Source organism: Oncorhynchus mykiss, chromosome 15 (genome assembly GCF_013265735.2).
Source record: "Oncorhynchus mykiss isolate Arlee chromosome 15, USDA_OmykA_1.1, whole genome shotgun sequence".
Lineage (NCBI taxonomy): Eukaryota > Metazoa > Chordata > Actinopteri > Salmoniformes > Salmonidae > Oncorhynchus > Oncorhynchus mykiss.
The window spans coordinates 20,664,185-20,728,797 of record NC_048579.1 but is presented as its reverse complement, the minus strand read 5'-3'; the positions used below and the strand labels follow the sequence as shown (position 1 = coordinate 20,728,797).

Sequence of the window (64,613 nt, the reverse complement as noted above, 5' to 3'; positions counted from 1 at the left end):
GTATGGACCATGCTTTGTGCACAGGGGGATTGTCATGCTGAAACAGGAAAGGGCTTATACCAAACTGTTGCCACAAAGTTAGAAGCAGAATCGTCTAGAATGTCATTGTATGCTGTCGCGTTAAGATTTCCCTTCAGTGGAACTAAGGGGTCTAGCCCTAACCATGAAAAACAGCCCCAGACCATTATTCCTCCTCCACCAAACTTTACAGTTGGCACTATGCATTGGGGCAGGTAGCATTCTCCTGGTATCTGCCAAACCCAGATTCGGCCATCGGACTGCCAAAAGGTGAAGCGTTCATTCATTGCATTGCGCATGGTGATCTTAGGCTTGTGTGCGGCTGCTTGGCCATGGAAACCCGTTTCATTAAGCTCCCGACGAACAGTTATTGTGCTGACGTTGCTTCCAGAGGCAGTTTGGAACTCGGTAGTGAGTGTTGCAACCGAAGACAGACGATTTTTACACACTTCAGCACTCGGCAGTCCCGTTCTGTGAGCTTGTGTGGCCTACCACTTCGCGCCTGAGCCATTGTTGCTCCTAGATGTTTCCACCTCACAATAACAGCACTGTCTTTCGGATGGGACGTTATGGTGTCCTGACTCTCTGTGGTCACTAAAGATCCCATGGCACTTATCGTAAGAGCAGGGGTGTTAACCCTGGTGTCCTGGCTAAATTCCCAATCTGGCCTTCATACCATCATGGCCACCTGATCACCCGAGTTTACAATTGGCTCATTCATCCCCCCTCCTCTCCCCTGTAACTATTCCCCAGGTCGTTGCTGTAAATGAGAATGTGTTCTCAGTCAACTTACCTGGTAAAATAAGGGTTCAATAAAAATGAATTTAAAAAAACTTACAGTTGACCAAGGCAGCTCTAGCAGGGCAAAAATTTGACGAACTGACCTGTTGGAAAGGTGGCACCTTAGTTAAATAAAGGTAACATTTAAAAAATATATATATAATAATGACTGTGCCACGTTGAAAGTCACTGAGCTCTTCAGTAAGGCCATTCTACTGCCAATGTTTGTTTATGGAGATTGCATGGCTGTGTGCTTGATTTTATACACCTGTCAGCAACGGGTGTGGCTATAATAGCCGAATCCACTACTTTTGTATATATAATGTATATGTACGTAGTTTTTTCTTCATGATTTATAAATGATACCAGGTCCACTAAATGGTTTATAGATGGTAAACAGGTATACATGGTTTACTAATGGTTAGAAAAAACTAATTCATAATGGATTATTAGCCGACTGTCCACCTTTTTCCCACCATTTTGCATCACACGGTGTCATACTGGTGTGTCAGATACAACCTCCGTGGGGCAAATGACAAAGTCATACAAACAATGACAGAACCTCACCAGCTGCTTATCTGTACAGTCTATTTCATAATGATCCCCCACATACCAAAGGTTCTTTAAAGTTAAATCACTACGCTCGACAATTGTGGTTGGTATACCACCCTCATATCTAGAGGAATTAGAGGGAGGGCTAGTAGGGGTATGGAGGCTGATTGAAAGAAGCAAAACCTTTGAAAGACAAAGACTGGAAAGCAGCAATAGCATCAAAAGCACCAGCACTATACTGGCATTGTTTCTGGTTGGAGTTGTACAATGGTTGTGTGATGTGTGGGGTCTTGGGTCTACCATCAGACTATACTGTAGTAAGATGGTGGTGTGGATATTTTTGTGTGGAAATGCCATGTTTAGAGGAATAATTACTGTGCGAAGAATGACTGTGAGTGTGTTTATGCCTGTGTGTATGTGTGTGTTCCCACATGTTTATGTCTGTATAATTAGTGTGGAATATTTAGCAGTCCAAGTGAACTTGGTGTTATGAGTGAACATTCCTCTGGTGGACAGCTCCCCCTCAATTATCTGTGTGTGTGTGTGTGGGTGTTTGTGCGCACATGCATATGTGTGAGAGATGATTTAGCTTGGAAGCAGAGAAAGTAGTACCCTAAGGCAGGTGTGTGTGTGTGTGTGTGTGTATGTGTGTGTGTGTGTGTGTGTGTGTGTGTGTGTGTGTGTGTGTGTGTGTGTGTGTTTGTGTGTATACTGTATGATATATATATATATATATATATATATATATATATATATATATATATATATATATATATATACTGTATATCCACAGGTTGCAATGAGACCAGCCTGTGTATGAGGGACTCCAATCTCTCTCCTCAGGTTGTGAGTGTGACCCATCGTGTGTGTGTTAATTAGGGTGAGGAGAGGCTCTGTCTAGACTCCATGATGACAGGACAAACACCCCCTGTTTAGCCTGTGTGCCCTCCCTCTGCTTCCTCCTGCCTCCTCACCCACGGCCAATACACCCAGCTATCACCTGCTCCCAACACACACAGACACACAAACACACACATTGTTATTTCCTATTCAATTTTTGTACCGCTCGAAGTGGACGTTTGAGGTTGAATATTTGTCAATAGCCAGACACTAATCGTGGCATGTCTTTACAATTATGTATTTTACTTGCTAATACAGTAAGAGTAGCATGCCTAAATTAGATGTGATGATGTGTAAATAAAGCTAACATTAAGACAGTCAACTGTTGGTCCAATATAGTATATTTTTTGTGTCATCCTCCATTTTACTGAATTACTAGCAAAGAATGCATTATTGACAAATGGTTCTTGGTAGAAGGGTTCTGTATTGAATTTTATACATTATTTTTCATTATTACTTTTCTAAAAGTTCATTCTACAAGGCTGCAAACAGACGAGTTCAATCTCTACGACCAAAAACAGTGAGCAGGTAGCCTTTTATATAACAGCCAGACTTCTTTTACTTTTCCCCACTGTGCTGTCTGTCTGTCTGTCTCATCTCTTCCCCCCCAGTCCTGTAGGCAGTTGTTGGGAGTCTCCTTCCTCTCTTTCGCCTGGACCTCAGCCAGTGGAGGAGGAGGGGAAGGAGGAAGGGGGAGGGGATGTGGCTTTGATGCTGCTATGCTCTTCAAGCTCCCAACAGATAAGATAGGCTGCAGAGAGATAAGGACACCCTGCCTTCCTATCAGAGGGATCTGGGCCCACAGACAGACACAACATGGAGGGGGGCGGTGGTGGTGTGGGGGCACTCTCTTCTGTTCCCTCTCCACCCCCCCCCCCCCCCTCACCCTAAATAAGTAGTACTTTATTATTATTTTATTTTGCCTTTATTTAACTAGGCTCATGACTCAGTGACATAATGTTGCTCAGTTATATAGTGCATATGAATAATGGAGTTAGCTTTTTTGTTGTTGTTTTTTTACATTTGTCTGGTGCATTACACATTTATTGGAATATAATAGTGTTATTTTGAGCACCATGTGTGGTATTGAACCCTGTCTCTTGAAGCAAGTGTGTAACGGAGTCATTAAGCAAACGTGGATCACAATTTGATACAATTTGCATAAAGGCATAAATGTAAAAATAATGATTATTTATAGTAATATTGTAACGTGTCTGAGATGTTGCTGTTTTTCATTTCATCGTCAGGGGTCGTGCATAACCAATATAATATTGTTTCCAAACGGACTATAGTAGTTTTCCCTAAAGAAAGACCTTGAGGACCTTTAAGAAACAAGTGTCTCAAACCTTTTAACTACTTAAAAATAAGACCGTTATGACCTGTCCAGGTTATTCGAATAGTATATATCACTATTTTTCGGGCAAAGAAAGTTTTACATTTGGTGCGAAGGTTATTGCTGACAAGTGGTCATAAATATGAATTCAAATATTTTTAATTTCTCATGCGTATGAAAAGATGTACAGGTTTTGATGGGCACTTTCTACATGTAAATCAAATGTCGTCAGCCCCACCTATCCTCTGCGCGCACTAACTGGGCGGGTACAGTGGCTAAACGCGCTTTACTACCTGCTAATGCCCGTTACTCAGAACTCAGACTCATACACTGCAGATACACATTCAACCGGTGGAATTGAGGAAACTTCAAGTTAAGGGGTTATTTCTTCTACGCAACATTGGGAAATATTGTATTTAAGAATTAAATACATACAGTAGAGTACAATGGTTTCTTTCAGAGTTATATTTTTACCAGAAAACATGTCGTGTAACTTTTAATTTTGACTGGGTCTGACTTGGACTTACCGAAGCGTTCATAAGTTGTTTTACATGCTGCCTTTGACGCAGAAAGCCGAGCTGTGGTCTTGGAGACTTTTCAGAAATTATGAAGACCAATTTTACGAACATTTTTTGTTGGATGATATTGCATAATGCGTGAATGATTCTCGATTTATTTCAAATGAGCTACTTTAGCTTTCAGTGAGAACAAGGAGCTAATTTGAAGAAAAACAATTGAAACTTATTGAAACCGTACGTCAGAGATACACTGACTAGAAAGTGGACATACAATGACAAGCTGTTGGTTTGCCTTTGTGGGTTTGTGGTGGAGCGCTTATTGCATGTTCCTTATTGCAGGTAGCAATTATTTATTCGATGGGAACAACGAGGTACACCCAAGTTTCATTCACCGGCGGTTGCGGACTCACGAAAAGAGAGAGATGCAGAAGGAGATCCTCTCCATCCTTGGACTTCCACACAGACCAAGACCGCATCTGTCACATGGAAAGTACAACTCCGCTCCGCTCTTCATGCTGGATCTTTACAATACGATATCCAGCGAGGAGAAAAACGAAGTGGAGGGCATGTTGGAACAGTACCAGTCCATGTACACCACCCAAGGTCCCCCTTTGGCAACATATCAGGAGAATGCCTTCCTAAATGACGCCGACATGGTGATGAGCTTTGTCAATTTGGGTAAGTTATTAATTATTCTATCATTACAAATGTAATGTATTCAACTATAGTCATTTAACTAATTTGGAGTTATAAAATAGTCAAATAAAGTAATGGTTTATACGTCCTTAATATCAATCGCAATCCAAATGCAAATTGGAGACGTATACTACACTCGTGCGTAAAAAGCAGTATCGTGAAGTTAATTCTACAGAGGCTGAAAAAAATAGAGACCAGAAGGGTTCCTTTGCAGCCTACTTGTGAATTGTTGTTCACAAGGTGTTCGATCCATTGGCAACAATATTCCAATGAGCCTGTATTGGGCCGTGGTTGCCTGCAACATTGCGCGTGCTCCCACCAACCACAGGGACAGATCTACTCTAAACTCTTCTCAGTCCTCATCAGTGGTAAAAACGACAGCGCGATAAAAAATAACATGTTATATTTACTGTGTTGAAATATCAGAAGTTCTCTTAATTGTAACATTTACATTTGAGTTATTTAGCAGACGCTCTTATCCAGAGCGACCTGCAGGAGTAATTAGGGTTAAGTGCCTTACTCAATCAAGGGCACGCCGACAGATGCTTCATCTCGGGGGATTCGAACCAGCGACCTTTCGGTTACTGGCCCAACGCTTTTAATCTCTAGGCTTCCTAACTTTGTTTGTCTTTGGACTTGTCTATATGGAGGATCATTTACGCACAGAGATACATTGGTTAATTTAGTCCAAATGCTGATTCCTCAATGTTGTGCAATCGGTTCAATGATTTAAATCTGATGGAGGAAAATTAAAAACTTATCCACACCAAACTAAATACAAAAAACAACAACCAGCACGCTTGTATTTATGTAAACCTATTCCTGGCATTGACCATATAAATTGCGGTTTAATATGTGAACTGTGTTGCATTGTTTGTGTTGCTTCGTTGGATTTCTTTAATTAGACCCTGGACGATAAAGAGATACTTTCATCATAAACAATTCAACATAAAAGCCCACGGTCTCTCCTTCCATTAGCCGCGCGAGTGTTTACAGTGCTCGTCTAAACAGACTGCGTGAAGATAAACAGAGGCGCTGCCAGACTACGGTCAACGCTGCTAAGCTTGATGGATGCCATTCTTTGCATATTGTCATTATTGAGTCTGAGAATACTACGGAAGTGTCCGAACCAAGAGGGATTTTTTTTTAAAGTCTGTTAAAAAAAAACTAAAACCTAACCACACAATTCCACAAGTGATTATCATGAGATGCAATTCAAAGTAGAGCGTGTAACAAACTAAGCAGCGAAAGCTTCCTTTTTTAATCGTCCTCTGGAGTGTTCAATGGTGAAGTTGCATCATGTAGTGATGAAAAACAGATATTGCAGGGTGTTTTTTCTCTCTCAAGTAACTCGGTGACTCTATTGACCGCTGTTGGAGTGTGGTGAGTGGTTTCGAGTCCCTGTTAGTTTGGGTTTTTGCTGCTGTTGCACATCTGGGTATGCACTTAAATTAATAATCTCCCATACATCAGTTCACAATTCCCTCAAATTCATTGTACCCAGGGATTAAGTTGCCATCCCAATAGAACAAGAGTACTGCTACTTAGTTACTGCCTTGGAGAAGATGGCTTCCTCTTCCAATGTGATTCTAATTAATGCTAGACAGGCCAAGGTGCTCCATCTGCTTTGCGAATAAAGCATTGCATGACTACTGTGTGTCATCGGATTAGTTTTTAATGCGCTTTCCTCTATATTTTATGGTTTCCTGACGGATGGCCGAGAAACAGACCACTGGATGCTGCTTATTGTCTGGGTGGTCTCGTTTCTTTCAAGTCTGCCTTCAGTCTGTGTATCGTATAGGGACAACCGTCGGATCTGATCGGTGTTGGAGAATATGGTGATTGACCTTTTACGTTTGCATATTAGGTCTCAATTGATCCACTGCACACCCAGCTCCACTAATAGAGACCTCATTTTGGGCATTCCCATGGGGGATCATGGATTTAGGAGTCCCTTAACACTACGGTGCTACAGCATCTGTCTGATGTGTGGCCAGTGTGAAGCAGACGTTCTGTTCCTCGTCAGTGACTCATGTTTAGGTCTTGTTTAGTCATCCGCTCGTTGAGAATACCGCTCATGCCAACGACCCATATTGACTCATCACAAGTAAGAGGAAAGAACTTAAATTAGTTTAACAGAAACATCCCTTCCTTTCCGTCCCACTCATTCCCTAAAATAGTGTGTTGATCATCGTCATCACTCTGTTTGCCTGGTGGGTACCCTACCCTGGTGCTGGCATGGTGCAGTTACACAGTGTTACACTATGTACAGTATGAGTCATAGTCTATCGTGTTGTACCACAAGTCCAGACTTGTCTTAATGCACCGCTGTGTGGTAGCCACAGTCAGCCGGTCAGTGGCAGCTCTAGTCAGCCTGAAGATGATAGCTTTAGTCCTGTGAGAAAGGACTTTCCCTTGGAGTGAGCTGTCATTCTGTCTTCTAGGAAAGTGACTGAGTCGCATGTTCTGTGAAACACTGTTTTCTAAACCAGGCCCAAACTCGGTCCTGGGGCACTCCCTGGGTGCACGTTTTGGTTTTTGCCCTGGCACTACACAGCTGATTCATATAACCAACTTATCACCAAGCTTTGGTGATTTTCTGACCAGAAGAAGAGAAAACATGAAGAGAAGAAGAGAGAACATGGTCTAAAAACAGTCAATTCGCTTTTTCATGTAGGATATGGCCGCTGTGTCAAAATAGTCTTCAGCCAATGTACACAAATGTCCAATAAGAGTTGGTTTAGTTTGTGTGCTGCTTGAACAGGAACTTCAAATGTTGTTCTCATGTCAATTCCACTTATTTCTGATGGATTCACTTTGCCTCACAGACAGGTGAAGGTCTTCCCGAGCGTTGCTTGGCATGAGATAACTACCAAAACTCCCATCTCCTGTTTCTCCTCATAACTCTCTATATTTGTCTATGAGTTCCTCTAAAGGGGGACTTCCAGTAAGTAAGAGCAAAATCCAGGAAAATCCATCCCTGTTGGTAGGAGTTGTCTTGTTTGGAACTTAATTTTCCACCTGCCGGGACCAGGCAGCTGTTGGTTTTTTTAGCCGCCCTCCTTCCGTGGTTTTCATGATTCACGGATGAGCCGGTCCTCACCCTCCCTAACCCGACCTACGTTCATCCCCCTCTCCACACCCCATTGCACTGCAATGAAGGATCTGTCAGTGCCCCTCTTAGCTAAGTCAATAGCCACCCGCGTCGGGTGTTAACACACCAGCAGCCTCCCACACTTGAAAGGTGACCTGGGAGACAGAGGGTTTTCTTGGGGGGGTTTCAGGAGATTACCCGGGTCTAGACAATACCAGGCTTACTCTCGCAATCCCAGCCTTTTAAAATGTGTGTTTCCTGTCTTACGATGCCTGGGTGCATTTCTGAGCAGCTCAATCTCAGGTAAACTGTGTTCTTTTTGCACCAGAACGTGTCCCAAAGCTCCGGCATGATGAAATAATTCATTGGGAATGATCAAGGAGTTAATTGTTTGATACGAGGGCGGCTTTGGCCAATACCCGTGAAAGCCTCTAAACAACTTCCTGTAGACCCCTTAAACAAAATCAACCGTGTCATTCCTGCTTTGTGTTCAGTGTTTTAGGAGTAAATGAAGTGACGCATTGGAGATATGCTGTCGTGGAATAAAATACTAAGTATCTAGGCCATGAAGTTGAAGGAAAATAAGAGATACAAATAAATAAACGTCAAAAAGGATGGAGTTATGATTTAACACCTAGCTCTGTAATACAATTCCATACTGTCTAGAAAAGCTACAACAACCAGACTCTGGAGATGTTTCCTCTATCAAACTGTTTGTTTCTATGAAGCGGCTGTATGTTTTGCCAAAGAGCCTCATGTCCAATACAGTCCAAACAGCGGAAAAGGAAGCTCTTTAAATGCGGTAACTCAATATGCGGAATCGTTTGTGTATCTTGGGCACTTCATTGGAACTTTATTGGTCCCATGTTAAGAGTGGAAGCATCATATGTTTGATACGTAAAACCTATGAAAGCCAAAATAAAACTTATGAAAGCCAAAATAATGTTTATGGTTTGTTTATGGTTACATTTATCCCCTCGTTTTAAAACTTTAAGTTCAGCCCCTTAAAAGTCTACTTTCTGTCCTGCAGTAGGCCTATGTGCAGGAAATGCCTTAGAGAACACTTTGAATCTTATACATACATACATACATACATACATACATACATACATACATACATACATACATACATACATACATACATACATACATACATACAGTGGGGCAAAAAAGTATTGATCCGTGTAAAGGAAAGAATGGGGCCATGTATCGTGAGATTTTGAGTGAAAACCTCCTTCCATCAGCAAGGGCATTGAAGACGAAACGTGGCTGGGTCTTTAAGCATGACAATGATCCCAAACACACCGCCCGGGCAACGAAGGAGTGGCTTCGTAAGAAGCATTTCAAGGTCCTGGAGTGGCCTAGCCAGTCTCCAGATCTCAACCCCATAGAAAATCTTTGGAGGGAGCTGAAAGTCCGTGTTGCCTAGCAACAGCCCCAAAACATCACTGCTCTAGAGGAGATCTGCATGGAGGAATGGGAAAAAATACCAGCAACAGTGTGTGAAAACTTTGTGAAGACTTACAGAAAACGTTTGACCTCTGTTATTGCCAACAAAGGGTATATAACAAAGTATTGAGATAAACTTTTGTTATTGACCAAATACTTATTTTCCACCATAATTTGCAAATGAATTCATAAAAAATCCTACAATGTGATTTTCTGGAATTTTTTTCTCATTTTGTCTGTCATAGTTGAAGTGTACCTATGATGACAATTACAGGCCTCTCTCATCTTTTTAAGTGGGAGAACATGCACAAGATAACACTTTTTAAGAAGGCATTCCATTTACACTCGAATAAGTTTCTGTCACACCCTATTCTTAAAAAACCTGATGGTATCGCTCCCTCTCACGCCATCACTCTCTAACTTGACAAGATCGCTGCCACGATTGGACTTTATACGTGTTAAAAATGCCATGTTCCATACTTTCTTTTTTCAAAGTCCCGCTCTGAAACTTCTACAGACATTCCTATTCCCGGTGGGACAGTGTGGGATGGGAGCGGAAGGAGATAAGAGCGTGATACACGGCACACTCCGGCAGTTAACCATCTGTCAAGGAGCGCAGATGACTGCAACGGAACATCTGATTACGGGCCGCTCTTCTCCTATTTATCACGTCGTGTGCTGGCATGCAGGAATGTTTGCTCTGCTATATCTCGAGGACAGACCCAAATCTCCCTTACGGCTCATTCTTGCAACTGTTGCAGTGGTGTCAGAAGCCAAGTAGAGAGTGGAGTACAGTCGGCCTGCTTCTGCTATGACCTCTGACCTTCTGACTCCCTGCTGGTTCTTTTAGAGAGGGCTTTAGTGAGGAGATAATTAACCGTGTGTGTGTGTGTGTGTGTGTGTGTGTGTGTGTGTGTGTGTGTGAGAGAGACCAGAGGATTCCCTAGGCCAGAAATAAAGATAGGAGTACTACAGTCTACCCTGGTGATAGAAACGTTGCTTCCAGTTTGCTGAATGAACTATTTTCTAGATTAATTATCCAATATGATACACGTTTGTTGTAACAAGTGATACATTCCCTTTTCACCTGCTCTCTAAGCGGGGGGGGGGGGGGGGGGGGGCAAAGGCCATTGATGGGAGGGTGAAAACAGCATCGCCCCTCTTTCTGAACACCCCCTCTCCTGCTCCTTAGGCCTTTACTACCTCCCCTGCTGAGGAGTTATTGATGCCTGGGTGGCGTTAGCGCTTCCTGAATCAACACAGCACTGATATCAACACAGCGTAGCAACTGTGAAATATATACACACACATGAATGCCCTCCCGCTATCCTGGCCAGTAGCGTCCAGATACGTACAAACACATCCGTAGACACAGGTACGTATGCCTACACACAGACATAGACACACACACACACGCCCGAGGTATATTCTCATCAATCTCCTTTGTTGCTTGCTTTTCAAGCTTGACATGCTGCAGACAGCAGAAGAGATGCAACTGATATCATTGATATCAAATTGATTCAGGGAGGTATCGAAATTGCATTTGTGTTATTCTGTAAATCAAACACACAGACGTTAGGATGATAGGTTATGGTGGATATTGGTTACTCTGTGAGATGTAATTCCAGGCAGCTATCTGAATGATCAGGACTTCATAAAATGTGCTTAACAATAAACACGGTCAACAGAGACGGCCACTAAAGAAGAGATGTACGTGTGTAAACGTCATGTCTAACTCATGACAGGCTGCCTGTCACATTCCAACATGGAGCTTTGTTCTGTCCAATACAGAAAAGAGCATGATTTATCTCCAGCCAACAAAAGGTAAAGGAGGGCATACCCAGATGTGGCACAAAGACAGAGACATGGATACAAAGAGCTGAGAGGGACAGGCCACTGGGGCCATGGGTGATTTAAGTGTTTCTGTGGCCTGGAAGGGTCAAGAGGAAGGAGAGGGGTCAGGACACTCAATGGAAGACGTCTGCGGGTGGAGATAGGACAGGGTTGACCATTGCTACCCATCCGTGTTCAGTGTTCCCGGTCCGAGCTCTAAAGAGGACGTGCCTGAAACAACAACACAGGGAGAATCAGGGCCTCCGCGTGCTCCGAACACTCCAACCGCTCCAACCTCCACAAGCAGCCCCTCTATTTCAAACGTGCCGCCGCTGACAAATTTATGAGGGCCAGACGAGCCGAGGGGCTGTCTTTCCAAACATGATACAGGCACGAAAACAAAGCGAGATGGGAGCTCCCTGAGCTGAGGGGAGGGATGGAGATCATAGCCACACTCCCACTGGCACATTCCACTAGTCAGGTCACTGTCTAGGCAGCTTTCAGACTGTTTACCTGCCCTCGGACCCAAAACACCCTGTATTGTTCAATGTTCACACTCCTGTCCTGTAGCCTGGGGAGGTATGTATCCTAAATCCTGGCTGCTAATGAATAGAATAGAAAATGTGTGAGCTGAGTTTCTCAGCGGGGCTCGCCTGCTGTCCCGTCTCTGTCTGACTTGTCATGTCTGGAGGGTTGGAACTTGGAACTTTTGATTTATGGGAGCACTTAAGTGTTTTTGGGGGGACCCTCCATTTTGGAGTGCGTTTTTAAATTATATGGCCAGTATTAAAGCAGGGTAAGGAATTCCCCCCGTTGGTTGGTCTCCATGGTTATGTCTGTGTCATGTTTCGCTCTGTCGATTAGTAGAGAGGGAGTGTTGATCCTTTTTCATGGCCACAGCACCTTCATTTGGTATTACATGGCTGGTGAATTACTTGAGAACCCCAAAGAATATTTTCTTGTAATGTTGACTACCATGCTGACATTTTTACTGACAGACCTGTGCAGGTACTTATCGTAGTACTTATCCTAGATTCTGTTCAGGCCTTTAGTACGATCTCCGGCCCTGACCACGTCGCTGTGTTTAATTTGTGTATCTTACATTAAAAAAACAAACACTGGGGAACAATGGAGCTGCTCTGATTTATCAGCGGATCATGTGCTCTTGTTTTGAGCCACTGTATGGCATTGTGGTCTACTCAGAGTTTCCAATGGGAATAGCATTGAGCCTCAACCCTCATACCAGTCAGGGAGAGAGGGAAAGGAGGTGTAGACTAGAGAGAGAGGGAGGGGAATAGAGAGAGAGATACCCTGGCCTTCTAACTTGCGACTGTGGAATGCAAGCCACCAATATTTTGACTTCTCCTTTGGAAACAGCTGCGTTTCCTTTTTCAAAGATATTTTTTCCTTATTTATCGGATCCCTCAGGAGAAATCCATCTCGTCCGTCTGACACAAGCTTCCTCCTCTAAATCGGAGTGCAGAGGCCCGCCGAGCGCTCAGACACACACCTGCTACAGCAGACACCAGATCACTATAGCAGGTCTCCCCACCCGGTCCCGCTGCCCCCTCACACACACACAGATGTGTGCGCATACACATACAGTACACACGCATGCATGTATGTGCATACACACGCATGTGTGCAGACGTATACGCGCACACACACTCCCTAGGGACCAGCTCTCAAATGGCATTCCACAAAGCCTGAAAGGCCAATAAAAAAGAAACCTTGACAATAATAATCACAGACTTGGCAGAGTATGAAAAAAGAACAGTCATGAAAATTACAAGTGTACATATTTGGGGGAGAAGTACATAAAAAAACAACGGAGTACATCTCTGTTTATATTTAGTTTGTACTAATGGAAGCCAAACTGAGAAGTAGCAAGGGAGCCATTTTTTATAGAGGGTCAGTAGTTTGGCCCATAGGAAAGAAGTAGCCTTCTTCGTCAGTAGCCTATAAATTTCAGAGGAAATTGACCGAAACATCAAGGACAGAGGAATCTGACATTAGTGGAAGAAATGAGATCAGAGGCTTTTTTAAAGATCTCCAAATCGGATGGCCATTGATTCTCCGATTAAGTTGGACATTGATGGTATCCTTTTAGCTGACGATTATTATGAGTCTCAAATGTATTTGGTGTAGCTTCAGAAAGCAGATATGCATTGGGCTAAGTGAAAGGCAGTTTGGGACACCCCTCTGGCCCACACAGATGGTTTGTCCCTGTATCCTATGGCTACCAAGGGACAGTGAACTGTAAGGACAGGATAAGAGCCATGTAAACACTTATATGTGTATACTATGCATGTCTGTAATATGTATTGCAATATGTTGGATAATAGTGATGCTGACCTCAGTATTGTCGCTCTCGCATTTGTGTAGAACCACCAGCCAAGAACCTTATATCGCTCTTACTTTGTTTACCAATGTTTGCTTGGGTTTATTTTCTTGTTTGTGTGTGATTGAAAGCATCCAGCGGTTTTTCCGGCCCCTGTCCTGGGATGTCAGGGAGGAGACACATGCAGGATGGCATGAGAAGATCCCGTTCTGTGAGACTGCCAATGCAGAGCAGTAGACTACACTGTAGTCTGTCCTAACACTGTTATATCAGCTATACCTTAGCTGTACTTTTGATGCTTTCGTTCATGTCTCTATAAGTCAAAAAGTGGAAAAGAATGTGAGTGTTTATTTTCCAGACCATTGCCACGATTTTTATGGAATTTCCTTCTCAATTATAAAAAAGATGTTACCCTATTTGTTGACAGGTCATTGGCTCACATTGGGTAGCGAATTAGAATGGCTGCTTTTACAAGGCATGTTGAAAAAAAATCACTGCTGACCATTAATGTCAATGAGCCTGCTCTGTGGACACCTGAGGCCTGTAGCGTACACACGAACACACACACACGAACACACACACACAGAATAATTTCCTCTCAGCAGTGTACAGTAGTTATGTCCTGAGAGCTGTGGAAGAAATGGGAATGAAATCTCCCAATGACACACAGGTATGAGGGGGATGACTGCTACCATTCAGCAGTCTGCTGATTGGGGCTCCTGATAGTCTCTTTTGGTTACATTCAAGGCCGTGGGCAGGCAGCACCCGGACATCTTTTAGCAGAGCCCCCGCAAAGCTGCAATTATCACAAATTACCCGTGCCTTCTGACTACCCCGGGACTTTAAAACCTGAGATGTGCGTCCAGATGTCATTTTTTTCTGGGCATTCGTGTGGAATGCAGCGCTGACGGACTTGCCGGTGGAAAAATAGGCCCGGACAGTAGACGTTAGACGCTGCTTGTCAGGGGTTTGGATCGCACTCAGTATTCCTTTTTAAAGGATTATGATTATAGTCAGAATAGGATTCTAATGGGGACTGATGTCCCAATGTAGAATTCCTTCCTGAGTGTTGTCATTACGTAACCTGGTGGGCTGATGGGCCAATAGCTGGCCAGTCTTGGCTTGAAGGCTCTTATTCTAGTGCAGATGGTGTAGGACGTTCTTTGCAAAGGATGGTCTCCTTGCCTCATATCCTCGCCATGGTGGAGTGGTCTGCCCATCCATGTTCACATTTGTGTACTCTGACATTGGGGCAGAGGTGTGTGGGGGCTGTGACTGTGTGCGTGTGTGTGTGTGTGCATATGTGTCTGTGCACACAGGTACGGCTCATTCGTAAACCCCCGATCCCGCCAGTGACCCATGCCTGGGCCGGTGTCTTCTGGCGGGCAGGCTTTGATGCAGGCTCCAGTCAGAGTAGAGGATCAGAGACGGGGACAATTGTTCAGGGACCCCCCCAAACCCCCACTCTCACCCCACACTTTGAACCCTATCTAGTTGCCTCCAAGCTGCCTTACAACAAACCCCATCAGGCCAGCAGGACGTGGAAACAAGCCCTGGAGGAAATGGAGCGTGGCGGCCCCTCGGGGAGCGCCACAGGCAGCTCCTTAGGCAGATGGATACAACCACCAACTCCAAACAGTATCCTGCTGAGAGGATACTGCGAAAAGTCTAAACTTTAATAGAAGAAAGGATGTTTTTCCAAGAGATTAGTTTTTGCATGGCTCCTAATACCAACAAATAGAGTTTGAAGTTGAATGGAAGCCCAGGAGCTTTTATGTTTAGACTAGAGCAGATCTTTTATTTTTTTTTTACTTTGAGAAATGTATTTTTCTTTGGCTTTGTTTTGTTATGTGCTGTGGTTCTAGAAGAATTGGGCCCACCATGTGAAGCCCAGAGAGTTTCCCAAGAAACAGGAGTCGAACAAACCTTTAATTATGAACACTGGAGCAATTAGTGAAAGCGGGAAGGCATTGGGATGTGTGAGAGCCCCCCCCCAGGAGCCATCAAATCGGAGATGGAGGCAAGGGAGGATATAATTACATAAACACGATATGAATTCTTCACATGCCTTGGGCTGCGCTTCCTTTTTATTGGTTTAATCATTGGAGGCGTCTTTAGAATATATTTTTTGCATCTGGTCTGTCTGAAAGGGTGCAAAGAAGTCCTATTTAATTGAAGGGCTTGTGCGATAAAAAAAAAAAAAATGTAATCTCGCTTTAGTTCACAGCTATGCAATGTGGGTATGGCAGCTCATTCCTGAATGAATGGCAAATTAGAGAGACTTAACGACAAAGTGGATTGTTGAGTAGATTTACAGTCTGAACTGTTGGCTGGATTCTAACCCAAGCTCTTGTTTTGGGTTGTGTAAAGTTCCAAGTTGTTTTCCATTGTGGCTAACAATAATGCATATTACATGCCTCAGGTCAAGTGTAGTTTATTCACAGTCGAAATGTGACAAACTATGTTCTCTGCACTCCATGTCATGGATTTGTAATCAACATTCTACTTCTACGAAAACATGAGATGTGGGCTATATAGTTTGCAGCTATAATTAGAAACAGGGTTTTAAAACAACATTATCCAAATGGATCCAAACCTCTTTATTCTCCATCAGAGTGGTGGTACTCAAAGAAAACCCCTCTCCCCTGCCGATTTGGGCAACCCTGACTGAACACTACTAAGATAGCTCTCCCCTTAACCCTCATGTTGTCAAACCGTTACTCAGCAGAAACTCGTTGGCTTTGACACTTGTTACATTTGCACACACTGTATATAGATTTTTCTTTTTTCTATTGTGTTATTGACTGTACTTTTGTTTATCCCATGTGTAACTCTGTGTTGTTTTTGTCGCACTGCTTTGCTTTATCTTGACCAGGTCGCAGTTGTAAATGAGAACTTGTTCTCAACTGGCCTTCCTGGTTATATAAATGTGAAATAAAAATATTATTAAAAATACACACAGACCTCCCCAAAGTTGCTTTGAGCTTTCAGAGACCTGTTATCTGGGTCACACAGGTGCTGTTCAGATTTGGTGTTAACCACCACGTTTTGCTACAGCGCCCCCGTGGTTTGGGAGGGGGTAGTGGAGGTGTGTAACTACTAGCTAGCCAGTGCCCTGAGGAGCAGTGCTGTGGGGGAGACAGCATTTGTTTTTCTTTGCGGTTGCGGGCGGTTGAGGGAAAGGACTGGATGCAGCCAGAGGGATTAAATGGAAGGCGACTGCCGGGCTCTCTCCAGGGGATTGGATGGAAAACATTTAGAGTGAGAGACGCCGTTGACCACTGACCACAGAGCCACCCGCCCACCTCTCCCTCAACGCCAGTCTGGTCTTCTTAACACTGCAGACACTCTCTCCTCTGTCCTCTCAGCTCCCTCCCTCTCTTTTTCTTATTTTCTGTGGTTCCTTAACCTTTACTTTTCCTGCATTCAAAAACAGACCTCAATTAATTTAAGTTAATCTTCCTGATTTTGGTTTCTTTTCTTAGTTTCCTTCTCTTTCCCTCCCTCCCTGCATGTCCCATTTAGTTTCCTCAGTCATTCCTCAGTCATTTCCTACTACTAGAGCGTCCATACTGTGTGGGGGCTAATGGCAATAGCACCAGGACACTGAAGCCACATGTTGCGCAGGTGGAAACAAGAGAACAGACAGCAATAATACCTTTCCGAGACCATCCTTCTTTTTCTCTGTCCCTTTCTGTGTGTGTCTCTCTCTCTCTCTCCTTCGGTCGTATCGCCCACCAGGTTTTAGTGAATCATCAGAGACATTCCATTCTCCCGTCTACAGCATACTTTCACAGGTCACCACTGTCTCTAGGGCTGCTCAGTGTACTTTCCCACTGTATGTGTGTGTGCGTGGTGGTGTGTGTTTGTATGTGGATACTAAAGACCTCAGGTGTCCAGTGCAGCAGGATCATTGACATTTATAGTCGCAATTTTTTAAATCAACGGTCCTTTGTAAATGCAGTCATTTGTGTGGGGGTTATGAGTGTGTGTGTGTCTGTGTTGGGGGGGGGGGGGGGTTATACACTCGCACTGGCTTTGTGACCACATTCTGTGGTTGTGCTACAGCATGTGACCACTGTTTCTGTGCTGGAGGTGTGCATCTGGTCAGTCCACCCTAACTCTCCCCTATTGACCCTACACATGTTACTGTATTTCACCTACTGTTAGCAAGACGTTGCTAATGTTCTCTTAATGCTACATCTTCTGGAATACTCTCAGGAGAAGCAACTCAACGTCCCCTTCATGCCTTCTCCCTCTAGAGCCCAGGTCAGTTTAAACAAGATGGAAGTGCTCAACGGACCATCAATTGCATTTCAAGCCTCCATCTTAAACCCATGGGTGCTACGTGAGATTTGGAATACCCTGGCCTCTCCCCTTGAAAGAACTGTCACTAGTGTAAACCTCAGGCTGACCTCTGAGCTGCAATTCTCACTACAACTTGTGTGTGTTTGTGTGCCTGCGTGCCCGGTAATGAACCATTCACTGTCAAGAGGCATCAGAGGCCACGTCAACATTCGGGCTGCTGATGTGAATAAGATCTTGTTGGTTTCCTGTGTGTGTAAAGGTGTCCGCATACTTCCCATCAAAGTCTACGCCCCTCCGTTGATGTTCTTTAAATAATTGTTTGTTGTCATTCAACTAGAGAGTAATTGTCTTTATACAACAGCCCAAAAAATGACTTGAGAAATGCTGCACCAAACAACTTATTAGTATTTAAAAATAAAATTAGGGGGGGGGGGGTGTAGATCAGCTTTAATATTGCAGATAGATTGTAGCTTCCATTCTTTATTTTCTACATACCCCAACTGGAGTAGTGGGGTTATTTTCCACCATAATTTGCAAATAAATTCATTAAAAATCATACTGTGATTTTCTGGATTTTTTTTTCTCATTTTGTCTGTCATAGTTGAAGTGTGCCTATGATGAAAATTACAGGCCTCTCCCATCTTTTTAAGTCGGAGAACTTGCACAATTGGTGGCTTGACTAAATACTTTTTTGCCCCACTGTATGTTATGTCAGAAAAGGCCGTTATAAATTCTTCTGTCCTGGTTAAAAACAAGTTGTCATCCAATAGGCTTTGATTCAATTACTCTGTAAGAGTAATATATATGCTAATTATGTGATGGTCCAACTGCATTCTGAGCCCTATCAAAACTTTTTAAACTTTTGGTACCAGAGAGAATGACATAAAAATGTAATCAAGACAACTAGCTTGATTAAGCCTCCATATATCCACTAGTTCCAATATATCCATGACATTTGTGATTTCCTTAACATCTTAGTTAGATGTAACCAAACATCTTAGTTAGACATAAAATTGCGCGTCTAAGACCTTCCTCAGCAAAAACGTCACAATTAATGACATATTTCTTGAGTTATCTTAGATTAATTCTGACTATTTTGAAGAAGTGGTTATGGCGTCTCAAGCTGAACAAACAGTACTATTGATGCTTTTTTCATGTTTTTCAAGCTACGTTCTTTTAAGGGTGTATGCGAGCACACTCCTTCTATTCGCATAGCTGAGTTCGGCTAGGCGCCAGTGGAAGGCTTAAGTGGGGTCCTGGCCTTGTGAGTCCTGGCTGGCTGCAGATGAGACCTGAGGTGAAGTGAGGTGCATCTTCCTCCACGTCCTCGCGCTCCCCCATCTTCCATGGTGTGTGTGTGTGAGTGAGAGTGCGCGCTAGTCTCTAAGGGGGTAAGCTCTGGTAAACCCCTAAAGCAGTGAGTATCTCTCTGTGTGTCTCCAGGGGGCAGCTCGTCATTGAGCTTTCCTGCTGTCTTACCAGGGGCGGACTGGCCAAGGTTAGTCAGTCAATTGAAGCCTCAGTAGTTGGATGGGAACAGGGGTCCCGCTTCATACTGTCCCTTATTCTCTGTGAGACCCTCCAAAGTGTCTCTCCTCCCTAATTGGGAACACATATGCCAAGATGTACTATGGGTACGGGGGTACCCTTGACCCCTGTTTGAAGAGGGGCGATGCGGGGGGGGGGGGACTCCCTATGTCTCTAGGAGAGAAGCTACTGTCCCACAAGAAAGTCTCTTCATGTAGCCTCCGTACTGAAGTACTGAACCTCCTTATAGTACCTCCCTTGGCCCTCCCCCTCTCTCCACATCCCTGCTCTACCATTTAATTTACTCCTCAGATTTGTTGGGGAGGGCTGGCGTGGCGGAAGTGTGGGCTCTGTGTCTGCACCTCACAAGGGAACGCCGCATGGAAATCCAATCAGAACGGGAGAGCGGGACAGGACACTCCATCCCGACTGGACTTGTACTTATGTGGCGGGAAACACACAGGCAGTGGAGCCAGTCCTGGGAACTACAGCGGTGATTGTGTGTATGATGTGTGTGTGAGACTGAGCATGGTTAGTGGCACGAATGCCATCAGTGTGCAGGGGAGCTCACTGTGGTTCTTGCTTCTCTCTCTCTCTCTCTCTCTGTGCTATTGAACTGTGGGGAAGTCCCCGAGCGAAATGGGAACCAATTCCCTGGGGAACGCATTATTATTGCAACGCATGTTGCAGTTGAAAGAGGGAAGCTCTGTTGGGAGGCAATAGTTGATTTTTGTCATTTGTAGCCTCTGAAGTGGTCATTAGAACACAGACTGAGTTTACAGCCCTGAAATCATGGGTTTTCACTTCAGACGATAACAGGGAATTTATTTTAGGAAGCTGTAAGCCACAGCCCTATTAGTCCATATGCATAAATCACATGTGATGCTTTGAAACCCTTTTATGGTGTACCTCAGTGCTGTGTCTGTGAATGAGATACTGTGTTGACCACTCAACTGCATAGGAATACATGGAACGCCTAAGTAACTAACCGCATTACAGTATAGCAGGCGGAAGTCCGTTTTTACTATTAAAAACATGTTTTACTATCCCTGTGTGGCCTCTTCATGTCAAGCCCTGTTTGTTATGCTAGCTGAGTTACATGTTAACATCCCACAGTCAGTAAATCCCCATAAAGTCAGGGGAATATTTTTAAAATCTAGAAAACTGTAACTGTATATAGTTGGTCAGCTTTTCCTGTCGGTACATCATTTTTTTGTATTTAGCCTCAATTATTTGGACAACTCAAAGTAAGATATGTTTACATACACAGACTTTGCAATATGAAACCCAATACTATGTGTCTATGTTAATGAAGACGGTTAAGATTAATTTGACATTGTATACTAGTGGGTGTGGAGGGATACGAGATGCATCAAAAGTCATCCTGCGTTCAGCTATCTCTCCTGTTCAGTTGAATCCCTAGGTTTGACTGTTGCATGTCTCAGCGAGGTCTAACCAATGATCTGATTTACAGTATGTGCGTGTGGCTCTAACCTGTGTCTCTGCCCTGTGTGTGTTTGATAGTGGAGGACGATAGAGAGCTGTCGCCACACAGACGGCACCACAAGGAGTTCAAGTTCAACCTGTCCCAGATCCCAGAGGGAGAGGCTGTCACCGCCTCCGAGTTCCGCCTCTACAAGGAGTGTGTGAGCCGGACCTTCCGCAATGAGACCCTCCTGCTCAATGTCTACCAAGTGGTACAGGAGCACCCCAACAGGTAACACAGCCACACCGATACCCCCTGCATTCACTCACAGTCCAGGCTTTAGAATATGTCAATCTGGTGAGAATATGATCATATATTCAATCCCTTTTCACAGTCAAATAGCTTGGTGCTTGCTAGTGTTATATGCATGGGTTTATATCAGGGTTATCTTGTTGTCAGTTGTACTGTTTGAAAGTGCTGCAGCGATGAGGTGTTATCCCATATATTTGAGGTATGTGTAAGGGCTGCTGAGTGAAAATCCTCCATAAAACACGGGCAGACCGCTATGGAATCCTCTCTCTAGTCCCCATCTGGTTGTGCTTCCAATTAGCTGTCTAACACTGGGATGACATGAACAATACAATACCAGACCCTAAGACTAAGTGAACACTGAGATATGATGTGAGACTATCCCATTCCCAACCTCCTGCTATGCCGTCCTCCTAGTCAGTCCTGAGCTTGTCCAGATGAGGGGGAAAGTATACTGTATGCAAAGGGAGGACTTAGCTACATGCACTTCTCCAGCCATTGATTACATGTTAGTGTAGCGTAGGCAGCATCCTCTCCCAGCCTGGGAATTGATAGGGTGTTGGTGAATTTAGTCCAGGCTCCTCTCTCTGTCGCTGTGGGAGACAGACTTCCAGCTCTGGTTTTCTGCCATGTATTTTTTGTAGAATGAGGCATGACCACAACGCCTTACCGAAATAGCCTGACTTTAGTAGAGTCCAAAAAAGAGTAGCAAGGCCAAACATTTACATTGTGGCTGCTGGGAGAGACGTCCCACGCAGAGACAACGGCCAATGAGATAGCTGGAGGCTATATACTTTTTTTAAACAGTGACCAATAGGAGACGATGTAAGATTATGCAGTTGTTCATTGAGGCACTTTTCAAAAGCCACAAAAAGTTGCATAATATGTCCCAAAATGCTTGTCCCATGGCTTTGTAAGATGGGGGTCTGTCCTCTGTTTTCCTCCTCATGTGTAGTGATGTAGTTGTATTATTACATTTGCCGTATACGTTTCTGGTCGTCTACAAGTCTACAAGTCCTCAATTCGATTACAGTTGTAAAGACAGTTGCTCTTTTTGCATTTTTGCTGGATTCTTCTTTTCCTCATAGCGTTTCCATGTCTATCATGAGGTACTTGTTTGCCACATTCCTTTATCTTTACAATAGACAGTTTGTGCTCTGCTGCCGACATTTTTATCAAAATGTTTTGATATTTCGGAGATTAAAGGGGCCAATATCTCCAATTACTGTATTATTGTAGGACAAGGTTTTACCTTGAAGCGAATTAAATAGTTTGGTTCGTGGGCTCCCCGAGAAACTCGATTTGTGCTTGCAAATTATAAATACTTGTGTGGCTTGCAGAACACATTTGCTGACAAACAGATTCATTTGCAAGTTGTTAAAGTCTTGGAAGTTATAATTGCTTTGATTATAGCTCCTAATCTTTAATAAGCAGATGGGGTAGTGAAAGCTTGCAAGTAGGGCTGAACAGAGGTGCAACTGCATATCATTGCCAAAATACATTCTCTGAAGTTTCATAAAAAGCCTCAAGATAAGCAAAAAATATAAATCCTTACGTAAGGATTCATTTGCAACAGTAATGTCTCTGGTAGTTGTTGTTAAAGTCATGCAGGCGGTCTACAAACTCTGGGGCTTTCCGCTCCTCCTCCCTTGTTCACAGTTAAAAAGGCTTCTGTTATGACACTCAGCAATAATGATAGGCTGTAGAATTATACTACAGTATTCACTTCATTGGGGTGGTTTGTTTGGCAGTACGCAAGGAATGCGAGGTCTTGCAGATAATGTGTTGATTGCAAAGAATGTGGCCTTAGTCAGTGCAAAAAAGGTCAGGTTAACATGCACTGGTATGTGTTTGTTTCCTTACTAAATAACATTACTACGTAGTTTCATATTCTCTCTCAACAACACCCAATATGTCAGTGCACATTTAGCACGGTGTTCTTGAGAACTGTGACGTAATTATTTTGTTTACAAGTCTTGTCACCAGTCTAAAGCTGAATGTATGTTAGAACAGTACAAGCCGTCTAAACAACAGGCCGATATGGTGCGTTTTTAACTGCATTCATTTGACAGGGCCAGTAAAGGAGATTTATTGGTACCAAAATACACAAAACGTTGACATATGACCTTATTATTCCAGTTCATTTAAGCAGTCAATAAGAAGCTTTACAATAGGGCTTTAGTGCCACGCCCCCTGCTGCTCCCAGATGGACCCCCTGCCAGTCCACAGGCTTTAAAATGGCTGCCTCGATCAGAATGAGTCAGCACTGACCCTCCGGACCCACGCTGTGCCAAACGTGTGAACTACCTGAGGGGGGCATTGGGAATGGCCTCATATGGAAGCCCTCAGAAACACTCTCATTAATGAGCAATAACGAGGGGCTGCCGATGCATGACTGCAGGGGCATTCCCGGAACACCTGGGAGTTTGTGGGGCTTTGATGTGTGGCCTGGGGAACGCCCGGCGGACCTGCGCTGTGTCTTTACAGTAATAGGGATGGGGACAGACCTCTTTTCTCTCCTTCTTCTTCTCTCTCTCTTTCATTGGGTTGTTGTTGTCTTTTGCACCTGAGACCTAGCTACAGTTATACAGTGGGGCAGGGGATGGTGGTGGGGGGATGTTACGAAGTAGAGGAATGTTATACAATGTAAAACAAAAATGTCCTATGTGGCTCAGTTGGTAGAACATGCACACAATACTGTAAGTCGCTTTGGTTAATATAATATTATATATTATTACAAAGTCAAGTCAAGTGTCCCATAGACTCTTGATGTGCAGAAGTTAATGTCAATCAGAAGCATGCCAAAAATGTATTTAACATATTTTATTTAACCAGGAAGGTCCATTGAGGTCAGAAGGCATCTTACTCATGTTTACAGTATAGGAATTAGCTATCCTAGTGTATAGTGCCAAAATCCCTGAATGGAAGCTGTACGAACACATGAAAGTCATACTGACATGATACAGTATCTGTTATGGTAGTGTACCAGTCTTTGATGTACATTTGTATACTTCTCTGAAGATGGGAAAGCTGCTAGCTGCCCCTCAGTCATGGCTCCTTGTTGTGAACCGTGTCCCCAGGGAAGCAGACCTGTTCCTGCTGGAGTCTCGCAGGCTGTGGGCGGCCGAGGAGGGCTGGCTGGAGTTTGACATCACGGCCACCAGTAACCTGTGGGTGATGAGTCCCCACAACAACATGGGCCTCCAGATCAGAGTGGAGACCAGCAGTGGTGAGCACAATGCTAAATTAGAAACATATGCTAACAGCTAGCATTGGAAACATGCTAACTAACTTTAGAATTTTCATCATGAAATGTAAAGAGTAGTGGGCAATAATAGTGTTTTTTTTTATGTGTCACAATGCTGAAATGAAAAGGTTGATATCTTTGCAAATCAAATACATTTATTTGACACAAAACATCCATCAAAGGAAAAATACAGACATTTGTCACAAATATATCAGTAGAGTGTATGATACTCTTCCAGGTAGAGTACGCTCAGTAAACTGTAGCCCATTCAGTATGTCCAAGTGATTGATGGCTGGCCTCTCTGGAAAACAGGGCGGAGCATTAGCTCCAAGGAGGCGGGACTAGTTGGGCGTGACGGAGCGCTGGAGAAGCAGCCCTTCATGGTGGCCTTCTTCAAAGTTAGCGAGGTGCACATCCGCACCGCCCGCTCCACCAACAAGAACCGCAACAAGAACCGCAACCGCCCCACACAGCCCCAGGAAGGAGGCTCCAGGGGCCCAAGCCCAGCAGGTGGGTCCATAGTTTGACTAACTCCCACTTAAACCCTCAAACGATTGTGCTGAGTACCGACACAACCTGTACTGTGCTGGCTTGGATTTATTTTTTCTACATTGTCCTTTCCAGCGTGGTTCCAGCAATTATGGTGGATGCGCTACCAGGCTAGTTCATTACAGCTCAGTAGTGTGACAAGTATATAACAGTGTGAGGAATGGGTATTGCTTTGTTTTACTTGTTCGCTCAATTCAGTATGTGGAAAATTTCTTTCGATTTGTACATATTATTCACTATTGGAACATCAATCATAAAGTCAGCTGGGGACTTTAACAAATCAAATATGAGGAAAATGCTACTGAAATTCTATCAACACATTGCCTGTATTACTCGTGCTTCAAAAACACCATTGTTAATGTCCCTTCTGGGATGGATACAAGGCCCTTCCCCGTCCCCCTTCAGCAAATCAGATCACGACTCCATTCTGCTCCTCCCTTCCCATAGGCAGAAACTCAAACAGCAAGCACCCGTGCTAAGGTCAATTCAACAATGGTCTGACCATGCTTCAAGATTGTTTTGTTCACGCGGACAGGGATATGTTCCGGGTTGCCTCTGAGAATAACATTGAAGTACAGTTGAAGTCGGAAGTTTACATACACTTAGGTTGGAGTCATTAAAACAAATTTTTCAACCACTCCACAAATTTCTTGTTAACAAACTATAGTTTGTTATGACACTACTTTGTGCATGACACAAGTAATTTTTCCAACAATTGTTTACAGACAGATTATTTCACTTATAATTCACTGTATCACAATTCCAGTGGGTCAGAAGTTTACATACACTAAGTTGACTGTGCCTTTAAACAGCTTGGAAAATTCCAGAAAATGATGTCATGGCTTTAGAAGCTTCTGATAGGCTAATTGACATAATTTGAGTCAATTGGAGGTGTACCTGTGGATATATTTCAAGGCCTACCTTGACATCATGTGAAAACCAAAATAAATCAGCCAAGACCTCAGAAAAAATGTAGACCTCCACAAGTCTGGTTCATCCTCCAAACGCCTGAAGGTACCACGCTCATCTGTACAAACAATAGTACGCAAGTATAAACACCATGGGACCACGCAGCTGTCATACCGCTCAGGAAGGTGACACATTCTGTCTCCTAGAGATCAATGTACTTTGGTGCGAAAAGTGCAAATCAGTCTCAGAACAACAGCAAAAGACAGTGTGAAGATGCTGGAGGAAACAGGTACAAATGTATCTATATCCACAGAAAAACAAGTCCTATATCGACATAACCTGAAAGGCCGCTCAGCAAGGAAGAAGCCACTGTTCCAAAACCGAGATAAAAAAGCCAGACTACGGTTTGCAACTGCACATGGGGACAAAGATCGTACTTTTTGGAGAAATGTCCTCTCGTCTGATGAAACAAAATGAGAACTGTTTGGCCATAATGACCATTGTTATGCTTGGAGGAAAAAGGGGGAGGCTTGCAAGCCGAAGAACACCATCCCAACTGTGAAGCATGGGAGTGGCAGCATCATGTTGTGGGGGTGCTTTGCTGCAGGAGGGACTGGTGCACTTCACAAAATAGAGTGGCATCATGAGGCAGGAAAATGATGTGGATATATTGAAGCAACATCTCAGGACATCAGTTATAGCTTGGTCGCAAATTAGTCTTCCAAATGGACAATGACCCAAAGCATACTTCCAAAGTTGTGGCAAAATTGCTTAAGGACAACAACGTCATGGTATTGGAGTGACCATCACAAAGCCCTGACCTCAATCCCATAGAACATTTGTGGGCAGAACTGAAAAGGCGTGTGCGAGCAAGGCCTAGAAACCTGACACCAGCTCTGTCAGGAGGAATGGGCAAAAATTCACCCAACTTATTGTGGGAAGCTTGTGGAAGGCTACCCGATACATTTGACCCAAGTTAAACAATTTAAAGTCAATGCTACCAAATACTAATTGAGTGCATGTAAACTTCTGACCCACTGGGAATGTGATGAAATAAATAAAAGCTGAAATAAATCATTCTCTCTACTATTATTCTGACATGTCACATTCTTAAATAAAGTGGTGATCTTAACTGACCTAATGTGACACTTTTTACTTGGATTAAATATCAGGAATTGTGAAAAACTGAGTTTAAATGTATTTGGCTAAGGTGTATGTAAACTTCCGACTTCAACTGTATACACTGACACGGTGACTGAGTTCATCAGGAAGTGAATAGGTAATATTGTTCCCACTGTGACTTTTAAAACCTACCCAAACCAAAAACCGTGGATAGATGGCAGCATTCGTGCAAAACTGAAAGTGCAAACCACCGCATTTAACCACGGCAAGTTGACTGGGAATATGGTTGAATACAGTGCAGTTATGCACTCCATAAGGCAATCAAACAGGGAAAACGTCAGCACAGAGACAAAGTGGGGTCGCAGTCCCAAGCTGTGTCCTCAAAGCATGTGCAGACCAGCTGGCTGGAGTGTTTACGGACATATTAAATCTCTCCCTATCCCAGTCTGCTGTCTCCACTTGCTTCAAGATGTCCACCATTGTTCCTGTACCCAAGAATGGAAAGGCAACTGAACTAAATGACTATCACCCCGTTGCACTCACTTCAGTTATCATGAAGTGCTTTAAGAGGCTAGTTAAAGATCATATCACCTTACCTGACACCCTAGACCCACTTCAATTTGCATACAACTCCAATAGATCCACAGACGATGCAATCGCCTTCGCAACTGCGCACTGCCCTATCCCATCTGGACAAGAGGAATACCTATATAAGAATGCTATTCATTGACTACAGCTCAGCATTCAACACCATAGTACCCTCCAAGATCATTATCTAACATGGGGCCCTCTGTCAGAACCCCGCACAGTGAAACTGGGTCCTGGACTTCCTGAAGGGCCGTCCCCAGGTGGTGAAGGTAGGAAACAACACCTCAACTATGCTGATCCTCAACACAGGGGCCCCACAAGGGTGCGTACTCATCCCCCTCCTGTACTCCCTGTTCACCTATGACTGCGTGGCCAGGCACGCCTCCAACTCAATCATCAAGTTTGCAGACAACACAACAGTAGTAGACCTGATTACCAACAATGACGAGACAGCCTACAGGAAGGAGGCGAGGGCCCTGACGGAGTCTACAAAACGAAGGAGCTGATTGTGGACTTCTTGGATACAACAGAGGGAGCATGGCCCCATCCACATTGACGGGGCTGCAGTGGAGGAGATGAAAAGCTTCAAGTTCCTCGGCGTACACACCACTGACAATCTAAAATGCTCCACCCACACAGACCGTTTGATGAGTAAGTCACAACAGCGCCTCTTCAACCTCAGGAGGATGAAGAAATTTGGCTTGGCCCCTAAGACGCTCACAAACTTTTACTGATGCACCATTGAGAGCATCCTGTTGGGCTGGATCTCCGTCTGGTACGGAAACTGCACAGCCCGCAACCGCAGGGCTCTCCAGAGGGTGGTTCGGTCTGCCCAACGCATCACCGTGGGCACACTGCCTGCCCTCCAGGACACCTATGGCACCCGATGTCACAGGAAGGCCAAACAGATCATCGACCACCCGAGCCACGGCCTGTTCACCCGCTATCATCCAGAAGGTGCGGTCAGTACAGGTGCATCAAAGCTGCTATCTCAAGGCCATTAGACTGTTAAATAGCTGTCACTAGCCTGCTACCGCACCGTTGCTCAACCCTACACCTTAGAGACTGCTGCCCTATGTACATAGACATGGAATCGCTGGTCACTTTAATAATGGAACACTGGTCACTTTAATAATGTTTACATACTAATTTCATGTGTCTATACTGTATTTTAGTCAAGGCAATCCTATTAAACTATTGCCGTATATATTATATTCTACAGATATACTAAATATTCTATCCACATGTCTATAATGTCTATACATCCCATCATCCCTTCCTCATTTTGCTACTTTACAGTCTTATTCTAAAATTGATTAAATAAATGTTTTTCCTCCACAATATACACACAATACCCCATAATGTCAAAGCGAAAACAGATTTTTAGATTTTTTGGGCAAATTTATTACAAATATAAAACAGAAATACCTTATTTACAAACTAAGTATTCAAACCCTTTGCTTTGAGACTCGAAATTGAGCTCAGGTGCATCCTGCTTCCAATGTGATCATCCTTGAGATGTTTCTACAACTTGATTGGAGTCCACCTGTTGTAAATTACATTGATTGGATATGATTTGGAAAGGCACACACCTGTCTATATAAGGTCCCACAGTTGACAGTGCATGTCAGAGTAAAAACAAAGCCATGAGGTTGATGGAATTGTCCGTAGAGCTCCGAGACAGGATTGTGTCGAGGCACAGATCTAGGGAAGGGTACCAAAACATTTTGGCAGCATTGAATGTTCCCATGAACACAGTGGCCTCCATCATTCTTAAATGGAAGAATTTTGGAACGACCAAGACTCTTCCTAGAGCTGGCCGCCCAGCCAAACTGAGCGATCGGGGGAGAAGGGCCTTGGTCAGGGAGGTGACCAAGAACCTGATGGTCACTCTGACAGAGCTCCAGTGTTCCTCTTTGGAGATGGGAGACACTTCTGGAACAGGGGTGGGCAACTCCAGTCCTCGAAGGTCTGATTTGTGTCAGACTTTGTCTCCTTCCCTAGAAAAAACAGCTGATTAATCAAATTGCATTCTAAACTGAAGATCATGATCAGGTGATTATTGGAGTCAGGTGTGTTAGCTGGTGCTGGGGCAAAACGTTGTCACCAATCAGGCCTTCGAGGACTGGAAATGCCCACCCCTGTTCTAGAAGGACAACCATCTCTGCAGCACTCCACCAGTCAGGCTTTTATGGTAGAGTGGCCAGTCCGAAGCCCCTCCTCAGTAAAAAGCATATAAGAGCCCACTTGGAGTTTGCCAAAAGGCACCTAAAGAACTCTGACCATGAGAAACAAGATTCTCTGGTTTGATGAAACCAAGATTGAACTCTTTGGCCTGAATGCCAAGCGTCACATCTGGAGGAAACCTGGCACCATCCCTATGGTGAAGCATGGGGGTAGCAGCATCATGCTGTGTGGATGTTTTTCAGCGGCAGGGACTGGGAGACTAGTCAGGATCGAGGGAAAGATGAACGGAGTACAGAGAGATCCTGCAACAGAGTGCTCAGGACCTCAGACTGGGGCGATGGTTAATCTTCCAACAGGACAACGACCCTAAGTACACAGCCAGCACAACGGACAAGTCTCTGAATGTCCTTGAGCGGCCCAGCCAGAGACCGGACTTGAACCCGATCTAACATCTCTGGAGAGACCTGAAATAGCTGTGCAACGACGCTGTCCATCCAACCTGAGCTTGAGAGGATCTGCAGAGAAAAATGGGAGAAACTCCTTAAATACAGGTGTGCCAAGCTTGTAGCGTCATACCCACGAAGACTCGAGGCTGTAATTGCTGCCAATGGTGCTTCAACAAAGTACTAAAAATAAAATGTTGTACATTTTATAATAAGGCTGTAACGTAACAAAATGTGGAAAAAGTCAAGGGGTCTGAATACTTTCCCGAATGCACTATAATTGTACTCCTGATTCTGACATTGCTCGTCCTAATATTTATATATTTCGTAATTCCATTATTTTACTTTTAGATCTGTGTGTACTGTTATTGTTGTGAATTGTTAAATATTATTGCTAGAGCTCGGAACACAAGCATTTCACTACACCCGCAATAACATCGGCTAAATATGTGTATGCGACCAAAACAATGACATTTTATTTGAATCAAACCCAACTGCACCTTACAATTATCCCACAACATCACACCTCACACTCACACAAAGCACAAGACAATATCCAAACATCTGCAAGCCGAGCAGGGAAGCTCTCAAAGCACCGGATTTCAGTGTAATTGACGGGGACATCGGAAAAAATAGAGTCCGAGAGATGGAAACTATCCCTAGATGCATGACCTCATCATTTGAGAGTGCACTTTACAGTACCTGCCCTCTGCCCCCTCTTCATACTTAGCGGCTGATGTTATGAACAGGTATGCAGGCAAATTAAATTAGGCTCTAATCCGGCTACTCATCAGCGATCATCCCCTGGCTCCGTCATAACACTAGCATAACGTTAGCCTTTGCTGAACATAAAGCTGGCCCTGTGAGGGGGGATGCCAGTGCTTTTACAGCAGGAAGAGCTGTGGTTCAGAGGGCTTGTGACTAATATCTGCCTGATCCCAGCGCTAATTTGACAGATGAGGCCCAGGCTAATACTAAGCCCTTATGGCTAGGGTCACGGGGTCAGCTACTCAGCTTCGTAACCGTCAACGTTACAATAGTAGCTCAAGTGATTTTCCTCACCACCTCAGTTTCACATCATCTGTTTTGATGGCGATACCATCCAAAGGTTAGAGGTGTTGTTGGATGATGTTTATTGGAGTTCTACAGTTTTTTTTTTCCTTTTCTGGAACACATCATAGTTCATCTTTATTTAACCAGGATAGTCCACTAAACAGTTCTCATTGTTATCATGGGAGTCTGAAGTTATTAGTTTGTGGTTCCATCTCTGTAATTCATCACACCAATCATTCTGGAAAGAATCTGCCATATCTGCTTTGCTGTAGAGTCTAGAGTTCTAGACATTACATTATGGCCATGCTATTCTCAGTAGTGCGGTGTCCATCAGATAAAAACCCTCAGAACAAAGCAGGACAGAGGAAAACGGAACAGAACAGGCTCCCAGAACGGAACAGAACAGGCTCCCAGAACGGAACAGGCTCCCAGAACAGAACAGAACAGGCTCCCAGACCAGTCTGCTGGTGCTCAAGCTAATGAGGACAATCTGTTGAACCAACGTGTCCTGAAGGATTGGACTTTATGTAACCCAAAACATCAATCCCTCGGCCTCGCCACTTGGGATGTCTGGAGCGTAAATATTTAGATCCCGCGCAGGAAGTTGCGAGTCCCTTGCAACAGCAAGTGGCGATGATCAGGCAGACTAGTGAGGCATATGGTTCCAATACCGCATCACTCACTCACTTCACAGGCTCTGAGGAAGAGAGGAAGGATGGATGGATAAAGGGAGCATCCTTCTTCTGTGCTGCTCTGAGGGAGAAACAAATAGGGACAGTGCCTCATTGTTTAGCATCTGATGGGACCACCATCGCCCCCTTTACAGTTTCCGATTCATATTAACAAATCAATGTAGCTACACACCAGAATAATAGTATGCTTAATGCTTAAGAACACAACAGCCAAGTCATGAGCTCTGTTCCAACATCCACACTAGCGTGCCACTTAAATTACATGCCCAATATATTGCTTCATTCTAAGTGGTATGCTAGCATGGATATTGGCAAATAGCCATGGGCTCATCATGTAGGTGTCTTGGTGTTAGTTAGCCTACGATAACACAAGCAGAAAACCCTATCCGACAAATGAAATCACACCTACATACTGAGTTCCTTTGAGAGGGGAAGTTTGTACAGTAACTGTACGCTTGGAAATAAAAGAGAGAGAGAGAGAGAAAAAAATAACAGTACGACACCTTTAAAGGTAATTTGGGGTTTGGGGCGGTAATGGAAGCCGGGCTTGGCCCTTTAACGACCATCCAGGAGGAGTATCACTGCAGCCTAGCCGGTCGTGGCCCCAGACCTGTCCCAGACCTGTCATTACCCAGGCCAGTCATTAGCCGCTCGCTAAAAGACTGACCAAGTTAACAGTATTGCTTAAAGAATTCTAATAACACGGCGCTGTCCAGCTGTGTGTTTTCATCTCTGCCTCTCATCCTCCAGTCTCCCTTTGTTTACTGTTGGTGTAATTAGACATTGGCGAGCTCTGCAGAGGGTTTAATAACCTCCCTGATGAAAGACAGGAAGAAAGATAAACTTCAGTGGAAGAGGGAGGGAGGGAGGGAGAAAAAACCCGGCATGGACACAGACAGACAACAGTCACATTTTCTTTTAAGTCTTCATGGGAGTTTGAAGAAGCTATCCCGTTCTCTCTCTCTCTCTCTTTAGGAAAACCCTGTTCTTTTGGGAACGCCACGGCCTATTAGCCCATCGTTCCATCACCGCCTCTCGACAGGCACAGCTTGTGTAATTGCTACTGTAAAAAGGGGCCGTTTTGAAAATTGCCTCTTTTTTTTTATTATTTTTTTTAGAAAGTTTCGGGAATAAACCATGGAATTACTGTGTTCAGTCCTGGAGATTGAGGCTTTTGGTGGAAGGAACCCATTTAATGTTGTATATGCGTCACTCCCCCCCGGCAACAGTGTAGTGATCATTTTGTAATTGGCTCCATTGACTTCTATATTTTTGGAATGACAAGGGATAAATGTTATTTATTGACTTTTCCCTTGTCAGCACCTTTAGCTCCACTGTTTTAAGGCCCTTTTGAAATGTCGTCTATGGTAATAAGGAAGCCAGGTTTTTCAGGTTAGAAGCGTATTAAAGCCCCTTGGGATCCATGCTCAGCGGTAACTGTGGTGGATTTACATTTTACAGGCAGGAAGGGGAGAGGTGGTTTATGGGTACCAAAACTCTGGCCTTTACACTCACTCAATGAAAGTCAACAGTAAATATCAGCTTGACTGTAAATACGGATGGTTATAAAGACAGAGAGGTGCAAGGAAACAAGGTGTATGTGTATTCCTGTCTGTTAGAGTGTGTCTGTGTGTGTGCCTGCATGCACGTATACACATACACAAAGTATGTTTCAGAGCATGGTGTATTTATTTACTTTATTGTGTGTATTCAACCTTCAGAAGAACTTTTCCACCTGGTCACCCAAGTCCTCTGTTCCCCTTAGTCCTTTCAGACATTGTCCTGTTACATGTCAAACTGTACCAGGGTGCTTGTTAAAGCAGCTGCCCAGGGCAGGGGGGGGGGGTTCAGTGACATGGTCCCGTGACACGGTCCCCACCCTGTGATTTGGCTGGGAGCTGAATGTCTGGGCCGTAAAACAGGGCCATCGGGGCCTGTGTGTGTGGAGGCAGGTAGCTAGGTCACACCATGCCATGTGAGAGGAACACTAGCCCCAGGGGACAGGGGTTAAGTACCCTTTCGAAACCGGCTCCAGGACCTCAGTGAGAGGCAGATTTATCTCTATAAATATTTACCTTGCAGAGGCACAGCCGAGGTGGCGGGGAACCCAGACTGGCCCGGGGGCTGACGGGCTAGGCAGGCAGGCTGACCCAGAGGCTATGGCCGCCCTGCACTGCATTAGGACAGATACTGTAGCTACACCCCTCCTCTATCGCCCCCATAGCTACACAAACCATCAATAGACACCCAGCGAACACGCACACGCACGCACGCATGCACACACACACACAGGAAAGAACACGGGAAACACCTGAGTGTCTCTGACGGTAACAGCCAGGATGACCTCTCAACCCTGACCTTATGACCAGATGCCACATTTTCTGTTTTCCAACCTCGGCGTGAGTTAACCCCCGAGTCAGGTGACTGCTGCACTTATGTTGAAGTGTTTCCTGTTCCAATGGGAAGCGAGTGGCGGGTATTTTTAATTACCGTGTTTCAGGGCAACTCTCGCGCTCGCCTTGGGTCGTCATTGGGAGCAAGCACACTTGTCTGGGCTTGTTATGTTTATGTGAATTTAATCTAATTAGTAATTACATCATGTCATTACAGTTATGAATCCACATTTTTTTTAATTTTTTTTTTTACATTTTTTGAATTTCATCCTTTTTTCTCCCCAATTTCGTGGTATCCAATTGTTTAGTAGCTACTATCTTGTCTCATCTCTACAACTCCCGTATGGGCTCGGGAGAGACGAAGGTTGAAAGTCATGCGTCCTCCGATACACAACCCAACCAAGCCGCACTGCTTCTTAACACAGCGCGCATCCAACCCTTTAGCCAGCCGCACCAATGTGTTGGAGGAAACACCGTGCACCTGGCAACCTTGGTTAGCGTGCACTGCGCCCGGCCCGCCACAGGAGTCGCTGGTGCGCAATGAGACAAGGATATCCCTATCGGCCAAGCCCTCCCTAACTCGGATGACGCTAGGCCAATTGTGCGTCGCCCCACGGACCTCCCGGTCGCGGCCGGTTGCGACAGAGCCTGGGCGCAAACCCAGAATCTCTGGTGGCACAGCTGGCACTGCAGTACAGCGCCCTTAACCACTGCGCCACCCGGGAGGCCTATGAATCCAAATTATGGCTCTCTAATAACGGCGGCTGAGTGGGTCGGCTGAAAACAAAACAAATAAAAGCGTTCATTTTGGCGGCCTGGTAGGAGCCTGCACTGTGTAGATTACTCGCTTGCATTGATAAATCGGAGACTGGAGCCACTTGGTCATAACACAGTACAGTAAGGGCCATGAGTTAGTTCAACTCACCACTCCACACCCAGCTAACTAAATAAACTGGTTTAATGACTGGGTCCCGGTCTCCAGGAGGGAACAGACAGGGCATGAGGGGGTCTGTGAGTGACTCGTCCCTGTCCCCCATTATTTTGACAAACACACGAACAAAGAGATGGTCCTCTCTGCCACCCCTGATGCCCACCTGGGCCCCAGACTGTATGGCATATAGCCTGGCATGGTTTGCCCACTGTTGGCTTTAAGGGAGCTCCTACAGCAGGAAGTAATGCCACTCTGTGCCGATATCATAGCTCTCCTCACACTCTCTCTGTTTAGTAGGAGAGGGGGACGAACGCAACAACAAAAAATCAGCAGGTGGACTCTCAACGTCGTCAGTGGAAAGTCTGAGTCACCCGTTTTGACTTCAGAACGCCGGCCAGTGCCAGCAATGACCTTCCCCTCTGAAACACCATACCTGTGGTTGACACCCGCTGAGTCGCTAACTCTGTGACTCTGCGGCTGGTTGGGACGAGAGGGAGATAATTCAAACAAACTGCGGAGAGAGGAGGGCAGTTATAAACATGTTTGTCATCGGCGTCCGACCCAATGCGCCCAAAAGCCGACCAATTCAATTTGGCAAGCTTTCAAATGAATTTATCTTCAAGTGAATGTGAGGCACATAAAATAACCCATTACACAAATGAACCCATGTTACTGTGAACTGGTGTAACACCCATACGTGTCATACTACCCAATACGATATATGACAGCGGAGGCATATGATTCAACCCTGACTTCTAGTTCTTTCTTCCCATTTAGAATACAACAGCAGTGACCAGAAGACAGCCTGTAGGAGACATGAGCTCTACGTCAGCTTCCGGGAGCTGGGCTGGCAGGTAAGGATCAAATACCCCCCCCCCCCCCCCCAGTGACACACTGGTGGACTACATTACCCACAATGTCCCATTTGTTCAGAGTAAAGAGAGTTCAAAACGATACAGACATGAGTCAAACATCACAGGTCAAAGAGAAGGTCATTGAAGACTACGGTTGCAAAAATATGGTAACTTCCCAAAAATTCCCTGGTTTTTCCAGAAAACCTGGAAAGAAGGAATCATCAGGAGAGAATAAACAGGATATCCGGAATCCTCCAATCATGATTTCTGGGAAAACCTGGTAATTTGGAGAAATGTACCAGATTGTTGCAACCCTAGTGAAGACATTTGGTAGGTGAAAGCAAACCAACAAGCAGGCTTTTGTACCGATTGAATAACCTTTTAAAGAAGCATTTATAGGCATTTGGTAAGAGCTTAAGTGGCCTGTGAACTCTGTCAGGTCACTGGGTGTGTTGGGTAACAGGGGCCGCGAACAGTTAATGGAGGGGAAAACATGCAGCCACCTAGGTCCTGCAAAACAATCAACCCCCTGTTAAGACAGCACTGACATCTAGAGGGAAGATGCCAACACACACACACACACACACACACACATAGGTCTATACACACACACACACACAGAGAGTGAGAGACTGTAGCAAAACAGCCTGCTGCCTGAGTGATTCCACAGGCACTTGTACATTTCTGCACTGATCTGTCCTAGGAGACCCAGTTGAGACTGAAGGTTGTGAAGTAGGACGCTACAGTCCAAAGGGGTTTAGACCTTATGCGAGTATAAATGGCCTCTGACAATGCTGCGGCTGAACTGGCACTGTTTTACTGAACTGTATATTGTACCCAGTAAAACACACAGTACCTTTTTGCCACAGGATTCCATTTCCAGAGTCTTCAGAACACATTGTAGACCCGGGTTTAGCCATAGTAAATGTATCCCTCTTGTGATTGTATCAGGACTGGATCATTGCACCTGAGGGCTACGCAGCCAACTACTGTGACGGAGAGTGCTCCTTCCCCCTCAACGCCCATATGAATGCCACCAACCATGCCATTGTGCAGACACTGGTGAGCACTCCAGGAATTGAGCTAATACATTGCTAATAAAGAGCTATATCCTAATTTTCATGGAACCTGAATTTTCATGCAAATCTCCCATTGATGTAAATGTATATTTGATTTGTAAAACAAATGTTTCAAGTGCGCACTTCACGTTAGGAAAGTGACATGGATCCTTCAAGCTGTGCTTGAAGAGGAATGTGACCTCTGACCTCTTGTTGTCTCCTAGGTCCACCTCATGAACCCGGAGAACGTGCCCAAGCCCTGCTGCGCCCCCACCAAGCTGCACGCCATCTCCGTGCTCTACTTCGACGACAACTCCAATGTCATCCTGAAGAAGTACAAGAACATGGTGGTGAGGGCCTGTGGCTGCCACTGACGACCGCCAAACTGCCGCGTCATCATGGTCACCCGCCCATGGGCTGCAGCGGAGACTGTGTGAACACGACATCATGGGTCTGCGTGTTTGTGAGTGTGTGTTGTGTACTACCCTCTCCTCTCCCATACTCAGGGCGAGGAAGGAACTGATAAATGGACCAGACCAATGTGCTGCTCCCCCCCCCCCCTCCTTTCAAAACTAAGTGGTGTTCAAGTTCTCAGACGGCTAATGGCCCATTACAGCGAAACAACTCGACGGCGTCGGGGAATTGACTCAATGTTATCTCAATACTGACAGCCAACCTGTTACATGACGTCAGGTGTAGTCAAATGACACAAAACATGTAGAAATCCTTTTATAGGACCGCAGGGGAAAAGCATTAGCCTAACTACACCAATTTTAATAGAGATGTATGTATATTGTCTGACTAACCAAAGCCTGATTTTAACATGAACAATCTGCTGAAATATTCATGAAATGTATGCCACGATACATTACAGTTAATGTAAAAAGTTCCAGATATTTCCTACTCCTCTTTATGGATTGTACTCAGAAGTTCTTCCGCCATTTTCACCTGGCTTCCAAAAATATAATATGGGCCGAACAGAAACAACCACATACTATTTTAGTTGTGAACTCCTCAAAATATCTTCATTGGGTCAATATTTGCCAAGCCCATGCTGGGTGTTCACCAGGTAGCAGGTTGTGGCTTAAGTAATGGACTGCTCTAAAGAGGATGACATTCACCTCATCCCTTGGACATCCCGCAAACTGTCATTTCCATGTTATTCCACTCACTGAGTTAACATATCCCCAAAAATTGTGGGAAAATCTATTTGTTGGTCAAACCAGCTGAACAAATGTTTTGAACCAGCTTTCTGAAATTAGCTTGGGTTTGACATTTTAATTTGGTTCATTTCAAAGTAATTGCTACTGTCGATTCATTTACGGATCGGGGCTCTATTCAATCCGTATTGCGGAAGTTCAGCATTACAGCGTGAGTGAAATTTCAAAGGCAACATTTCTGCATTCACGGTAAACGCTGAATGTCGGTTCAATTGAACAATCTGTAATCACTTCCTGAATTGAGCCCAATCCTGAGAAAAATAATTCAACTTTGTGCCTAACCAATCAGAAATCACAAAATATACCTCTAGTAAGCTGCTGTTTACATTTCTTGTGGTCATGTTTAGACTTACTTTTGTGTGTAAATACGTGTACATTTTCAGCTTATTTATTGCACCACTTAATCACATGCCATATTACAGAGAAAAACAAACAAATTAAAAATACTATTTTTGGAAAAAGACATTTTATTACAAAATCTCATGTTACAACTTGCCTTTTTTTTTTTTTTTTTTACAAAATTCATGGGCAGTGTACAACCCACTCACAAAAACAAAATACTGCTTTCCTTCACTGGAGTCTGCCTAGACCATGTACTATCCATAAAGATTTTACTGACAATAAGTGGTTAGCCTCTGAATGCATTTGTTTCCCTTAATTGAGCATTGAATGTAAACTGTCTCACACAGCAACTCCATACGAACACATTCTCAGACCACTTACATTTCAACCGCCCCTGAATAGCACACACAAAAAAAATCTGATCCACTAACATTGTGGGTTGATATATTCTATATACGGAGAAAAGAAAAGAAACTTTGTGTAATTTATGGACTAAACAAGTCATGAGTGATCATTATATGGGTGGATAATATATTTTGGGTATTTGTTTTTTTGACATCCCAAGCAACTGAGGTAAACCAAACAAAAACCCCAAAGTAAAATGACCTCATCACTGTTGTGCTTCACTGGGTGTTTGAGTGACACCCTGGGGCCTGATATGGGGCTTAATCAATACAACAGAATATTCATCCGCTTTGGAAAATCTATTACATTTACAGCAGACGTTTGTTCTATGCAACATTCTGAATGTTCAATTTTTTTTTTTTTTAAGTCATCCATGTTGGACACAATCCCTCAAACATGGATTAATGACATATGGTTTTCCTTTCATGACAAACTAGCACATTCCATGCATAAGGCATGACTCGAGTGCGCCAAACAGACGATCACAATCATTGTTCATAAAACAGTGAGAACGCCAAAACTGTCCCGAGGCGCCTGACATTGGACCGTGGGACTGAACCTCTTACGGCACTAAAATGAAAAACCTAAAAAATACTTTTACATTCAGACTTGTAGTACAATTGCAATATCACAGAAGACCACTCACTCACAAAGGGCAGTTTGACATGAAACACTTTCATGCAGCCTTTCCTGTCATAGCCAAAAAGCAGTTGGGGGAATTCGTCAGAAAAATATAGCCGATAAAGAGATTGCAGTATGGCATAGGCCAAGAACTCCAACTGGGGGTCCCTGAGAGTTAAGTTAGTTAGGCCGTCACTGGCATGGATAAAAAGTACCGTCAACTTAACAATCAATGTCACTGGAGGTCACGCGGCTTTGACCCCTGTGCAACAGTAACATTACATCAACGGCTCATGATTGTTCGTCAACATGATTTTCTTAAATCACCAAATGAACATTAACATTTTATATCTATACAAACTCAGTCAGCTTAATCCTACGTTTTTTTTATATAACCAGCAGGCACTATTTAAGACGACTCTGCTTGAGTTGTCAAGTGTTGGGATGACTATAACGGTATGCATTTTAAGGTTTGGCCGATTTAAGTACCGCTGGCAAAAAGTGGTTTGCAGAGCCAGCCAATGCTCTCCAGAGGAACAGTGGGACTGGGCAGCCCAAACAAAATATATTCACATTTCACAAACTATTGGATTATTATAGAATCAGACTGGCCTCGCTCATGAGACATTACAGAGGGGGTTAAAAAGCAGTGCGTTGATGCTACTCCTTTCTGAAAGGAAAACGATGGGAGATAAGAGCTGGTCGTTGTGGGTGAGAGGACTCCTCCCATTGGCCAGATATTCTGTGTTGGGTGGAGGAGAGAAGTAATGGTGGATGTTGTTTGGACAATGCTACAGCTCGTCTCGGGCCTGCTTCATCACAAAACTGTGCAGGCTCTCCAAGTCCCGCCCTCCGTGATGCTCCTCACCTTGAGCACCAGCTCTGAACAGCAGCAGGGTGGGGTACCCACGTACCTGTGGAAGAGAAAGGAGACAAAGTCAGCAAGGTAACAACCCCTAGCTAGCCCCGACCTCTTCAGTGTTTGCTGATTTGAAAGGAATGGATAGGTATAAACAATATGGTCTTTACTTCACCTAGCCCTGCAATGCCTTTACCATATCACGTCCACCTTTCCTTCAGATTAGCCAACTCCGAAGGAAATAATGGTTGCAAATGTTTTTTCTCTTACTATAAACTATGCATGAATCGTCTAGATTGTTTAGCAGTGTGAGTCATAACGTAACACTAATTTAATCAAGTCTAACAGTGAGCTTCTAAGAGCCAGACAGGTTGCAGCTGAAGAGACTACTAGTCCAGAGAGCGTCCAATTAATAAAGGTTGCGATGGTTATAGGGGACTGTCTTCAGGGCCATGAGGGAGTCTTGAGATCCACCATTCCTGTTAGCGGAGCACCACTGACTAACCAATCCCGTGAGGTGGCTGTGCAGTTTTATGGCTTTTTGAACCATAGTACACAACCCCCGCTAACCCACATAACCCACCATGTATACTTCCTGTGGCGCTGGGTGGCGCTGCTTGTGTGTGTTTATGAACGGAATGTCAAGTTACACAATCAAGGTCTTGCTAATTATACCGCAGAGTATAGTACACTACAGTATTGCTCTTTCTGAGCAATATCTTAGCTACTGACAGTCAATTTACAATTTATACTGTGTACAAAACATTTTCATGAAAGGTGAAGGTTATGATACCTTATTGATGTCACCTGTTAAATCCACTTCAAATCAGTGTACAAAAATTGGAGATGACAGGTTAAAGAAGGATTTTTAATCTTCGAGACAATTGAGACATGGATTGTCTGTGTGCCACAAAAAATGTAAGTGTCTGTGAACTGGCTATTGTAGTAGTAGTTGCCAGTCGCACCGGTTTGTGTCAAGAACTGCAACGCTGCTGGGTTTTCACGCTCAACAGTTTCCCATGTGTATCAAGAATAGTCCACCACCCAAAGGACATCCAGCCAACTTGACACAACTGTGGAAAGTATTGGAGTCAACATGGGTCAGCATCCCTGTGAAACGCTTTCGACACCTTGTAGAGTCCATGTCCCCACGAATTGAGGCCGTTCTGAGGGCAAGAGGTTGCAACTCAATAGTAGGAAGGTGTTCCTAATGTTTAGTACACTCAGTGTAGAACACTTACTGAAAACCTGTTGCAGATCATCCTTTCCACTGTGCAGTCCACTTTGGCAATCTTCACGTCAGTCAGGCCAGGGAACTCCTTCTTGGACAGGTCCTCCCATGCAGGGGCCAGATTCTTACAGTGACCACACCTGGAGTGGGGGGGGGGGGACAAGTCAGTTATGATTATGCAGGTTATCCAGTCAGTGGACCACCGAGGTTCTCTTTCTCTGCGACTGCATCTCAATAGTCGAGTGGTACTTTCATCTAGTGTACTTTTAGTCATGTGCACTGCTGTGACAAAACTGGCATCCATGATATTATTTTCACCTAGCCTAGATCAGGGCAGATAGTAGTAGAGTGGATGGAACTTTAGTCTGCGAGGGTGCCGCTCCATTACCTGAGGGGAAATGCACTAGCCTCAACTTCTTACAAGTACCACTGACTCAAATAAATATCCAAGATCATACGGTGGGAGATAGATAGTTAAAAAGAGTGTTACTACTGTATATAAGAGCACTTACCATGGAGCGTAGAACTTGATGAACGTCAGCCCCTTGGCCACTGTCTCGTCAAAATTGCTCTCTGTGAGTGTAATAACGCCAGACTGCAGGAAAAAAACAGAGGTGATATCAGATTGGATCATTCCTGGTCATGTATTGGTTAATACAGTCCCTTCAGGAAGTGTTCACACTCCTTGACTTTTTCCACATTTTGTTGCGTTACAGCCTGAATTTAAAATTGAGATTTTGTGTCACTGGCCTACACACAATACCCCATAATGTCAAAGTGGAATTATGTTTTTATACATTTTTACAAATGAATAAAAAATGAAAAGCTGAAATGTCTTGGGTCAATAAGTATTCAACCCCTTTGTTAAAGCAAGTTTAAATAAGTTCAGGAGTAAATATTTGCTTAACAAGTCACATGGACTCACTGTGTGCAATAATAGTGTTTAATATAATGTTTTAATGACTAACTCATCTCTGTACCCGACACACAATTATCTGTAAGGTCCTTCAGTAGAGCAGTAAATTTCAAACAGATTCAACCACAAAGACCAGGGAGGTTTTCCAATGCTCAGCAAATCAGGGCACCTACCGGTAGATTGGTAAAAAAAAAATTAAAAGCTGACATTAAATATCCCTTTGAGCATGGTGAAGTTATTCATTACACTGCATAGTGTATCAATAATAATGTATCAATACACCCAGTCACTACAAATATACAGACGTCCTTACTAACTCATGTGCCGGAGAGGAAGGAAACCACTCAGGGATTTCACCATGAGGCCAATGGGTGACATTACCACTTACAGAGTTTAAACAGTTACAGAGTTTAATGGCTGTGGTAGGAGAAACTGAGGATGGATAAAACATATAATTACTACCCAATACTAACCTATAATGACAGAGTGAAGGCACTAAAGTAATACTGCAAAAAATGTGCCAAAGAAATTAACAAAACGCATTATGTTTAGGGGCAAATCCAACAACAAAATCACTGAGTACCACTTCATATTTTCAAGCATGGTGGTGGCTGCATCATGTTATGGGTATGCTTGTCATCGGAAAGGACTAGGGGGTATTTTAGTATTTTTAAAAAATGGAAGATACCTGAGCACAGGCAACATTGTGGAATAATAGTGAAGACACAACTATGAAATAGCACATATGGAATCATGAGCAATGGCCATTAGACCAGTGGAAATCTGTCCTTTGGTCTGATGAGTCCAAAGGTGAGATTTTTGGTTCCAACCGCCATGTCTTTGTGAGACGCAGAGTAGGTGAATGGATGATCTCCGCATGTGTGGTTCCCACCATGAAGCATGGAGGTGATGGTGTGGGGGTGCTTTGCTGGTGACACTGTCTGTGATTTATTTAGAATTTAAGGCACACTTAACCAGCATGGCTACCACAGCATTCTGCAGCGATACGCCATCCCATCTGGTTTGCACTTAGTGGGACTATAATTAGTTTTTCAACAGGACAATGACCAAAATCACACCTCCAGGCTGTGTAAGAGCTTTTTGACCAAGAAGGAGAGTGATGGAGTGCTGCATCAGATGACCTGGCCTCCACAATCACCCGCCCTCAACCCAATTGAGATGGTTTTGGATGAGTTGGACAACAAAGTAAAGGAAAAGCAGCCAACAAGTGCTCAGCATATGTGGGAACTCCTTCAAGACTATTGGAAAATAATTCCTCGTGAAGCTGATTGCCAGAATGCCAAGAGTGTGCAAAGCTGTCATCAAGGCAACGGGTGGCTACTTTGAAGAATCTCAAATATATTTAGATTTGTTTAACACCTACATGATTCCATTTGTGTTATTCCATGCCTCAAGACTACCTGGCATGATGACTCCTTGTTGTCCCCAGTCCACCTGGCCGTGCTGCTGCTCCAGTTTCAACTGTTCTGCCTGCGGCTATGGAATCCTGACCTGTTCACCGGACGTGCTACCTGTCCCAGACCTGCTGTTTTCAACTCTCTAGAGACAGCAGGAGTGGTAGAGATACTCTTAATGATCGGCTATGAAAAGCCAACTGACATTTACTCCTGAGGTGCTGACTTGCTGCACCCTTGACAACTACTGTGAGTATTATTATTTGTCCATGCTGGTCATTTATGAACATTTGAACATCTTGGCCATGTTCTGTTATAATCTCCACCCGGCACAGCCAGAAGAGCCTGGTTCCTCTCTAGGTTTCTTCCTAGGTTTTGGCCTTTTTAGGGAGTTTTTCCTAGCCATCGTGCTTCTACACCTGCATTGCTTGCTGTTTGGGATTTTAGGGTGGGTTTCGGTACAGCACTTTGAGATATCAGCTGATGTTCGAAGGGCTATATAAATAAATTTGATTTTGATTTGTTATTTCATAGTTTTGACGTCTTCACTATTATTCTACAATGTAGAAAATAGTAAAAATAAAGACAAACCGTGGAATGAGTAGGTGTGTCCAAACTTTTGACCGGTACTGTAAATTGTCTTAACTCTGGAAAGACCTGAAAATGGCTGTCTAGCTATAATCAGCAACCCACTTGACAGAACTTGAACAATTTTTATATTGTACGATCCAGGTTTGCAAAGCTCTTAGAAAGACTCACAGATGTTAGAATCACCTTTGGCAGCGATTACATGTATTGACTCAGGGCTGTGAATATTTATCTAAATGCTATATTTCTTTGTGCAAAAAAAAAATCTAAAAACATGTTTTCACTTTGGTATTGTGTGTAGATGGGTTAGAGAAAAAAATTAGATATTGAATCCATTTTTAATTTAGGCTGTAACACAACTAAATGTGGAATAAGTGAAGGGGTATGAATACTTTCTGAAGGCAGTGTATGTCCACAAGACCAGTAAATTCCTACACCGAACATCCGTGACTAATCGAGCTCGTGTTGTATTGGAATTAGCTTTGGATCTCTCCTTAAACGACTCGTCTTTATTCAAGGTTGATGTCACTGTTCACACTGAACACTATATCCGAGATGCCTTGGCATGGGCGGAAGGAAATAGCTAGCCTGCCCATAATTGCTAGGTCTAGTTGACCGTTGTGCAGCAGAGGCCTATGCCTGGTGTAGACTGTAGTCTACAGCGAAGGCCTGAGTGGGCTAGATGGTAATCTCACTGCTAAAACATCTGCCCGAGAGCTTGTTCACTCATTAAGTATCTGGAGAAGAAACTTGCTGCCCACACACAACAGGGTACCCGCCCCCAAAATGAGATCTCGGCGTAACAGTGACCAATGTTAAGAGTTTTAAAATAGCATGTGGAGTATTGAAAGTCTGGAAGGCACATGTGCTTGGCCTCACGGTACCTGAGAGAAACAGTCAAACACACACACACCTCCTCTTTGGCAGGTTCGGTGCTGGGTACTGGGATCTCGTTAGCATGTGGGTGCACGTCATCCTCCTTAGTTGCAGCCTTAACCTGGTTGTTGACAAAGTCCTTCAGAGATTCCAGGTCCCGCTTGCCTCTGTACTGATCCGCCTGGACAGACAAACACAACAATGGAAAGGGTTAACAAATTGACTAGCATTTTAATGGTAAAGCAATAGCTCCTTAAAAGCTTAAATGTGTTACAGAACACAATGACATAAGGTCTTCAGTGTGCTAGCCAACCAAACTACGTACCTTCTCTCCGTCCTTGAAGAAGAGCAGGGTGGGGTAGCCACGCACAGCGTTCTCAGAGCACACCTCGTAGTGCTGGGTACAGTCCACCTGGCCAATCACACAACACACCAGTTTATTCAGAATTCATTCAGCATATCCAGCTCATACCTAGTATGTCACACTTTACATTTAACTCCTGTAGCTGGTAAAGATAGCTAGTTGTGCTTTTAACTTGGAAATATCAACATGCAATTCAATACAAACAACAGGCAACAGCCATAAATAACATTTGTTCAGTGGGTTGTATTATCTCATTGTGCAAACAAAATGACTCGTCAGAAGATCCGTGTCCTGGTCTTGTTACATAGATAAGTGACTCCGGTACACTGCTGTTGCTCAGGCAGAGTTGGAATGTCACCAACCTTGCCGATCTTGATGTTGTCTGAGTGCTCAAAGCTGGTGGCCAGCTGCTCCCAGGTGGGGGCCATGGCCTTGCAGTGACCACACCAGGGGGCAAAGAACTTGACAAAGTGGGACCCTGTGGAGAGATTATACTTAATACTGGAAAACATAATATATACATAAATGTACACCAGGAATAGCTGCAATCTGAACAAACTAATTATAAAGCATTTTACAGAGGTACATAATAGCTTAAGTTATAGGGTATGAGCGTCTTAGCTTAGGGATGGGTTACGAGTTGATGGAATAACATGAGAAATTACATCAACTATAAAAATGGCCTATGCAATGCGGCCCTAGAGACTAAAATAAACGGAGCTCACAGAGGTTAAATGCTACTGATTACACAATTGTCACAGTTCATCTTGCCCAGATTTAAATGTGAGACCCATAAACATTCCTCTTACAAATGACCTTGTCATATCTTGCATTTTTTCTCCAAAACAGGAATAATTTATTTTTCTTTTCAACCTTAACATACGACTAAAAACCAGACTTAAAGGGATACTTTGGGTAGTTTGGCAATGAGGCCCTTTATCTACTTCCCTAGAGTCAGATGAACTCATGGATACCATTTTTATGTCTCTGCGTGTGGTTTGAAGGAAGTAATTGCTAACTAGCGTTAGCACAATGACCGGAAGTCTACGGGTATCTGCTAGCATGCAAGCAGATACCCATAGACTTCAAGTCATTGTGCTAATGCTAGTTAGCACTGGCTCGTGAAACTACCTCCAACTTCCTTCATACTGGACACAGATGCATCAAAATGAGGAAGTCTGACTCTGGGGGAAGAATACTGAACTCTCAAAACTTGTGCACAAATTTGTTTACATCCCTGTTAGTGAGCATGTCTTCTTTGACAAGATAATCCACCTGACGTGGCATAACAAGAAGCTGATTAAACAGCATGGTCATTACACAGATGCACCTTGTGCTGGGGACAATAAAATGACACTTTAAAATGTGAAGTTTTGTCACACAACACAATGCCATGGATGTCTCAAGTTGAGGGAGCGCGCAATTGGCATGCTGACTGCAGCAATGTCCACCAGAGCTGTTGCCTGAGAATTGAATGTTAATTTCTCTACCATAAGCCGCTTCCAATTTGGCAGTACAACTAACCGGTGTCACAACCACAGACCATGCGTAACAACGCCAGCCCAGGACCTCAACATCTGGCTTCTTCCCCTGTGGGATCAACTGAAACCAGCCACCCGGACAACTAATGAAACTGAGGAGTATTTCTATTTTTGAAATTGTTGGATGTTGTGTTTATATTTTTATTCAGTATAGAAAATCCCCAAAGTATCCCTTTAAGAGCTGCAATTTCATTGGGACAATTACCATGACCATTTACTTTTGTTGTGCTTGTCCAGCGACCGGAAACATGCTGTTTGCCTGAGATAAATGTAGCGTGGATTGCATCATGGTTTCAAGGAAATGACGGCACCTAAATTATGTTAAACTTTGTAGAAACTTTACATATGTAACTTGCATAAAACGTTCAGGTCTAAAGAGACAAGCATGGTCCCAGGTCTGTGTGTGCCGTCTTGCCAACTCCTATGGCGCATGACAATTGCAAGTCGGCAAGACAGCAGAAACAGTTCTGGGACCAGGCTATAAAGAGACCGTTGCCACGTCTGTGGTAATGATCAATCCCAGTCCCCCCCCCCCCACGTTACCTTTAGAGATGTGGGCCTTGAAGTTGCTGGCGGTGAGGTCATACAGGCCCTGCTTTGGCTCTGGGGCTTTGGGAGGCTCCGGCTCAGTCTCTGGCTCCTGCAGAACATCATGCCACACGTCAAATAAAGACTACCATCACATCACATTAGTCTCAAATAGTTTCCATTTCAATATATAATAATAATAATGATAAAAAAAAGAATATGCCATTTAGCAGATGCTTTAATCCAAAGCGACCTAGTTACGCGTGCATACATTGTACATATGGGTGGCCCCGGGAATCGAACCTACAATACAATACTACCAACTGAGCCATACAGGATCACCTACTGTATGTTTTATTTAGATCACTTGGGTGACCTCTCTCCTTACCACAGGCTCCTCCTGCACAGTGTTGAGCATCCAGGTCTCCAGAGACTGCAGGTCCCTGGGGCCTTGGTACTTCATCGCCTCCTGCTCGGGCTTGAACAGCATCAACCTGCAAACAACACAGGGATCAATGAGATCATACAACTCAATGACTAGGGCTTGGCCATTCTGCTCTGCTGTATCAACATACTCAAAATACACCAAATTGGTAAATTCCATTGTCATTACATGCATTGCAACTCATTTATGTCATGTTCATGGCTAATAAAATGTTACTACTTTTCTTTGTGACAGTTGGTTTTTTTTCTCCCGACAGAGTAATTTAGAAGCATGTTAGGGTCTAAATGCATGTCAATGTTCACTGCTATCTACATTGAAGCTCACTGCTCTTTGTAGTTTATACCAGTAGCGAAATGGTGAGGTATACTCAACGTATCCAATAAGAAATCCAAGAAGAATCTGTTCTATTGCACAATGTTTTGCTACGGTATTTCCTAATGCAGAGGTTTTCAAACTGGGGTCAATTGTGGATACCCTTTGTATGTCTCTGGGTCCAGTATGGAGGAAGTTAAGAGGTAGTTTCACAAGCCAAAGCTAACTAGCGATGGCATAATGACTGGAAGTCATGCTAACTGTTCATCAAACTCTATGGAAGTAGATAAATGACTTCTTTGCTAAAAATCAAGCGAATTACATGTTTTTTTCTGTATAGAAAATTATTAGAAAGAGGAGGAAAGGAAGCGCTACTAAGGTACACAATAGTAAATGTTGGTAGACAGAAGGTGCTCTTTGGTAAACGGGGTGAATTGGTCATCAAAAAAGAATGGAGGACCAATGCCATTTGTATGGCATGTTCAATAGATTTAAACTACGCGTTTCGGCTAAAATGATTAGTTGTGCCATCTATGTGGTAATTTTCAGAATAGAAAAGCAGTTTTGGTGCCAACTGAAACGACCAATACCAGATAGAAAGCATGCAGAAAAGATATTGAACTATATATTTTTTTCAATAATACCATCTTTGAAAAATACAAATAAAATAAAGACTAGACAGTCGGGGAGAATTGAGAATGGGATTTTTTATTTTATTCTTTAAATACGGGAATTGAGGGCACATGCCCATTGATTTTGTTAAGTTTGAGCAGAGCATTGGCAAAATGCATAGAATTGGAGGAAATTTGCTTCAAAACTGCAACAAATGTATTTAGCTCCTTGCTAAAGTGTAGAATCGCTGGAAATGTGCTTCAAAACTGCTAAATGTTCTCTCAACTCAATACAAACGTTTGTAGAAATGCAGAAAATTTGTTTTACAACAGAAAAATTCTCTTCACCGACTATTCCCAAACTGGGGTACGCCAAATAAAAATGTGATTCACATTTTCAAACAGTCCATTTAGATTTTCCAGCAGGGCTATACATTTGGGTGATGTTTTTTCTCGCATGAGTAGTCTCGTTTCACTGCCTTCCCCAAAAATTTAACCATCTAGTGTTCAGCAAAATAACAATGTCAAATAATTAACATCCAATTACATTAACTGTTACCAGTGATGCCAACTTGGCAATTTTGTTGCTAGATTTAGCTACTTTTTTTTCCAGACAGCACCTAGCAACAAATTTAGCTACTTTTAAAAATGTATTTGGAACTTTTAGCAACTTCTGAAAAGTGACTTGAACGCTAAAATGCACACATTTTCCCTCTAAAATTACACAAAAACGATTTTCTTTGTCACACATTCAGTCACAACACACGTGCCAACACACCTGCTGCAAAAGTGCATTGTGCGTGACGTCAGCAGCAGGTGCCCAGCTCGTGCACTGGCAGCAGCAGGCGCCCAGCTCGTGCACTGGCAGCAGCAGGCCAGCAGCAATTTCAGTAAATTGCAAATCATTGTTGGCGGACTGCAGCAGCAGTAGTGCGGGTTCGACGAGCCAAACCCAATGAATATAGTTGGTCACGAATGTTTGATCTTGAACAGAATTTACAACATCAATCAACATGTCTCAGTCAAAATTGTACAGCCAGAAGTACAGAAAAAAAAGTGGGAGTCTGTACCTGAACGAATGTCAAATCATATTTTTTGCCGAGATGGCAGTCAATTTGAGTAAAGTTATTATGTGTTTTACGTTATCACGCAATGACATCACAATGTCTTTTAGCAACAAATCAACCTGCCTCTAGCAACTTACCCTGAAAATTAGTTGGCAGCACTGACTGTTACTCTCTCGCAGGAATGCCACCAAGGGTATGTAGGTAGCCAAACGTAGCTGCTGCTCATTCCGTTTGCACAAAAATTGAAAGTAAAAAAAAAATATTAAGGCCCGCGTCCATAGAGACATATACCAGCTCTACTGATAGTACTGCTACTACCAACAGTACTACACCTGCCACCGATACAAGTTGTTCGGCTTCCACAAGCACATCCAATGCTAGCATCAGTAATTCAACATTTGTTGTTAGCCCAGCTGGCATGGACACTGACAGTTCTGAATCTGATGCAGCCGAAGAGCTACTGCCCCCTGACCCGGGAAAGCACCGAACAACAGACAGGGACGTTGGACCATCGAAGAGGCGCAAATATGATGACTACATTGATTTGGGGTTCCCTCAGTATATTGGGAGTAGTGCCTTGCCTCAGCCACAGTGTGTTATATGTCCAAGAAGAAACTGTTCTATTGCACAATGTTACCGAGTGGCTAGGACAGGCAAGCCCCATACTATTGTGGAGGACTTAATTCTTCCTGCTGCCGCGGATATGGCTGGGACAATGCTGGGGAAAAGGCCAAAAAAACTATACAGATACGGCTTCATCAAACAACACTGTTTCACGACACATCAGTGACAAGGCAGGAGATGTTTTGAAACAATTACTGCTTCGCATACAAGCCAGTGAATTCTATGCATTACAGCTGGATGAGTCAACAGGCGTGGTGGGGCTGGCACAACTGGCGGGCCTGGCATTTGACCGTTACGTTTATGGGGGGTCAATTAAGGAAGACATCCTCTTCTGCAAACCACTGGAAACAATGACAAGAGGAGAGGATATTTTTTAAAGTACTGGACAGCTTTGTGACATCAAATGGACTTTGGTGGTCAAGATATGTTTGTATCTGTACTGATGGCGCAAAAGCCATGACAGGGAGACATAGTGAAGTGGTAACGCGCATGCAAACAGTACACTGCAGCATCCACCGAGAGGCTCTTGCTGCCAAGGGAATGCCTGACAGCTTGAAAGAGGTTTTGGACACTACAGTGAAAATGGTTAACTTTGTTAAAGCAAGGCCCCTGAACTCTTGTGTATTTTATGCATTATTCAATGATATGGGCAGCGACCATGTAACGCTTTTACAACATACAGAAGAAGTGCGCTGGTTATTAAGGGGCAAAGTATTGACACGTTTTTTATTATTGAGAGACGAGCTTAAAGTTTTCTTTACTGACCATAATTTTCACTTGTCTGACCGCTTGCATAATGACGAGTTTCTCACACGACTGGCCTATCTGGGTGATGTTTTTTCTCACCTGAATGATCTGAATCTAGGATTACAGGGACTCTCCGCAACAATATTCAATGTCGGGACAAAATTGAGGCTATGATTAAGAAATTGGAGCTCTTCTCTGTCTGCAATAACAAGGACAACACACAGGTCTTTCCATCCTTGTATGTGTAAATTAACTCAAACTTAGGGACAATGTCAAATGTGATATAGCAAAGCACCTGATTGAGCTGGGTGCGCAATTACTTTCCCGAAACAAACGACTGGATTCGTTATCCCTTTCATGCCCTGCCTCCAGTCCACTTACAGATATCTGAACAAGAGAACCTCATCGAAATAGCAACAAGCGGTCCTGTGAAAATGGAATTTAATCAGAAGCCACTGCCAGATTTCTGGATAGGGCTGTACTCAGAGTATCCTGCCTTGGCAAATCGAGCTGTTAAGACACTGATGCCCTTTGCAACCATGTACCTATGTAAGAGTGGATTCTCAGCCCTCACTCGCATGAAAACTAAATACAAGCACAGACTGTGCGTGGAAAATGATTTAAGACAGATTCTCTCCAATACAACCCAACACTGCAGAGTTATGTGCATCCTTTCAAGCACACCCTTCTCATTAACCTGTGGTGAGTTATTCACATTTTTTTATGAACAAATAAGGTTTTATATGTAAGATGGCTAAATAAAGAGCTAAATTATTGATTATTATTATATTATTGTTTGTGCCCTGGTCCTATAAGAGCTCTTTGTCACTTCCCACGAGCCAGGATGTGTGTGACAAAAACTCACTCATTCTTAAGTTTAATAAATGTATCGTATAGTGTGTGTGGCAGGCTTACAATGATGGCAAAAAACAACATTTGAGAGTGCGCTGACCCTGGTGCTAGAGGGGGTACGCAGCTGGAGGTTGAATGTTTGACGGTGTTCGGGACTATAAAACGTTTCGGAACCACTGCTCTACACCACCAAGATACCTTTCTAGCTAATAGACTTAAGAGTTTACACTTCCTTTTCCAATGAACTGTGGGGAGGACAAAATAATGAAACTGTCCACCAAATCTATTCATTGTCAAATATTGATTGTCATTCACCTGATGACAAGACGTGATAATATATTTTTTGCTAATGTAAAGGTTGTCACACTGCTAACTTAGCGAGTACCACTTTCTCTCCAATTCAGCCCATACCTGGCGCGAACACGAGACCTCTACCTCACAAACACACGTGACCGTCATCCCTCAAGCATCTTAGCTGATTGCGCCACCTCAAAAGCTATCTTATGAGGCGACGCAAGCAGGACACTTCAGGCTGAGGATTAAGTTTCACACATCCCCATTTGCTACACTAACATATGATGGGGGTGCCTGTGCAAGAAAAACACTGGCTCTAATGAATACACCCCTGTACTTACGTGGGGTACCCCCTGATGCCATGGACGTTGGAGCAGAACTTGACGTCCTGAGTGCAGTCAACCTTTACAACGTAGGCAGGCGGCGACTCCATGCTGTTGTATTTGTCCGCCATCTCGTTCCATGTCCCTTGTAGGCTCTGGCAGTGACCACACCTGAAAAGACAATGCAGCAGAGAATTGTTGTTTTTTGGCCAGCGCTACAGATGGCTATATCGGTTCGTTAATACACGACTAGTAAAGGCCCTGTGCAGTACTTTTGTTTTAAAAAAATGTATTTGTTTTATCTAGATTTTTTTTTGAGTTGCTGCAGCACCCCTACTTCCCACAGCTATGCTTGTAACTGTATATGGGGAGCTGTGACACTTCACATGAGTATCAAGGAACCATTGGGAGGAGACCAGAAATACTTTTGAGGTGGTGAATCTGAGAATATAAAACAGATGTTTTACTTCCATGATGAAGGACTAAGTTTTTCTATAATCCTTTATGTCAGTAAAGACACCAACATATTTTATATCCCATTTAGGCCTAACTACAGCAGGTAGATTAGTCATTGGGTTAAAAAAAAAAACGGACATTTTTAGTGCGTGCGTGTTTACGAGGTTACGTCAGTCAATGCCTGCCACGTAAACGGTCACAGCAGGAGCGAATCATGAAATTATCTATTCCTCCACTGTACTGTTAGCTAGAAAGCTGCAGTACAGTAGAAACATTTAAGCAGCAAAATGAACACATTGAAAAAACACTGCGCTGTGCATGTAGCGACTTTGTCAACTACAATTGTAAAGTACGGGACAGTTCAAGTTGAAACGTGACTTTAGCAGGTTCGCTAGTTTAAATAGCTATCCCAAAATTTAGCAGCATGCTACCTAATGTTAGCTAACGCTCGAGTAATAGCCAACGCGTTAGCCAGATTACATTGATCTTTCATCAAATGCAAGGACGGATTAACATGTTATATACAACAGCCATATCATATGTGTAACTAAAAACAAGCTGTCTGACTAACTTAGATAAATAGTTATATCGGTAACCAGTTATCCGGCAAAAAGCTACGCTAGTTAGCTGCAAATTAGCTAGGTAACGTTTACTAGTAGCAGCAATCAAAGTTAGAAGCTTGCCCATCATGACAATTTGAAAATGAGACAGCCTGCTAAATTGTTAAGGACATGTGGTAACGTTTTCTGAACATTGTCGATAACGTTACAAACTGCTAGCTGCTAACGTTGGCTAATCCATTCATTCAGGTTAAAACTTGAAAAAACGTTTGCTTACCATGGGGCGAAGAACATGACAAAGTGAGGAGCTGTGGGGACAGCATCGTTGAACATATCCACCGTATACGTATGCTTGGCATGTTCATCTTCTTCTAAATCAGCGTTGCAAAATATATTACCAAAAAGTAACGCACAATAAATAACACACAACATAAAATGTGTGCAATTCAGTGCTGAGGAGGCCATGATCCCGTCGGTGAATACTTGGACAGCCCCTAGCCCTACTACTGACTTTTCGGGAATCTGGATAGAGCCAATGCATAGCGAGACGCTCTGAACAATGGTTGCTGGCGTTTTACAGGTGGAGATGCAAATCAGAATAGATAGAGATCTGTGGCATCACGAAAATGGTGCACTTCAAACACTCCTGAACAAGCTCTTAACACGTTTAAATCCAGATGCTTTCACAATTAGAGCAGCTAGTATCAAAGTTTGCAACTTTTCAGTGTTGGTTACATTTCATTCATTTGCGTCATTCATTCATTCATTCGTTATTTCTGTCAGCCAGCCTAGTTGCTAGGTATACACATTATTTTAAATAGTTTATTTCAGTAAGGACAGATATTGTCATGTTGAATAATCAAGACTGTGCATTGCATCTTCATGCTTTCCCATGAGCTACAGTGCATTCAGAAAGTATTCATTTATTCCACATTTTGTTGTGTTACAGCCTGAATTCAAAATAGATTAAATATTTTTTTCTTCTCTCACCCATCTACACACAATAACCCATAATGACAAAGTGAAAATATGTTTTGAGAAATCTTAGGAAATGTATTAAAAATGATAGACAGAAATATCTAATTTACATACGTACTCACATATGAGTCAATGCATGTTAGAAACTTCTTTGGCAGCGAATAGTCTTTCTGGATACGTTTTTAAGAGAGTTGCACACCTTTGTTGTACAATATTTTCACATTATTATTTAAACAATTCTTCAAGCTCTGTCAAGTTGTTTGTTGACATTGCTAGACAGCCATTCTCAAGTCTTGTCATAGATTTTCATGCCGATTTAAGTAAAAACGGTAACTAGGCCACTCAGGAATATTCAATATCATCTTGGTAAGCAAGTCCAGTGTGCATTTGGCCTTGTGTTTTAGGTTATTGTCCTGCTGAAAGGTGAATTTGAAAGGTGAATTTGTCTCCCAGTGTCTGTTGGAAAGCAAATTGAACCATGCTGTCCTCTAGGATTTTGCCTGTGCTTAACTCTATTCTGTTTATTTTTTATCATAAAAAACTCTGTAGTCCTTGCCAATGACAAGCATACCCATAACATGATGCAGCCACCACCATGTTTGAAAATATGGAGAGTGGTACTCAGTGATGTGTGTTGGATTTGCCCCAAACTTAACCCTTTGTATTCAGGACATAAAGTTCATTTCTTCAGTTTTACTTTATTGCTTTATTGCAAACAGGATGCATGTTTGGAATATTTTTTATTTTGTATCACTGTGATTTAGTATTGTGGAGTAATTACAATTATATTGAGCCATCCTTTCTCCTATCACAGCCAATAAACTAGGTAACTGGCCTTATGGTGAAATCCCTGAGCGGTTTCCTTCCTCTCCGGCAACTAAGATTAAGAAGGACGCCTGTGTCTTTGTAGTGACTGGGTGTATTGATACACCATCCAAAGTGTAATTAATAACTTCACCATGCTCAAAGGGATAGTCAATGTCTGTTTCTTTTATTTTTACCCATCTACAAATACGTGCCCTTCTTTGCAATGCATTTGAAAACCTCCCTGGTCTTTGTGTTTGAAATTCCCTGCTTGACTGGGGAACCTTACAGATAATTGTATGTGTGGGGTACATGTTTTAGAACAAGTTGCCTAAAAGACTATACACAGTGTACAAAACAATAGGAACACCTTCTTAATATTGAGTTGCACCCCCTTTTGCACTAGGAACAGTCTAAATTAGTTGGGGCATGGATTCTACAAGGTGTCGGTGTCGACAGCGTTCCACAGGGATGCTGGCCCATGTTGTCTCCAATGCTTCCCACGGATGTGTCAAGTTGGCTGGATGTCTTTTGGGTGGTGGACCATTCCTGATACACACGGAAAACTGTTAAGCGTGAAAAACCCAGCAGCGTTACAGTTCTTGACACAAACCGGTGCGCCTGGCAACTACTACTACAATACCCCGTTCAAAGGCACTTAAATATTTTGTCTTGCCCATTCACCGTCTGAATGGCACACATACATAATCCATGTCTCAAGGCTTAAAAATAATTTTTAACCTGTCGTCTCACCTTCATCTACACTGATTGAAGTGGATTTAACAGGTGACATCAATAAGGGATTATAGCTTTCACCTGGTCAGTCTGTCATGGAAAGAGCAGGTGTTGCTAATGTTTTGTACACTTAGTGTAAATGTTAAGTTCTAATTTGTCCAAATATTCCAATATTTCACAGAATTGTCCCAGTTACTGTTTTACACTGTTTGTGCCATGCTATATTTATTAATACCGTCATGGGAAGCAAGCGAAAATCATTCTGAGGAGGATTATTTATACGTGAGAACAGGAAATGAAATGAGAGGCCTTCCTCTCCTGAGCCATTTCGATACATAGAACAATGGAATACCATTTTGAGGAAATGGACCACATTTGTTTCCCTAGTCACATTGGTCATTTTTTTGTGACTTGGTATACGCCTTCTACATAGATGTTCTATGCATATAATTCAGAGGTACATGTTGGTTTGTTAAACTAGGTCACTTGTAACAAACAGGTTGTTCTTTCAAAGTTCTCTCTTTCACCCAAATTCAGAATGTTAGAATTACATTTTATCCTGCAAAATTACAGTTGAGGTCTTTCAGACAAAGGGATGTCCATAAGATTTATTGTTTTGTATAGTTTTCCATTGTGAGAGCTCTTTGAAGTGGACTCATGAAATACAGTACAATAGTTTTCAAATAACCCTGCCAACAATATCCAAAATCGTCCCATTAAATGTGTAGAAACCTCAGCATGACAGCTGTCAGTAGCCTAGATTAGGGGACACATATTTCACCTCCAACAGGTCTTTAGAAAAACCAAATTAGTCACTTTCAAATGGTCTTTGGCATGTTCTGGTTGACTGCAACTCCTTGGCAGCCAGCACAACTTTCCCTCACACCTAGCTCTGTCCTGTTCCTGGAACAAGCTTGGCCCCTTGGTGTGCAAGTTTCATAAATCCTTGAAGAAATCAGCGAAAAAAGAACAATATTCTCAATGTTGTGGAAAAGGATTTGTGGCAGAGAGAATATACCATTACGGCTTGCTTTCCACAAAATAAAACATCTAAGACGGAGGTGTTGGATCATACTCGGTTGTGATGAGTAATAGCCAGTTGGTCTCCCAAACTGATGGTCAGATATGAGTAAAGGTTGCCTACCTCTTCATCACCACTGGAAATGATGCCTGAGAGTGAGAACATTTAGACCTATTAATGAATCCACTTTATTGCTTAGGCTATATGGTCCCTCCCTTGGGGGCTGTAGTGCTGTGCAATGGTTACAGAGCTATAAATCTGAGCTCCATTCCCAAGGTATTTAGTGCACTGCCTCCCAGGACTGACAAGTCTTTGGCTGGACAAACTATTTCCACCCTGTCACAGAAAGACTTCATCAACTCGCAGTGCAGGCCCCTGGGTTGGTTTCTTAGCTAGACAACAGATGCACATACTCTAGCCTAGAGGTTCAGTGCTGTTTGTGCTTCAGCCATGTCGTATGGCATGACAATGATAAGAGTTGGCTATTGTAACCAGGTTACAGATACTGTATTTTGTAATGTTTTATATTTGTCTCTATTAAGATGCTGGTGTGCTGTATATCACCATTGCTAGCAACTTTTTGGTAGCAGATTCCAACTCGTTCCTGGTCAGAAACAATGTTATTTTTTTCATGGAGGAAGGTCACAAGAAAAGTCCTTAAGCTTTAGATGGATCACAGCTCCAAAAATGTTTAGGAACCACTGGTCTACAGTGAAACAATATTTATACCGGTGCCAGGGTCTGCTTTCAGACATGTTACTGGAGGAGATGTTTAGAAAGTGTTCTGGGTTTGGTTAAACTGGGGGTCACTGGTTGGAGGTGACCTGTGTCAAGGGATTGACTGTGACCTGCCATTCTCAGGGCGAACATTAAAATTCCACCATTCGACATGGACTGGGTCCATTTATGGGACAGCAACGTAACAGACTCTTCCCACAGAGATGCATGATGCCACTTTGGCCTCAAGGTTGACTAGAGTTGAACTTCAAACTCTGGCCTCAAACCCAAGCATCCCTCCCGTTCAGAGAGAACAGCTTCATAAAATGCTTGGTGGTGAACAACTTTGTTGATGTGCAGACAGAGAGCAAGATCTAACAAAATCACAGGGCTGAGTGACACCCCCCCACACACACACCATCACCACCAAGTCTACCTCTAATCTTGCCCAATGTGCTTACATATCATTATTTGTCAGGTTTCAGTATTCTTTGAAATGTTACACACAGAAGTGCTTATTAGATATTTTTTTATCAGAAAAGGTCTGAATATACGCACTAGCTCAGAGCTCTCGCCATCCTATCAAACTCCAATCCCTCCCTGCTCATTGAAACCTCTGCCTTTACAGCTAACAGGAGGTGCAAAATAATATGATATATTTTCTTTGACTTCCACACATGATAAATAACATCTAGAGCCAAATCTACCATGGGTGTTCTGTTGTTACCATGGTCACCAGTATCCACATTTCACAATTAATCTCAACAGCTTCATCTCAACATGCCATACTGAGGGTAAATGTGACTAAATTGTAGCTGACACATTTACGCATGCCTCTCACAACGGAGGCCACATAGTTCCAGTGTCTACTGGTTACCCATTGTTGACAATCAGCAGCTTGCCAGGCCAACTATATGTGCTGTAATAGCAAAAGTAGATGAATGGTCCACAGGGACCCTAGGACGTGCTGTTTATTTTCTTAATTGCCTGAAGTTGGTGCTCAAGAGTGCAGAAGTCGGCAGGTGGTAGAGCGAGAGAGTGGGAGACTGAAAGAGAGGAGGAGAGTGAGGACCAAATTAATGGCAGTCAGATTTCTGTCTACCAAGGTTGAAGAATATAAGTCAAACAAAAAAGGCCTACTCAGCTATACCAACCAAAAATATTAATGCAACAATTTCAAAGATTTTACTGAGTTACAGTTCATATAAGGAAATTAGTCAATTCAAGTAAATTCATTAGGCCCTAATCTATGGATTTCATGACTGGGAATACAGATAGATACCTTAAAATAAATGTAGGGGCGTGGATCAGAAAACCATTTAGGATCTGGTGTGACCAGATCAGGTTGTTGATCAGGCTGTTGATTTGTGGCCTGTGGAATGTTGTCCCACTCCTTTTCAAAGGCTGTGCTAAATTGCTGGATATTGGCGGGAACTGGAAATCGCTGTTGTACAGAGCATCCCAAACATGCTCAATGGGTGACATGTCTGGTGAGTATGCAGGCCATGGAAGTACTGGGACATTTTCAGCTTTCAGGAATTGTGTACAGATCCTTGCGACACGGGGCCGTGCATTATCATGATGAAACATAAGGTGATGGCGGAGGATGAATCGCACAACAATGGGCCTCACGATCTTGTCACGGTATCTCTGTACATTCAAATTGCCATCGATAAAATGCAATTGTGTTCGTTGTTCGTAGCTTATGCCTGTCCATACCATAACCCCACCGTCACCATGGGGTACTCTGTTCACAACATTGACATCAGCACACCGCTCGCCCACACGATGCCATACACAACATTGGAGGCAGCTTATGGTAGAGAATTCTCTGGCAATAGCTCTGGTGGATATTCCTGCAGTCAGCATGCCAATTGCACGCTCCCTCAAAACTTGAGACATCTGTGGCATTGTGTTGCGTGACAAAATTGCACATTTTAGAGTGGCCTTTTATTGTTCCCCAGCACAAGGTGCACCTGTGTAATGATCATGCTGTTTAATCAGCTTCTTGATATACCACACCTGTCAGGTGGATGGATTATCTTTTCAAATGAGAAATGCTCACTAATAGGGATGTAAACAAATTTGTGATTTTGTTTTATGGAAATAAGCTTTTTGTGCATATGGAACATTTCTAGGATATTTTATTTCAGCTCATGAAATATGTAAAGTGTTGGTCCCATGTTGGGTTCTATTTTTGTTCAGTATACGGTTCGGAAAGTATTCAGACCCCTTGACTTTTTATATTTTAGTTGTAGTGTAGTTGTAAGAATGTAGAATAATCTGGATCTCTTTTAGCTATTTTGTGATATGTTTCCCCCATCCACAATTGCTAAACCATACCTTAGAATTTATATCTTGATCAAAACAACCAGGTTAAAGTGATGCAGCAGCATTTTGGTCTAATTTCAGCCAGTAGTTTTGAAAGTAGCGCTCAGGAGCCAAAACGGGCCTACCAAAATTGTGCACAACGTCATCCATTTCATATGAAACGTTACAGTACATCCTGCAATTTTGCAATTCGTATGATATGTTACGAATTCCAATTCGTATAATATGTTATGAATTTGTAAGTGCTTAAGATCCCATTACATAACCCAGTAGACGTCTTACTTCACAGCTGTGGATTACATTTTAGAGTTTCACTCTCAAGTTCCAGTCTATGTTTAGAATGTTTCAGATTCAACATGCACAACGAGAACAGCAGGCCTTATTAAATCAAAATCAGTAGCTGGGTTTTGGAAACATGTAAGAAAAAGAAAATACTAGCATATCATTTTTTCCCCTGGGCTAAGCCTTACACAACACTATAACAAGGTCAGGATCATCTTCAACAGTTACATTTGTTTCCTGATTATATTGTAATAATTCCGATCTTCAATCCACACCAGGACTACATTGAACAAATTGGTTGGTAAGGTACAATACTTAAGCGGCACAGTCGTTTTATATATTTCAACCCGCAGCACAGCTTCTTGAGGATTACTTGAATATAAAGCAAATCACTGAGGAAGTTAGACAATAGTAAGTCTACATATGTTTTCTGAGAATATGAAGAAGCGATCATATCCGCCTATTTCACATGGCGTTTGGGGATACAGGAAGCGATCATATCCGCCTATTTCACATGGCGTTTGGGGATACAGGAAGCGATCAATCGAGAGGAACGGATGTCATTCACAGGCTAGCCGCTACACCAGCCACCTTCCATGGGAAAAGGCCTCCCACACCAACAGAACGGTTACGGAAAAATCCCATGCAGCCGAGCCTTTCATCTGGAAATCTGGGATGGATGGACACACACGGTTGAGGTCGGTCTCCATGGCGATGGCCATTGTATCACAGTGTTTTTATGTTCTACCTCTGCTCAATGGCTAATCCAAATGCAGGTCTCCTGAGGTATCTGTTGAAATTATCACCGTTTTTCCAACCTTGTAGTTGGGTCGGGTTAACGGGTCAGTGACTCCCCCGGTGGACATGACAATCTGCAGGTTGTGTACAGGACAGTTGAGGGACCTGCAGTTAGGGGATCACAATATAGAATAATCTACATGCAGACAACTCAGGACAGCCACTGTTGCTTTTACATCTTATATGATCAATTGTTGTGAAAACTGCAACTTGATGACCTGGCGTAATCACAACCCACTGGACACAGACGTCAATTCAACGTCTATTCCGCATTGGTTCAACATAAGTTCATTGAAATGACGTGGAAACAACGTTGATTCAACCGGTGTGTGCCCAGTGGGAACATTCTGCAGCTATAACCGTGGTAACAGGGTTTGGTCACAGGGTATAACCGTGGTAACAGGGTTTGGTTAACTGCGGAGGGGAAGCAACAGAACAGAACAAGCTCTCCTGGCTGATTCCATGAGCCTTCACTTGCTGCATTGCCATGTCTCACCACATCTGTAAAAAATATGGACGCGGCTCCTTGTTCAACAATCATATGAGGCGCATTCTGAGCCCTGGTGACAGGACCCTCTGCCGGTGCTGCCTCTCACAGACGCTGGCTGGCCAATAGTCCCCCCACCCCCAAAAAAAAACGTTAAGCCTCGTCTTCCTGCTGGAAAAGCCATCAGGAGCGTCGGGGCCAGTACAGACCTGCAGGAACTCTGGTGGTTGCCAGATCTCAGGCTCCCCTGTGGCTGGATGCTGAGATTGAGCAAGCAGAGCGGCCAAGCTGCAAAGTCTATCACCACACCTCTGCCCATAGGTGCCACAGCAGGGAGCCGGCCATCATGGCAACCCAGCCAGATGGGGCATAGGCTGTTTGGTGAGATAAACATTCAATGTTATTGTGGCCATTGAGACAAAAGTCAGGACAGGGCTTGAACCAGGACTCCATGGTAACAGGGTAAGTGTCCACCTGTGTCATAAGGTCCACTTTTAGACAGAGGCCATAACAATAATTAGATACATGAGGCATGGAGGTCCTCAACTTTATTTAAAAGAAGCTACTTTTATTTGAATGCGTGTGGTCTGGTTATCAAAATATCATTGTCAGAGTACAAACATGCAGCTGATACAAGGTCTTGTACCTAAATGGTCCTGTCTCAGGGCATCTTCCAACAGTCAATATATCATAGGCAGAGTGCTGTAAATGTAATGATGATCACTGACATTCACCTGCCACCCAGAGAAACAACCAAATTGCCCCCACCCTTGATTCTGTTTAGACATACTGCAAGACATTTAAGCAAGCCTTACATTGCGTCAAGGTTTGTTTTTATTTTCCTTTTAAAAATAAATTGCAGATGTTGTCACTTGCTCATGGAAAAAAGGGCCCAGCCTTGTTGAAGTAAGCCTGACATTGCCAACGAGAGGTGGCCAAGTCTCAAAACAGATGTTTACCGTTTTTCTTAGGATGATTTGTTCTCTGCTCAATATTGATCCCAGTCCAAGCATAACCACACTCTCCTCCCCAGAGCACTGTGCAACAGAATAGGAAAGCGAGGGCTTTCCTCTTAGGCTGAGACCAGGTGCGTTTATGCATGTGACCGTGTGTCCATGCATGTTATTGTATGTGAGAGAGTGTAAGTGTGTTGTGTACTGTATGTGTGTTTGTCTCTGTGTGTGCGTGTTATAAGAAAGTGTGTACTGTGTGTGTGTGTATGTCCTGTACCTGGGTACCATGCGTTCAGGCAGCCCTGGATGGCCCTCCACTCGCGCGGTCCCCACAGAAGCCATTAAGCTGCGTGGCTGGTGGGATAATGTGTTTGACTTGGCCGGCAGGGCAGGAACAGGTGCTGGGAGGGAGGCTCTGCTCAGGGCTACTACTCACTGGCTCCTTTGATGTGGTCCAAGGTCAGCCGTCTCTCCACCTCCCTCTCTATGCTCCTGCTAAAGGACTCAGCCCTGCTGCCGGCTGCAGCCCCACACAACTGCTGCTGACAGGCTTGTAAGCCCTCAACAATACAACAGGGTATATCGTATTGAGTGTAAGTTTAGATTTATAGAGAAAATCGACCCTGGAAAACAAGTGCTGCCAGGGTCCGATATTTTTGGTGTGTTTTTAAAATGCTACGTCATACAAAGTGCAGGCTAACATATGGTTAGAATGGATGACAAATACAGAAAGCTGAATTGAACAAGCAATGTATCAATAAAAGTTATTCTTCCCCTGCTTAAATTGTGTTCATGTCAAGATGAACTATTCCAAAGTGACTCCACAACAACAAAGTTCTGACATTATGATGCCGGTTGGTCAGAGACAGAGGCCAGAGCGCTGCGCAGTTAACATGGCCAGGCAGGAGGTGAGTAATGCTGCATTTAGCTCCAGGCCTCTGTACCTCAAGGTAAAGCCATTAGGGGCTGAGGATCGGCCTGAGATGAAGCGGCCCACTTGGGTTCAGGGAGGGAGAGGATGAAAACTAAAGCGCAGGCCGTCACAGGGCCCTGAAAGAGAGTTGCCTTTATTGGAAAAGCCCACTCCCTTACATTCCTCTGCCAAGATACTGGCCCTGGCCTGGGCCTCCCCAGAGCAGCGAGGATGGGAGACTGACTCAGACACAGGGTTCTGTTGTCTGGAGCTGTGCCACACACAGA

At 43.5% G+C, this 64,613-nt stretch overlaps 2 protein-coding genes across 2 annotated transcripts; one reads left to right on the top strand and one right to left on the bottom strand.

The window, feature by feature from the left end:
* The first annotated feature begins 3,874 nt into the window (after positions 1-3,874).
* Positions 3,875-37,927, top strand: bmp6 (bone morphogenetic protein 6). The gene is made up of 7 exons (XM_021562656.2): positions 3,875-4,779; positions 20,874-21,066; positions 24,165-24,313; positions 24,644-24,841; positions 35,976-36,052; positions 37,004-37,114; positions 37,335-37,927. Exons 1-7 carry the CDS (start codon positions 4,374-4,376, stop codon positions 37,482-37,484), a joined length of 1,284 nt encoding a protein of 427 aa, XP_021418331.2. The 5' UTR covers positions 3,875-4,373; the 3' UTR covers positions 37,485-37,927.
* A 900-nt stretch (positions 37,928-38,827) lies between these two features.
* txndc5 (thioredoxin domain containing 5) lies at positions 38,828-54,869 on the bottom strand. The gene is made up of 10 exons (XM_021562657.2): positions 54,585-54,869; positions 53,310-53,462; positions 48,405-48,510; positions 48,032-48,128; positions 46,310-46,425; positions 45,909-45,995; positions 45,621-45,764; positions 42,301-42,383; positions 41,799-41,928; positions 38,828-40,612 (listed from the first exon to the last, which is right to left on the bottom strand). The coding sequence occupies exons 1-10, from the start codon at positions 54,770-54,772 to the stop codon at positions 40,490-40,492; spliced, it is 1,227 nt and encodes a 408-aa protein (XP_021418332.2). The 5' UTR covers positions 54,773-54,869; the 3' UTR covers positions 38,828-40,489.
* Positions 54,870-64,613: the final 9,744 nt, after the last annotated feature.

Bases quoted from the DNA above. Each gene is read 5' to 3' on its own strand.
- bmp6 (XM_021562656.2), top strand. From the start codon at position 4,374: ATGACAAGCTGTTGGTTTGCCTTTGTGGGTTTGTGGTGGAGCGCTTAT. The intron at 4,780-20,873 runs GTAAGTTATTAA...TGTGTTTGATAG, and splicing joins GATGAGCTTTGTCAATTTGG to TGGAGGACGATAGAGAGCTG. The intron at 24,314-24,643 runs GTGAGCACAATG...TCTGGAAAACAG, and splicing joins CAGAGTGGAGACCAGCAGTG to GGCGGAGCATTAGCTCCAAG.
- txndc5 (XM_021562657.2), bottom strand. From the start codon at position 54,772: ATGGCCTCCTCAGCACTGAATTGCACACATTTTATGTTGTGTGTTATT. The intron at 46,426-48,031 runs GTAACGTGGGGG...ATCTCTCCACAG, and splicing joins CAAGGCCCACATCTCTAAAG to GGTCCCACTTTGTCAAGTTC. The intron at 45,996-46,309 runs GTTGGTGACATT...GTGATTGGCCAG, and splicing joins ACAACATCAAGATCGGCAAG to GTGGACTGTACCCAGCACTA.